At 45.3% G+C, this 71,404-nt stretch overlaps 1 protein-coding gene across 1 annotated transcript; it reads left to right on the forward strand.

The window, feature by feature from the left end:
* Window positions 1–25,372: 25,372 nt before the first annotated feature.
* On the forward strand, window positions 25,373–52,032 carry LOC149970619 (uncharacterized). The gene is made up of 4 exons (XM_090226269.1): window positions 25,373–27,542; window positions 27,804–27,858; window positions 29,641–29,733; window positions 51,921–52,032. Exons 1-4 carry the CDS (start codon window positions 26,486–26,488, stop codon window positions 52,030–52,032), a joined length of 1,317 nt encoding a protein of 438 aa, XP_090082395.1. The 5' UTR covers window positions 25,373–26,485.
* The last annotated feature ends 19,372 nt before the right edge of the window (window positions 52,033–71,404 follow it).

Consider the following 71,404-nt stretch of genomic DNA (forward strand, 5'->3'; position numbering starts at 1 on the left):
TTCGGTTGCCAGATGAGCGACCCAGTTGTTCGTTCTATTCGGTTGCCAGAGAAGCGACCCAGTTGTTCAGTCTTTTTGACGCGTTGGTTCTATTCGGTTGCCAGAGAAGCGACCCAGTTGTTCAGTCTTTTTGACGCTTCCCAGTCGTTGGTTCTATTCGGTTGCCAGAGAAGCGACCCAGTTGTTCAGTCTTTTTGACGCGACCCAGTCGTTGGTTCTATTCGGTTGCCAGAGAAGCGACCCAGTCGTTGGTTCTATTCGGTTGCCAGAGAAGCGACCCAGTTGTTCAGTCTTTTTGACGAGACCCAGTCGTTGGTTCTATTCGGTTGCCAGAGAAGCGTCCCAGTTGTTCAGTCTTTTTGACGCGACCCAGTCGTTGGTTCTATTCGGTTGCCAGAGAAGCGACCCAGTTGTTCGTTCTATTTGGTTGCCAGAAAAGCGACCCAGTCGTTGGTTCTACTCGGTTCGCCAGAGAAGCGACCCAGTCGTTGGTTCTATTCGGTTGCCAGAGAAGCGACCCAGTCGTTGGTTCTATTCGGTTGCCAGAGAAGCGACCCAGTTGTTCAGTCTTTTTGACGAGACCAAGTCGTTGGTTCTATTCGGTTGCCAGAGAAGCGACCCAGTTGTTCAGTCTTTTTGACGAGACCCAGTCGTTGGTTCTATTCGGTTCCCAGAGAAGCGACCCAGTTGTTAAGTCTTTTTGACGCGACCCAGTCGTTGGTTCTATTCGGTTGCCAGAGAAGCGACCCAGTTGTTCAGTCTTTTTGACGCGATCCAGTCGTTGGTTCCATTCGGTTGCCAGAGAAGCGACCCAGTTGTTCGTTCTATTCGGTTGCCAGAGAAGCGACCCAGTTGTTCAGTCTTTTTGACGCGACCCAGTCGTTGGTTCAATTCGGTTGCCAGAGAAGCGACCCAGTCGTTGGTTCTATTCGGTTGCCAGAGAAGCGACCCAGTCGTTGGTTCTATTCGGTTGCCAGAGAAGCGACCCAGTCGTTGGTTCTATTCGGTTGCCAGAGAAGCGACCCAGTTGTTAAGTCTTTTTGACGCGACCCAGTCGTTGGTTCTATTCGGTTGCCAGAGAAGCGTTCCAGTTGTTCAGTCTTTTTGACGCGACCCAGTCGTTGGTTCTATTCGGTTGCCAGAGAAGCGACCCAGTTGTTTGTTCTATTTGGTTGCCAGAAAAGCGACCCAGTCGTTGGTTCTATTCGGTTGCCAGAGAAGCGACCAAGTCGTTGGTTCTATTCGGTTGCCAGAGAAGCGACCCAGTTGTTCGTTCTATTCGGTTGCCAGAGAAGCGACCCAGTTGTTCAGTCTTTTTGACGCGTTGGTTCTATTCGGTTGCCAGAGAAGCGACCCAGTTGTTCAGTCTTTTTGACGCTTCCCAGTCGTTGGTTCTATTCGGTTGCCAGAGAAGCGACCCAGTTGTTCAGTCTTTTTGACGCGACCCAGTCGTTGGTTCTATTCGGTTGCCAGAGAAGCGACCCAGTCGTTGGTTCTATTCGGTTGCCAGAGAAGCGACCCAGTTGTTCAGTCTATTTGACGAGACCAAGTCGTTGGTTCTATTCGGTTGCCAGAGAAGCGACCCAGTTGTTCAGTCTTTTTGACGCTTCCCAGTCGTTGGTTCTATTCGGTTGCCAGAGAAGCGACCCAGTTGTTCAGTCTTTTTGACGCGACCCAGTCGTTGGTTCTATTCGGTTGCCAGAGAAGCGACCCAGTCGTTGGTTCTATTCGGTTGCCAGAGAAGCGACCCAGTTGTTCAGTCTATTTGACGAGACCAAGTCGTTGGTTCTATTCGGTTGCCAGAGAAGCGACCCAGTTGTTAAGTCTTTTTGACGCGACCCAGTCGTTGGTTCTATTCGGTTGCCAGAGAAGCGACCCAGTTGTTCAGTCTTTTTGACGCGATCCAGTCGTTGGTTCCATTCGGTTGCCAGAGAAGCGACCCAGTTGTTCGTTCTATTCGGTTGCCAGAGAAGCGACCCAGTTGTTCAGTCTTTTTGACGCGACCCAGTCGTTGGTTCAATTCGGTTGCCAGAGAAGCGACCCAGTCGTTGGTTCTATTCGGTTGCCAGAGAAGCGACCCAGTCGTTGGTTCTATTCGGTTGCCAGAGAAGCGACCCAGTCGTTGGTTCTATTCGGTTGCCAGAGAAGCGTTCCAGTTGTTCAGTCTTTTTGACGCGACCCAGTCGTTGGTTCTATTTGGTTGCCAGAGAAGCGACCCAGTTGTTTGTTCTATTTGGTTGCCAGAAAAGCGACCCAGTCGTTGGTTCTATTCGGTTGCCAGAGAAGCGACCAAGTCGTTGGTTCTATTCGGTTGCCAGAGAAGCGACCCAGTCGTTGGTTCTATTCGGTTGCCAGAGAAGCGACCCAGTTGTTCAGTCTTTTTGACGAGACCAAGTCGTTGGTTCTATTCGGTTGCCAGAGAAGCGACCCAGTTGTTCAGTCTTTTTGACGAGACCCAGTCGTTGGTTCTATTCGGTTCCCAGAGAAGCGACCCAGTTGTTAAGTCTTTTTGACGCGACCCAGTCGTTGGTTCTATTCGGTTGCCAGAGAAGCGACCCAGTTGTTCAGTCTTTTTGACGCGATCCAGTCGTTGGTTCCATTCGGTTGCCAGAGAAGCGACCCAGTTGTTCGTTCTATTCGGTTGCCAGAGAAGCGACCCAGTTGTTCAGTCTTTTTGACGCGACCCAGTCGTTGGTTCAATTCGGTTGCCAGAGAAGCGACCCAGTCGTTGGTTCTATTCGGTTGCCAGAGAAGCGACCCAGTCGTTGGTTCTATTCGGTTGCCAGAGAAGCGACCCAGTCGTTGGTTCTATTCGGTTGCCAGAGAAGCGACCCAGTTGTTAAGTCTTTTTGACGCGACCCAGTCGTTGGTTCTATTCGGTTGCCAGAGAAGCGTTCCAGTTGTTCAGTCTTTTTGACGCGACCCAGTCGTTGGTTCTATTCGGTTGCCAGAGAAGCGACCCAGTTGTTTGTTCTATTTGGTTGCCAGAAAAGCGACCCAGTCGTTGGTTCTATTCGGTTGCCAGAGAAGCGACCAAGTCGTTGGTTCTATTCGGTTGCCAGAGAAGCGACCCAGTTGTTCGTTCTATTCGGTTGCCAGAGAAGCGACCCAGTTGTTCAGTCTTTTTGACGCGTTGGTTCTATTCGGTTGCCAGAGAAGCGACCCAGTTGTTCAGTCTTTTTGACGCTTCCCAGTCGTTGGTTCTATTCGGTTGCCAGAGAAGCGACCCAGTTGTTCAGTCTTTTTGACGCGACCCAGTCGTTGGTTCTATTCGGTTGCCAGAGAAGCGACCCAGTCGTTGGTTCTATTCGGTTGCCAGAGAAGCGACCCAGTTGTTCAGTCTATTTGACGAGACCAAGTCGTTGGTTCTATTCGGTTGCCAGAGAAGCGACCCAGTTGTTCAGTCTTTTTGACGCTTCCCAGTCGTTGGTTCTATTCGGTTGCCAGAGAAGCGACCCAGTTGTTCAGTCTTTTTGACGCGACCCAGTCGTTGGTTCTATTCGGTTGCCAGAGAAGCGACCCAGTCGTTGGTTCTATTCGGTTGCCAGAGAAGCGACCCAGTTGTTCAGTCTATTTGACGAGACCAAGTCGTTGGTTCTATTCGGTTGCCAGAGAAGCGACCCAGTTGTTAAGTCTTTTTGACGCGACCCAGTCGTTGGTTCTATTCGGTTGCCAGAGAAGCGACCCAGTTGTTCAGTCTTTTTGACGCGATCCAGTCGTTGGTTCCATTCGGTTGCCAGAGAAGCGACCCAGTTGTTCGTTCTATTCGGTTGCCAGAGAAGCGACCCAGTTGTTCAGTCTTTTTGACGCGACCCAGTCGTTGGTTCAATTCGGTTGCCAGAGAAGCGACCCAGTCGTTGGTTCTATTCGGTTGCCAGAGAAGCGACCCAGTCGTTGGTTCTATTCGGTTGCCAGAGAAGCGACCCAGTCGTTGGTTCTATTCGGTTGCCAGAGAAGCGTTCCAGTTGTTCAGTCTTTTTGACGCGACCCAGTCGTTGGTTCTATTTGGTTGCCAGAGAAGCGACCCAGTTGTTTGTTCTATTTGGTTGCCAGAAAAGCGACCCAGTCGTTGGTTCTATTCGGTTGCCAGAGAAGCGACCAAGTCGTTGGTTCTATTCGGTTGCCAGAGAAGCGACCCAGTTGTTCAGTCTTTTTGACGAGACCCAGTCGTTGGTTCTATTCGGTTCCCAGAGAAGCGACCCAGTTGTTAAGTCTTTTTGACGCGACCCAGTCGTTGGTTCTATTCGGTTGCCAGAGAAGCGACCCAGTTGTTCAGTCTTTTTGACGCGATCCAGTCGTTGGTTCCATTCGGTTGCCAGAGAAGCGACCCAGTTGTTCGTTCTATTCGGTTGCCAGAGAAGCGACCCAGTTGTTCAGTCTTTTTGACGCGACCCAGTCGTTGGTTCAATTCGGTTGCCAGAGAAGCGACCCAGTCGTTGGTTCTATTCGGTTGCCAGAGAAGCGACCCAGTCGTTGGTTCTATTCGGTTGCCAGAGAAGCGACCCAGTCGTTGGTTCTATTCGGTTGCCAGAGAAGCGACCCAGTTGTTAAGTCTTTTTGACGCGACCCAGTCGTTGGTTCTATTCGGTTGCCAGAGAAGCGTTCCAGTTGTTCAGTCTTTTTGACGCGACCCAGTCGTTGGTTCTATTCGGTTGCCAGAGAAGCGACCCAGTTGTTTGTTCTATTTGGTTGCCAGAAAAGCGACCCAGTCGTTGGTTCTATTCGGTTGCCAGAGAAGCGACCAAGTCGTTGGTTCTATTCGGTTGCCAGAGAAGCGACCCAGTTGTTCGTTCTATTCGGTTGCCAGAGAAGCGACCCAGTTGTTCAGTCTTTTTGACGCGTTGGTTCTATTCGGTTGCCAGAGAAGCGACCCAGTTGTTCAGTCTTTTTGACGCTTCCCAGTCGTTGGTTCTATTCGGTTGCCAGAGAAGCGACCCAGTTGTTCAGTCTTTTTGACGCGACCCAGTCGTTGGTTCTATTCGGTTGCCAGAGAAGCGACCCAGTCGTTGGTTCTATTCGGTTGCCAGAGAAGCGACCCAGTTGTTCAGTCTATTTGACGAGACCAAGTCGTTGGTTCTATTCGGTTGCCAGAGAAGCGACCCAGTTGTTCAGTCTTTTTGACGCTTCCCAGTCGTTGGTTCTATTCGGTTGCCAGAGAAGCGACCCAGTTGTTCAGTCTTTTTGACGCGACCCAGTCGTTGGTTCTATTCGGTTGCCAGAGAAGCGACCCAGTCGTTGGTTCTATTCGGTTGCCAGAGAAGCGACCCAGTTGTTCAGTCTATTTGACGAGACCAAGTCGTTGGTTCTATTCGGTTGCCAGAGAAGCGACCCAGTTGTTAAGTCTTTTTGACGCGACCCAGTCGTTGGTTCTATTCGGTTGCCAGAGAAGCGACCCAGTTGTTCAGTCTTTTTGACGCGATCCAGTCGTTGGTTCCATTCGGTTGCCAGAGAAGCGACCCAGTTGTTCGTTCTATTCGGTTGCCAGAGAAGCGACCCAGTTGTTCAGTCTTTTTGACGCGACCCAGTCGTTGGTTCAATTCGGTTGCCAGAGAAGCGACCCAGTCGTTGGTTCTATTCGGTTGCCAGAGAAGCGACCCAGTCGTTGGTTCTATTCGGTTGCCAGAGAAGCGACCCAGTCGTTGGTTCTATTCGGTTGCCAGAGAAGCGTTCCAGTTGTTCAGTCTTTTTGACGCGACCCAGTCGTTGGTTCTATTTGGTTGCCAGAGAAGCGACCCAGTTGTTTGTTCTATTTGGTTGCCAGAAAAGCGACCCAGTCGTTGGTTCTATTCGGTTGCCAGAGAAGCGACCAAGTCGTTGGTTCTATTCGGTTGCCAGAGAAGCGACCCAGTTGTTCGTTCTATTCGGTTGCCAGAGAAGCGACCCAGTTGTTCGTTCTATTTGGTTGCCAGAAAAGCGACCCAGTCGTTGGTTCTACTCGGTTGCCAGAGAAGCGACCCAGTCGTTGGTTCTATTCGGTTGCCAGATGAGCGACCCAGTTGTTCGTTCTATTCGGTTGCCAGAGAAGCGACCCAGTTGTTCAGTCTTTTTGACGCGTTGGTTCTATTCGGTTGCCAGAGAAGCGACCCAGTTGTTCAGTCTTTTTGACGCTTCCCAGTCGTTGGTTCTATTCGGTTGCCAGAGAAGCGACCCAGTTGTTCAGTCTTTTTGACGCGACCCAGTCGTTGGTTCTATTCGGTTGCCCGAGAAGCGACCCAGTCGTTGGTTCTATTCGGTTGCCAGAGAAGCGACCCAGTTGTTCAGTCTTTTTGACGAGACCAAGTCGTTGGTTCTATTCGGTTGCCAGAGAAGCGACCCAGTTGTTCAGTCTTTTTGACGAGACCCAGTCGTTGGTTCTATTCGGTTCCCAGAGAAGCGACCCAGTTGTTAAGTCTTTTTGACGCGACCCAGTCGTTGGTTCTATTCGGTTGCCAGAGAAGCGACCCAGTTGTTCAGTCTTTTTGACGCGATCCAGTCGTTGGTTCCATTCGGTTGCCAGAGAAGCGACCCAGTTGTTCGTTCTATTCGGTTGCCAGAGAAGCGACCCAGTTGTTCAGTCTTTTTGACGCGACCCAGTCGTTGGTTCAATTCGGTTGCCAGAGAAGCGACCCAGTCGTTGGTTCTATTCGGTTGCCAGAGAAGCGACCCAGTCGTTGGTTCTATTCGGTTGCCAGAGAAGCGACCCAGTCGTTGGTTCTATTCGGTTGCCAGAGAAGCGACCCAGTTGTTAAGTCTTTTTGACGCGACCCAGTCGTTGGTTCTATTCGGTTGCCAGAGAAGCGTTCCAGTTGTTCAGTCTTTTTGACGCGACCCAGTCGTTGGTTCTATTCGGTTGCCAGAGAAGCGACCGAGTTGTTTGTTCTATTTGGTTGCCAGAAAAGCGACCCAGTCGTTGGTTCTATTCGGTTGCCAGAGAAGCGACCAAGTCGTTGGTTCTATTCGGTTGCCAGAGAAGCGACCCAGTTGTTCGTTCTATTCGGTTGCCAGAGAAGCGACCCAGTTGTTCAGTCTTTTTGACGCGACCCAGTCGTTGGTTCTATTCGGTTGCCAGAGAAGCGACCCAGTTGTTCGTTCTATTTGGTTGCCAGAAAAGCGACCCAGTCGTTGGTTCTACTCGGTTGCCAGAGAAGCGACCCAGTCGTTGGTTCTATTCGGTTGCCAGATGAGCGACCCAGTTGTTCGTTCTATTCGGTTGCCAGAGAAGCGACCCAGTTGTTCGTTCTATTCGGTTGCCAGAGAAGCGACCCAGTTGTTCAGTCTTTTTGACGCGTTGGTTCTATTCGGTTGCCAGAGAAGCGACCCAGTTGTTTAGTCTTTTTGACGCTTCCCAGTCGTTGGTTCTATTCGGTTGCCAGAGAAGCAACCCAGTTGTTCAGTCTTTTTGACGCGACCCAGTCGTTGGTTCTATTCGGTTGCCAGAGAAGCGACCCAGTCGTTGGTTCTATTCGGTTGCCAGAGAAGCGACCCAGTTGTTCAGTCTTTTTGACGAGACCAAGTCGTTGGTTCTATTCGGTTGCCAGAGAAGCGACCCAGTTGTTCAGTCTTTTTGACGAGACCCAGTCGTTGGTTCTATTCGGTTCCCAGAGAAGCGACCCAGTTGTTAAGTCTTTTTGACGCGACCCAGTCGTTGGTTCTATTCGGTTGCCAGAGAAGCGACCCAGTTGTTCAGTCTTTTTGACGCGATCCAGTCGTTGGTTCCATTCGGTTGCCAGAGAAGCGACCCAGTTGTTCGTTCTATTCGGTTGCCAGAGAAGCGACCCAGTTGTTCAGTCTTTTTGACGCGATCCAGTCGTTGGTTCCATTCGGTTGCCAGAGAAGCGACCCAGTTGTTCGTTCTATTCGGTTGCCAGAGAAGCGACCCAGTTGTTCAGTCTTTTTGACGCAACCCAGTCGTTGGTTCAATTCGGTTGCCAGAGAAGCGACCCAGTTGTTGGTTCTATTCGGTTGCCAGAGAAGCGACCCAGTCGTTGGTTCTATTCGGTTGCCAGAGAAGCGACCCAGTCGTTGGTTCTATTCGGCTGCCAGAGAAGCGACCCAGTCGTTGGTTCTATTCGGTTGCCAGAGAAGCGACCCAGTTGTTAAGTCTTTTTGACGCGACCCAGTCGTTGGTTCTATTCGGTTGCCAGAGAAGCGTTCCAGTTGTTCAGTCTTTTTGACGCGACCCAGTCGTTGGTTCTATTCGGTTGCCAGAGAAGCGACCCAGTTGTTTGTTCTATTTGGTTGCCAGAAAAGCGACCCAGTCGTTGGTTCTATTCGGTTGCCAGAGAAGCGACCAAGTCGTTGGTTCTATTCGGTTGCCAGAGAAGCGACCCAGTTGTTCGTTCTATTCGGTTGCCAGAGAAGCGACCCAGTTGTTCAGTCTTTTTGACGCGACCCAGTCGTTGGTTCTATTCGGTTGCCAGAGAAGCGACCCAGTCGTTGGTTCTATTCGGTTGCCAGAGAAGCGACCCAGTTGTTCAGTCTTTTTGACGAGACCAAGTCGTTGGTTCTATTCGGTTGCCAGAGAAGCGACCCAGTCGTTGGTACTATTCGGTTGCCAGAGAAGCGACCCAGTCGTTGGTTCTATTCGGTTGCCAGAGAAGCGACCCAGTCGTTGGTTCTATTCGGTTGCCAGAGAAGCGACCCAGTCGTTGGTTCTATTCGGTTGCCAGAGAAGCGACCCAGTTGTTCGTTCTATTCGGTTGCCAGAGAAGCGACCCAGTTGTTCAGTCTTTTTGACGCGTTGGTTCTATTCGGTTGCCAGAGAGGCGACCCAGTTGTTAAGTCGTTTTGACGCGACCCAGTCGTTGGTTCTATTCGGTTGCCAGAGAAGCGTCCCAGTTGTTCAGTCTTTTTGACGCGACCCAGTCGTTGGTTCTACTCGGTTGCCAGAGAAGCGACCCAGTCGTTGGTTCTATTCGGTTGCCAGATGAGCGACCCAGTTGTTCGTTCTATTCGGTTGCCAGAGAAGCGACCCAGTTGTTCAGTCTTTTTGACGCGTTGGTTCTATTCGGTTGCCAGAGAAGCGACCCAGTTGTTCAGTCTTTTTGACGCTTCCCAGTCGTTGGTTCTATTCGGTTGCCAGAGAAGCGACCCAGTTGTTCAGTCTTTTTGACGCGACCCAGTCGTTGGTTCTATTCGGTTGCCAGAGAAGCGACCCAGTCGTTGGTTCTATTCGGTTGCCAGAGAAGCGACCCAGTTGTTCAGTCTTTTTGACGAGACCAAGTCGTTGGTTCTATTCGGTTGCCAGAGAAGCGACCCAGTTGTTCAGTCTTTTTGACGAGACCCAGTCGTTGGTTCTATTCGGTTCCCAGAGAAGCGACCCAGTTGTTAAGTCTTTTTGACGCGACCCAGTCGTTGGTTCTATTCGGTTGCCAGAGAAGCGACCCAGTTGTTCAGTCTTTTTGACGCGATCCAGTCGTTGGTTCCATTCGGTTGCCAGAGAAGCGACCCAGTTGTTCGTTCTATTCGGTTGCCAGAGAAGCGACCCAGTTGTTCAGTCTTTTTGACGCGACCCAGTCGTTGGTTCAATTCGGTTGCCAGAGAAGCGACCCAGTCGTTGGTTCTATTCGGTTGCCAGAGAAGCGACCCAGTCGTTGGTTCTATTCGGTTGCCAGAGAAGCGACCCAGTCGTTGGTTCTATTCGGTTGCCAGAGAAGCGACCCAGTTGTTAAGTCTTTTTGACGCGACCCAGTCGTTGGTTCTATTCGGTTGCCAGAGAAGCGTTCCAGTTGTTCAGTCTTTTTGACGCGACCCAGTCGTTGGTTCTATTCGGTTGCCAGAGAAGCGACCCAGTTGTTTGTTCTATTTGGTTGCCAGAAAAGCGACCCAGTCGTTGGTTCTATTCGGTTGCCAGAGAAGCGACCAAGTCGTTGGTTCTATTCGGTTGCCAGAGAAGCGACCCAGTTGTTCGTTCTATTTGGTTGCCAGAAAAGCGACCCAGTCGTTGGTTCTACTCGGTTGCCAGAGAAGCGACCCAGTCGTTGGTTCTATTCGGTTGCCAGATGAGCGACCCAGTTGTTCGTTCTATTCAGTTGCCAGAGAAGCGACCCAGTTGTTCGTTCTATTCGGTTGCCAGAGAAGCGACCCAGTTGTTCAGTCTTTTTGACGCGTTGGTTCTATTCGGTTGCCAGAGAAGCGACCCAGTTGTTTAGTCTTTTTGACGCTTCCCAGTCGTTGGTTCTATTCGGTTGCCAGAGAAGCAACCCAGTTGTTCAGTCTTTTTGACGCGACCCAGTCGTTGGTTCTATTCGGTTGCCAGAGAAGCGACCCAGTCGTTGGTTCTATTCGGTTGCCAGAGAAGCGACCCAGTTGTTCAGTCTTTTTGACGAGACCAAGTCGTTGGTTCTATTCGGTTGCCAGAGAAGCGACCCAGTTGTTCAGTCTTTTTGACGAGACCCAGTCGTTGGTTCTATTCGGTTCCCAGAGAAGCGACCCAGTTGTTAAGTCTTTTTGACGCGACCCAGTCGTTGGTTCTATTCGGTTGCCAGAGAAGCGTTCCAGTTGTTCAGTCTTTTTGACGCGACCCAGTCGTTGGTTCTATTCGGTTGCCAGAGAAGCGACCCAGTTGTTTGTTCTATTTGGTTGCCAGAAAAGCGACCCAGTCGTTGGTTCTATTCGGTTGCCAGAGAAGCGACCAAGTCGTTGGTTCTATTCGGTTGCCAGAGAAGCGACCCAGTTGTTCGTTCTATTCGGTTGCCAGAGAAGCGACCCAGTTGTTCAGTCTTTTTGACGCGACCCAGTCGTTGGTTCTATTCGGTTGCCAGAGAAGCGACCCAGTTGTTCGTTCTATTTGGTTGCCAGAAAAGCGACCCAGTCGTTGGTTCTACTCGGTTGCCAGAGAAGCGACCCAGTCGTTGGTTCTATTCGGTTGCCAGATGAGCGACCCAGTTGTTCGTTCTATTCGGTTGCCAGAGAAGCGACCCAGTTGTTCGTTCTATTCGGTTGCCAGAGAAGCGACCCAGTTGTTCAGTCTTTTTGACGCGTTGGTTCTATTCGGTTGCCAGAGAAGCGACCCAGTTGTTTAGTCTTTTTGACGCTTCCCAGTCGTTGGTTCTATTCGGTTGCCAGAGAAGCAACCCAGTTGTTCAGTCTTTTTGACGCGACCCAGTCGTTGGTTCTATTCGGTTGCCAGAGAAGCGACCCAGTCGTTGGTTCTATTCGGTTGCCAGAGAAGCGACCCAGTTGTTCAGTCTTTTTGACGAGACCAAGTCGTTGGTTCTATTCGGTTGCCAGAGAAGCGACCCAGTTGTTCAGTCTTTTTGACGAGACCCAGTCGTTGGTTCTATTCGGTTCCCAGAGAAGCGACCCAGTTGTTAAGTCTTTTTGACGCGACCCAGTCGTTGGTTCTATTCGGTTGCCAGAGAAGCGACCCAGTTGTTCAGTCTTTTTGACGCGATCCAGTCGTTGGTTCCATTCGGTTGCCAGAGAAGCGACCCAGTTGTTCGTTCTATTCGGTTGCCAGAGAAGCGACCCAGTTGTTCAGTCTTTTTGACGCGACCCAGTCGTTGGTTCTATTCGGTTGCCAGAGAAGCGACCCAGTTGTTCAGTCTTTTTGACGCAACCCAGTCGTTGGTTCAATTCGGTTGCCAGAGAAGCGACCCAGTTGTTGGTTCTATTCGGTTGCCAGAGAAGCGACCCAGTCGTTGGTTCTATTCGGTTGCCAGAGAAGCGACCCAGTCGTTGGTTCTATTCGGCTGCCAGAGAAGCGACCCAGTCGTTGGTTCTATTCGGTTGCCAGAGAAGCGACCCAGTTGTTAAGTCTTTTTGACGCGACCCAGTCGTTGGTTCTATTCGGTTGCCAGAGAAGCGTTCCAGTTGTTCAGTCTTTTTGACGCGACCCAGTCGTTGGTTCTATTCGGTTGCCAGAGAAGCGACCCAGTTGTTTGTTCTATTTGGTTGCCAGAAAAGCGACCCAGTCGTTGGTTCTATTCGGTTGCCAGAGAAGCGACCAAGTCGTTGGTTCTATTCGGTTGCCAGAGAAGCGACCCAGTTGTTCGTTCTATTCGGTTGCCAGAGAAGCGACCCAGTTGTTCAGTCTTTTTGACGCGACCCAGTCGTTGGTTCTATTCGGTTGCCAGAGAAGCGACCCAGTCGTTGGTTCTATTCGGTTGCCAGAGAAGCGACCCAGTTGTTCAGTCTTTTTGACGAGACCAAGTCGTTGGTTCTATTCGGTTGCCAGAGAAGCGACCCAGTCGTTGGTTCTATTCGGTTGCCAGAGAAGCGACCCAGTCGTTGGTTCTATTCGGTTGCCAGAGAAGCGACCCAGTCGTTGGTTCTATTCGGTTGCCAGAGAAGCGACCCAGTCGTTGGTTCTATTCGGTTGCCAGAGAAGCGACCCAGTTGTTCGTTCTATTCGGTTGCCAGAGAAGCGACCCAGTTGTTCAGTCTTTTTGACGCGTTGGTTCTATTCGGTTGCCAGAGAGGCGACCCAGTTGTTAAGTCGTTTTGACGCGACCCAGTCGTTGGTTCTATTCGGTTGCCAGAGAAGCGTCCCAGTTGTTCAGTCTTTTTGACGCGACCCAGTCGTTGGTTCTATTCGGTTGCCAGAGAAGCGACCCAGTTGTTCAGTCTTTTTGACGAGACCCAGTCGTTGGTTCTATTCGGTTCCCAGAGAAGCGACCCAGTTGTTAAGTCTTTTTGACGCGACCCAGTCGTTGGTTCTATTCGGTTGCCAGAGAAGCGACCCAGTTGTTCAGTCTTTTTGACGCGATCCAGTCGTTGGTTCCATTCGGTTGCCAGAGAAGCGACCCAGTTGTTCGTTCTATTCGGTTGCCAGAGAAGCGACCCAGTTGTTCAGTCTTTTTGACGCGACCCAGTCGTTGGTTCTATTCGGTTGCCAGAGAAGCGACCCAGTTGTTCAGTCTTTTTGACGCAACCCAGTCGTTGGTTCAATTCGGTTGCCAGAGAAGCGACCCAGTTGTTGGTTCTATTCGGTTGCCAGAGAAGCGACCCAGTCGTTGGTTCTATTCGGTTGCCAGAGAAGCGACCCAGTCGTTGGTTCTATTCGGCTGCCAGAGAAGCGACCCAGTCGTTGGTTCTATTCGGTTGCCAGAGAAGCGACCCAGTTGTTAAGTCTTTTTGACGCGACCCAGTCGTTGGTTCTATTCGGTTGCCAGAGAAGCGTTCCAGTTGTTCAGTCTTTTTGACGCGACCCAGTCGTTGGTTCTATTCGGTTGCCAGAGAAGCGACCCAGTTGTTTGTTCTATTTGGTTGCCAGAAAAGCGACCCAGTCGTTGGTTCTATTCGGTTGCCAGAGAAGCGACCAAGTCGTTGGTTCTATTCGGTTGCCAGAGAAGCGACCCAGTTGTTCGTTCTATTCGGTTGCCAGAGAAGCGACCCAGTTGTTCAGTCTTTTTGACGCGACCCAGTCGTTGGTTCTATTCGGTTGCCAGAGAAGCGACCCAGTCGTTGGTTCTATTCGGTTGCCAGAGAAGCGACCCAGTTGTTCAGTCTTTTTGACGAGACCAAGTCGTTGGTTCTATTCGGTTGCCAGAGAAGCGACCCAGTCGTTGGTTCTATTCGGTTGCCAGAGAAGCGACCCAGTCGTTGGTTCTATTCGGTTGCCAGAGAAGCGACCCAGTCGTTGGTTCTATTCGGTTGCCAGAGAAGCGACCCAGTCGTTGGTTCTATTCGGTTGCCAGAGAAGCGACCCAGTTGTTCGTTCTATTCGGTTGCCAGAGAAGCGACCCAGTTGTTCAGTCTTTTTGACGCGTTGGTTCTATTCGGTTGCCAGAGAGGCGACCCAGTTGTTAAGTCGTTTTGACGCGACCCAGTCGTTGGTTCTATTCGGTTGCCAGAGAAGCGTCCCAGTTGTTCAGTCTTTTTGACGCGACCCAGTCGTTGGTTCTATTCGGTTGCCAGAGAAGCGACCCAGTTGTTCGTTCTATTTGGTTGCCAGAAAAGCGACCCAGTCGTTGGTTCTACTCGGTTCGCCAGAGAAGCGACCCAGTCGTTGGTTCTATTCGGTTGCCAGAGAAGCGACCCAGTCGTTGGTTCTATTCGGTTGCCAGAGAAGCGACCCAGTTGTTCAGTCTTTTTGACGAGACCAAGTCGTTGGTTCTATTCGGTTGCCAGAGAAGCGACCCAGTTGTTCAGTCTTTTTGACGAGACCCAGTCGTTGGTTCTATTCGGTTCCCAGAGAAGCGACCCAGTTGTTAAGTCTTTTTGACGCGACCCAGTCGTTGGTTCTATTCGGTTGCCAGAGAAGCGACCCAGTTGTTCAGTCTTTTTGACGCGATCCAGTCGTTGGTTCCATTCGGTTGCCAGAGAAGCGACCCAGTTGTTCGTTCTATTCGGTTGCCAGAGAAGCGACCCAGTTGTTCAGTCTTTTTGACGCGACCCAGTCGTTGGTTCAATTCGGTTGCCAGAGAAGCGACCCAGTCGTTGGTTCTATTCGGTTGCCAGAGAAGCGACCCAGTCGTTGGTTCTATTCGGTTGCCAGAGAAGCGACCCAGTCGTTGGTTCTATTCGGTTGCCAGAGAAGCGACCCAGTTGTTAAGTCTTTTTGACGCGACCCAGTCGTTGGTTCTATTCGGTTGCCAGAGAAGCGTTCCAGTTGTTCAGTCTTTTTGACGCGACCCAGTCGTTGGTTCTATTCGGTTGCCAGAGAAGCGACCCAGTTGTTTGTTCTATTTGGTTGCCAGAAAAGCGACCCAGTCGTTGGTTCTATTCGGTTGCCAGAGAAGCGACCAAGTCGTTGGTTCTATTCGGTTGCCAGAGAAGCGACCCAGTTGTTCGTTCTATTCGGTTGCCAGAGAAGCGACCCAGTTGTTCAGTCTTTTTGACGCGACCCAGTCGTTGGTTCTATTCGGTTGCCAGAGAAGCGACCCAGTTGTTCGTTCTATTTGGTTGCCAGAAAAGCGACCCAGTCGTTGGTTCTACTCGGTTGCCAGAGAAGCGACCCAGTCGTTGGTTCTATTCGGTTGCCAGATGAGCGACCCAGTTGTTCGTTCTATTCGGTTGCCAGAGAAGCGACCCAGTTGTTCAGTCTTTTTGACGCGTTGGTTCTATTCGGTTGCCAGAGAAGCGACCCAGTTGTTCAGTCTTTTTGACGCTTCCCAGTCGTTGGTTCTATTCGGTTGCCAGAGAAGCGACCCAGTTGTTCAGTCTTTTTGACGCGACCCAGTCGTTGGTTCTATTCGGTTGCCAGAGAAGCGACCCAGTCGTTGGTTCTATTCGGTTGCCAGAGAAGCGACCCAGTTGTTCAGTCTTTTTGACGAGACCAAGTCGTTGGTTCTATTCGGTTGCCAGAGAAGCGACCCAGTTGTTCAGTCTTTTTGACGAGACCCAGTCGTTGGTTCTATTCGGTTCCCAGAGAAGCGACCCAGTTGTTAAGTCTTTTTGACGCGACCCAGTCGTTGGTTCTATTCGGTTGCCAGAGAAGCGACCCAGTTGTTCGTTCTATTCGGTTGCCAGAGAAGCGACCCAGTTGTTCAGTCTTTTTGACGCAACCCAGTCGTTGGTTCAATTCGGTTGCCAGAGAAGCGACCCAGTCGTTGGTTCTATTCGGTTGCCAGAGAAGCGACCCAGTCGTTGGTTCTATTCGGTTGCCAGAGAAGCGACCCAGTTGTTAAGTCTTTTTGACGCGACCCAGTCGTTGGTTCTATTCGGTTGCCAGAGAAGCGTTCCAGTTGTTCAGTCTTTTTGACGCGACCCAGTCGTTGGTTCTATTCGGTTGCCAGAGAAGCGACCCAGTTGTTTGTTCTATTTGGTTGCCAGAAAAGCGACCCAGTCGTTGGTTCTATTCGGTTGCCAGAGAAGCGACCAAGTCGTTGGTTCTATTCGGTTGCCAGAGAAGCGACCCAGTTGTTCGTTCTATTCGGTTGCCAGAGAAGCGACCCAGTTGTTCAGTCTTTTTGACGCGACCCAGTCGTTGGTTCTATTCGGTTGCCAGAGAAGCGACCCAGTCGTTGGTTCTATTCGGTTGCCAGAGAAGCGACCCAGTTGTTCAGTCTTTTTGACGAGACCAAGTCGTTGGTTCTATTCGGTTGCCAGAGAAGCGACCCAGTCGTTGGTTCTATTCGGTTGCCAGAGAAGCGACCCAGTCGTTGGTTCTATTCGGTTGCCAGAGAAGCGACCCAGTCGTTGGTTCTATTCGGTTGCCAGAGAAGCGACCCAGTCGTTGGTTCTATTCGGTTGCCAGAGAAGCGACCCAGTTGTTCGTTCTATTCGGTTGCCAGAGAAGCGACCCAGTTGTTCAGTCTTTTTGACGCGTTGGTTCTATTCGGTTGCCAGAGAGGCGACCCAGTTGTTAAGTCGTTTTGACGCGACCCAGTCGTTGGTTCTATTCGGTTGCCAGAGAAGCGTCCCAGTTGTTCAGTCTTTTTGACGCGACCCAGTCGTTGGTTCTATTCGGTTGCCAGAGAAGCGACCCAGTTGTTCGTTCTATTTGGTTGCCAGAAAAGCGACCCAGTCGTTGGTTCTACTCGGTTGCCAGAGAAGCGACCCAGTCGTTGGTTCTATTCGGTTGCCAGAGAAGCGACCCAGTTGTTCGTTCTATTCGGTTGCCAGAGAAGCGACCCAGTTGTTCAGTCTTTTTGACGCGTTGGTTCTATTCGGTTGCCAGACAAGCGACCCAGTTGTTCAGTCTTTTTGACGCTTCCCAGTCGTTGGTTCTATTCGGTTCCCAGAGAAGCGACCCAGTTGTTAAGTCTTTTTGACGCGACCCAGTCGTTGGTTCTATTCGGTTGCCAGAGAAGCGACCCAGTTGTTCAGTCTTTTTGACGCGATCCAGTCGTTGGTTCCATTCGGTTGCCAGAGAAGCGACCCAGTTGTTCGTTCTATTCGGTTGCCAGAGAAGCGACCCAGTTGTTCAGTCTTTTTGACGCGACCCAGTCGTTGGTTCAATTCGGTTGCCAGAGAAGCGACCCAGTCGTTGGTTCTATTCGGTTGCCAGAGAAGCGACCCAGTCGTTGGTTCTATTCGGTTGCCAGAGAAGCGACCCAGTCGTTGGTTCTATTCGGTTGCCAGAGAAGCGACCCAGTTGTTAAGTCTTTTTGACGCGACCCAGTCGTTGGTTCTATTCGGTTGCCAGAGAAGCGTTCCAGTTGTTCAGTCTTTTTGACGCGACCCAGTCGTTGGTTCTATTCGGTTGCCAGAGAAGCGACCCAGTTGTTTGTTCTATTTGGTTGTCAGAAAAGCGACCCAGTCGTTGGTTCTATTCGGTTGCCAGAGAAGCGACCAAGTCGTTGGTTCTATTCGGTTGCCAGAGAAGCGACCCAGTTGTTCGTTCTATTCGGTTGCCAGAGAAGCGACCCAGTTGTTCGTTCTATTTGGTTGCCAGAAAAGCGACCCAGTCGTTGGTTCTACTCGGTTGCCAGAGAAGCGACCCAGTCGTTGGTTCTATTCGGTTGCCAGATGAGCGACCCAGTTGTTCGTTCTATTCGGTTGCCAGAGAAGCGACCCAGTTGTTCAGTCTTTTTGACGCGTTGGTTCTATTCGGTTGCCAGAGAAGCGACCCAGTTGTTCAGTCTTTTTGACGCTTCCCAGTCGTTGGTTCTATTCGGTTGCCAGAGAAGCGACCCAGTTGTTCAGTCTTTTTGACGCGACCCAGTCGTTGGTTCTATTCGGTTGCCAGAGAAGCGACCCAGTCGTTGGTTCTATTCGGTTGCCAGAGAAGCGACCCAGTTGTTCAGTCTTTTTGACGAGACCAAGTCGTTGGTTCTATTCGGTTGCCAGAGAAGCGACCCAGTTGTTCAGTCTTTTTGACGAGACCCAGTCGTTGGTTCTATTCGGTTCCCAGAGAAGCGACCCAGTTGTTAAGTCTTTTTGACGCGACCCAGTCGTTGGTTCTATTCGGTTGCCAGAGAAGCGACCCAGTTGTTCGTTCTATTCGGTTGCCAGAGAAGCGACCCAGTTGTTCAGTCTTTTTGACGCGACCCAGTCGTTGGTTCAATTCGGTTGCCAGAAAAGCGACCCAGTCGTTGGTTCTATTCGGTTGCCAGAGAAGCGACCCAGTCGTTGGTTCTATTCGGTTGCCAGAGAAGCGACCCAGTCGTTGGTTCTATTCGGCTGCCAGAGAAGCGACCCAGTCGTTGGTTCTATTCGGTTGCCAGAGAAGCGACCCAGTTGTTAAGTCTTTTTGACGCGACCCAGTCGTTGGTTCTATTCGGTTGCCAGAGAAGCGTTCCAGTTGTTCAGTCTTTTTGACGCGACCCAGTCGTTGGTTCTATTCGGTTGCCAGAGAAGCGACCCAGTTGTTTGTTCTATTTGGTTGCCAGAAAAGCGACCCAGTCGTTGGTTCTATTCGGTTGCCAGAGAAGCGACCAAGTCGTTGGTTCTATTCGGTTGCCAGAGAAGCGACCCAGTTGTTCGTTCTATTCGGTTGCCAGAGAAGCGACCCAGTTGTTCAGTCTTTTTGACGCGACCCAGTCGTTGGTTCTATTCGGTTGCCAGAGAAGCGACCCAGTCGTTGGTTCTATTCGGTTGCCAGAGAAGCGACCCAGTTGTTCAGTCTTTTTGACGAGACCAAGTCGTTGGTTCTATTCGGTTGCCGGAGAAGCGACCCAGTCGTTGGTTCTATTCGGTTGCCAGAGAAGCGACCCAGTCGTTGGTTCTATTCGGTTGCCAGAAAAGCGACCCAGTCGTTGGTTCTACTCGGTTGCCAGAGAAGCGACCCAGTCGTTGGTTCTATTCGGTTGCCAGATGAGCGACCCAGTTGTTCGTTCTATTCGGTTGCCAGAGAAGCGACCCAGTTGTTCGTTCTATTCGGTTGCCAGAGAAGCGACCCAGTTGTTCAGTCTTTTTGACGCGTTGGTTCTATTCGGTTGCCAGAGAAGCGACCCAGTTGTTTAGTCTTTTTGACGCTTCCCAGTCGTTGGTTCTATTCGGTTGCCAGAGAAGCGACCCAGTTGTTCAGTCTTTTTGACGCGACCCAGTCGTTGGTTCTATTCGGTTGCCAGAGAAGCGACCCAGTCGTTGGTTCTATTCGGTTGCCAGAGAAGCGACCCAGTTGTTCAGTCTTTTTGACGAGACCAAGTCGTTGGTTCTATTCGGTTGCCAGAGAAGCGACCCAGTTGTTCAGTCTTTTTGACGAGACCCAGTCGTTGGTTCTATTCGGTTCCCAGAGAAGCGACCCAGTTGTTAAGTCTTTTTGACGCGACCCAGTCGTTGGTTCTATTCGGTTGCCAGAGAAGCGACCCAGTTGTTCAGTCTTTTTGACGCGATCCAGTCGTTGGTTCCATTCGGTTGCCAGAGAAGCGACCCAGTTGTTCGTTCTATTCGGTTGCCAGAGAAGCGACCCAGTTGTTCAGTCTTTTTGACGCGACCCAGTCGTTGGTTCTATTCGGTTGCCAGAGAAGCGACCCAGTTGTTCAGTCTTTTTGACGCAACCCAGTCGTTGGTTCAATTCGGTTGCCAGAGAAGCGACCCAGTTGTTGGTTCTATTCGGTTGCCAGAGAAGCGACCCAGTCGTTGGTTCTATTCGGTTGCCAGAGAAGCGACCCAGTCGTTGGTTCTATTCGGCTGCCAGAGAAGCGACCCAGTCGTTGGTTCTATTCGGTTGCCAGAGAAGCGACCCAGTTGTTAAGTCTTTTTGACGCGACCCAGTCGTTGGTTCTATTCGGTTGCCAGAGAAGCGTTCCAGTTGTTCAGTCTTTTTGACGCGACCCAGTCGTTGGTTCTATTCGGTTGCCAGAGAAGCGACCCAGTTGTTTGTTCTATTTGGTTGCCAGAAAAGCGACCCAGTCGTTGGTTCTATTCGGTTGCCAGAGAAGCGACCAAGTCGTTGGTTCTATTCGGTTGCCAGAGAAGCGACCCAGTTGTTCGTTCTATTCGGTTGCCAGAGAAGCGACCCAGTTGTTCAGTCTTTTTGACGCGACCCAGTCGTTGGTTCTATTCGGTTGCCAGAGAAGCGACCCAGTCGTTGGTTCTATTCGGTTGCCAGAGAAGCGACCCAGTTGTTCAGTCTTTTTGACGAGACCAAGTCGTTGGTTCTATTCGGTTGCCAGAGAAGCGACCCAGTCGTTGGTTCTATTCGGTTGCCAGAGAAGCGACCCAGTCGTTGGTTCTATTCGGTTGCCAGAGAAGCGACCCAGTCGTTGGTTCTATTCGGTTGCCAGAGAAGCGACCCAGTTGTTCGTTCTATTCGGTTGCCAGAGAAGCGACCCAGTTGTTCAGTCTTTTTGACGCGTTGGTTCTATTCGGTTGCCAGAGAGGCGACCCAGTTGTTAAGTCGTTTTGACGCGACCCAGTCGTTGGTTCTATTCGGTTGCCAGAGAAGCGTCCCAGTTGTTCAGTCTTTTTGACGCGACCCAGTCGTTGGTTCTATTCGGTTGCCAGAGAAGCGACCCAGTTGTTCAGTCTTTTTGACGAGACCCAGTCGTTGGTTCTATTCGGTTCCCAGAGAAGCGACCCAGTTGTTAAGTCTTTTTGACGCGACCCAGTCGTTGGTTCTATTCGGTTGCCAGAGAAGCGACCCAGTTGTTCAGTCTTTTTGACGCGATCCAGTCGTTGGTTCCATTCGGTTGCCAGAGAAGCGACCCAGTTGTTCGTTCTATTCGGTTGCCAGAGAAGCGACCCAGTTGTTCAGTCTTTTTGACGCGACCCAGTCGTTGGTTCTATTCGGTTGCCAGAGAAGCGACCCAGTTGTTCAGTCTTTTTGACGCAACCCAGTCGTTGGTTCAATTCGGTTGCCAGAGAAGCGACCCAGTTGTTGGTTCTATTCGGTTGCCAGAGAAGCGACCCAGTCGTTGGTTCTATTCGGTTGCCAGAGAAGCGACCCATTCGTTGGTTCTATTCGGCTGCCAGAGAAGCGACCCAGTCGTTGGTTCTATTCGGTTGCCAGAGAAGCGACCCAGTTGTTAAGTCTTTTTGACGCGACCCAGTCGTTGGTTCTATTCGGTTGCCAGAGAAGCGTTCCAGTTGTTCAGTCTTTTTGACGCGACCCAGTCGTTGGTTCTATTCGGTTGCCAGAGAAGCGACCCAGTTGTTTGTTCTATTTGGTTGCCAGAAAAGCGACCCAGTCGTTGGTTCTATTCGGTTGCCAGAGAAGCGACCAAGTCGTTGGTTCTATTCGGTTGCCAGAGAAGCGACCCAGTTGTTCGTTCTATTCGGTTGCCAGAGAAGCGACCCAGTTGTTCAGTCTTTTTGACGCGACCCAGTCGTTGGTTCTATTCGGTTGCCAGAGAAGCGACCCAGTCGTTGGTTCTATTCGGTTGCCAGAGAAGCGACCCAGTTGTTCAGTCTTTTTGACGCAACCCAGTCGTTGGTTCAATTCGGTTGCCAGAGAAGCGACCCAGTTGTTGGTTCTATTCGGTTGCCAGAGAAGCGACCCAGTCGTTGGTTCTATTCGGTTGCCAGAGAAGCGACCCATTCGTTGGTTCTATTCGGCTGCCAGAGAAGCGACCCAGTCGTTGGTTCTATTCGGTTGCCAGAGAAGCGACCCAGTTGTTAAGTCTTTTTGACGCGACCCAGTCGTTGGTTCTATTCGGTTGCCAGAGAAGCGACCCAGTCGTTGGTTCTATTCGGTTGCCAGATGAGCGACCCAGTTGTTCGTTCTATTCGGTTGCCAGAGAAGCGACCCAGTTGTTCAGTCTTTTTGACGCGTTGGTTCTATTCGGTTGCCAGAGAAGCGACCCAGTTGTTCAGTCTTTTTGACGCTTCCCAGTCGTTGGTTCTATTCGGTTGCCAGAGAAGCGACCCAGTTGTTCAGTCTTTTTGACGCGACCCAGTCGTTGGTTCTATTCGGTTGCCAGAGAAGCGACCCAGTCGTTGGTTCTATTCGGTTGCCAGAGAAGCGACCCAGTTGTTCAGTCTTTTTGACGAGACCAAGTCGTTGGTTCTATTCGGTTGCCAGAGAAGCGACCCAGTTGTTCAGTCTTTTTGACGAGACCCAGTCGTTGGTTCTATTCGGTTCCCAGAGAAGCGACCCAGTTGTTAAGTCTTTTTGACGCGACCCAGTCGTTGGTTCTATTCGGTTGCCAGAGAAGCGACCCAGTTGTTCGTTCTATTCGGTTGCCAGAGAAGCGACCCAGTTGTTCAGTCTTTTTGACGCAACCCAGTCGTTGGTTCAATTCGGTTGCCAGAGAAGCGACCCAGTCGTTGGTTCTATTCGGTTGCCAGAGAAGCGACCCAGTCGTTGGTTCTATTCGGTTGCCAGAGAAGCGACCCAGTTGTTCAGTCTTTTTGACGCGACCCAGTCGTTGGTTCTATTCGGTTGCCAGAGAAGCGACCCAGTTGTTTGTTCTATTTGGTTGCCAGAGAAGCGACCCAGTCGTTGGTTCTATTCGGTTGCCAGAGAAGCGACCAAGTCGTTGGTTCTATTCGGTTGCCAGAGAAGCGACCCAGTTGTTCGTTCTATTCGGTTGCCAGAGAAGCGACCCAGTTGTTCAGTCTTTTTGACGCGACCCAGTCGTTGGTTCTATTCGGTTGCCAGAGAAGCGACCCAGTCGTTGGTTCTATTCGGTTGCCAGAGAAGCGACCCAGTTGTTCAGTCTTTTTGACGAGACCAAGTCGTTGGTTCTATTCGGTTGCCAGAGAAGCGACCCAGTCGTTGGTTCTATTCGGTTGCCAGAGAAGCAACCCAGTCGTTGGTTCTATTCGGTTGCCAGAGAAGCGACCCAGTCGTTGGTTCTATTCGGTTGCCAGAGAAGCGACCCAGTCGTTGGTTCTATTCGGTTGCCAGAGAAGCGACCCAGTTGTTCGTTCTATTCGGTTGCCAGAGAAGCGACCCAGTTGTTCAGTCTTTTTGACGCGTTGGTTCTATTCGGTTGCCAGAGAGGCGACCCAGTTGTTAAGTCGTTTTGACGCGACCCAGTCGTTGGTTCTATTCGGTTGCCAGAGAAGCGTCCCAGTTGTTCAGTCTTTTTGACGCGACCCAGTCGTTGGTTCTATTCGGTTGCCAGAGAAGCGACCCAGTTGTTCATTCTATTTGGTTGCCAGAAAAGCGACCCAGTCGTTGGTTCTACTCGGTTGCCAGAGAAGCGACCCAGTCGTTGGTTCTATTCGGTTGCCAGAGAAGCGACCCAGTTGTTCGTTCTATTCGGTTGCCAGAGAAGCGACCCAGTTGTTCAGTCTTTTTGACGCGTTGGTTCTATTCGGTTGCCAGACAAGCGACCCAGTTGTTCAGTCTTTTTGACGCTTCCCAGTCGTTGGTTCTATTCGGTTCCCAGAGAAGCGACCCAGTTGTTAAGTCTTTTTGACGCGACCCAGTCGTTGGTTCTATTCGGTTGCCAGAGAAGCGACCCAGTTGTTCAGTCTTTTTGACGCGATCCAGTCGTTGGTTCCATTCGGTTGCCAGAGAAGCGACCCAGTTGTTCGTTCTATTCGGTTGCCAGAGAAGCGACCCAGTTGTTCAGTCTTTTTGACGCGACCCAGTCGTTGGTTCAATTCGGTTGCCAGAGAAGCGACCCAGTCGTTGGTTCTATTCGGTTGCCAGAGAAGCGACCCAGTCGTTGGTTCTATTCGGTTGCCAGAGAAGCGACCCAGTCGTTGGTTCTATTCGGTTGCCAGAGAAGCGACCCAGTTGTTAAGTCTTTTTGACGCGACCCAGTCGTTGGTTCTATTCGGTTGCCAGAGAAGCGTTCCAGTTGTTCAGTCTTTTTGACGCGACCCAGTCGTTGGTTCTATTCGGTTGCCAGAGAAGCGACCCAGTTGTTTGTTCTATTTGGTTGCCAGAAAAGCGACCCAGTCGTTGGTTCTATTCGGTTGCCAGAGAAGCGACCAAGTCGTTGGTTCTATTCGGTTGCCAGAGAAGCGACCCAGTTGTTCGTTCTATTCGGTTGCCAGAGAAGCGACCCAGATGTTCGTTCTATTTGGTTGCCAGAAAAGCGACCCAGTCGTTGGTTCTACTCGGTTGCCAGAGAAGCGACCCAGTCGTTGGTTCTATTCGGTTGCCAGATGAGCGACCCAGTTGTTCGTTCTATTCGGTTGCCAGAGAAGCGACCCAGTTGTTCAGTCTTTTTGACGCGTTGGTTCTATTCGGTTGCCAGAGAAGCGACCCAGTTGTTCAGTCTTTTTGACGCTTCCTAGTCGTTGGTTCTATTCGGTTGCCAGAGAAGCGACCCAGTTGTTCAGTCTTTTTGACGCGACCCAGTCGTTGGTTCTATTCGGTTGCCAGAGAAGCGACCCAGTCGTTGGTTCTATTCGGTTGCCAGAGAAGCGACCCAGTTGTTCAGTCTTTTTGACGAGACCAAGTCGTTGGTTCTATTCGGTTGCCAGAGAAGCGACCCAGTTGTTCAGTCTTTTTGACGAGACCCAGTCGTTGGTTCTATTCGGTTCCCAGAGAAGCGACCCAGTTGTTAAGTCTTTTTGACGCGACCCAGTCGTTGGTTCTATTCGGTTGCCAGAGAAGCGACCCAGTTGTTCAGTCTTTTTGACGCGACCCAGTCGTTGGTTCCATTCGGTTGCCAGAGAAGCGACCCAGTTGTTCGTTCTATTCGGTTGCCAGAGAAGCGACCCAGTTGTTCAGTCTTTTTGACGCGACCCAGTCGTTGGTTCTATTCGGTTGCCAGAGAAGCGACCCAGTCGTTGGTTCTATTCGGTTGCCAGAGAAGCGACCCAGTTGTTCAGTCTTTTTGATGAGACCCAGTCGTTGGTTCTATTCGGTTCCCAGAGAAGCGACCCAGTTGTTCAGTCTTTTTGACGCGACAAGGTCGTTGGTTCTATTCGGTTGCCAGAGAAGCGACCCAGTTTTTCGTTCTATTCGGTTGCCAGAGAAGCGACCCAGTCGTTGGTTCTATTCGGTTGCCAGAGAAGCGACCCAGTCGTTGGTTCTATTCGGTTGCCAGAGAAGCGACCCAGTCGTTGGTTCTATTCGGTTGCCAGAGAAGCGACCCAGTCGTTGGTTCTATTCGGTTGCCAGAGAGGCGACCCAGTCGTTGGTTCTATTCGGTTGCCAGAGAAGCGACCCAGTTGTTCAGTCTTTTTGACGAGACCCAGTCTTTGGTTCTATTCGGTTGCCGGAGAAGCGACCCAGTCGTTGGTTCTATTCGGTTGACAGAGAAGCGACCCAGTCATTGGTTCTATTCGGTTGCCAGAGAAGCGACCCAGTTGTTCAGTCTTTTTGACGCGACCCAGTCGTTGGTTCTATTCGGTTGCCAGAGAAGCGACCCAGTTGTTCAGTCTTTTTGACGCAACCCAGTCGTTGGTTCAATTCGGTTGCCAGAGAAGCGACCCAGTTGTTCGTTCTATTCGGTTGCCAGAGTAGCGACCCAGTCGTTGGTTCTATTCGGTTGCCAGAGAAGCGACCCAGTCGTTGGTTCTATTCGGTTGCCAGAGAAGCGACCCAGTCGTTGGTTCTATTCGTTTGCCAGAGAAGCGACCCAGTTGTTCAGTCTTTTTGATGAGACCCAGTCGTTGGTTCTATTCGGTTCCCAGAGAAGCGACCCAGTTGTTCAGTCTTTTTGACGCGACCCAGTCGTTGGTTCTATTCGGTTGCCAGAGAAGCGACCCAGTTGTTCGTTCTATTCGGTTGCCAGAGAAGCGACCCAGTCGTTGGTTCTATTCGGTTGCCAGAGAAGCGACCCAGTCGTTGGTGTTACGTTCCCCAGTTTGTGTTGTAGTTTGTGTATTTGCATGTGTTTTATTTCAGGAAATGGCTTCCTGAAATCCTCAAGCAGCTGATTGGTCGACTCCAGGGCTAATTGGGGAGCTGACCCCGCCCCCTCGTCAAGACACAGCTGTCTCCAATTATACATTCATTCTGAAGCTATATAAAAGCCAGTGTTCTGTTCAGGAGAGAGAGATTTTTGGAGGTAGGGATTACTGAGAGAGATTTTTGGAGGTAGGGATTACTGAGAGAGATTTTTGGAGGTAGGGATTGCTGAGAGAGATTTTGCTAGAGAGATTTTGGTGAGGTCATTGCTGAGCGATTGTTTGTGATAGAGAGTTTTTGCTAGATGTTGATTTTGCTGGGAGTTCATTGCTGAGAGTGGGTATGTTCTGAGTTTGTTGCTCAGGTAGAGCTTAGTTGATGTACTTTGTTTCTTAGTTTGTTTGTAAAATTGTGTAATATTCTGTTTCATTTGTTCCCAGGGGGGAAGGGGAAGGCACCTTGGGAGTGTTTAGGCAAGAGGCCCGCGGGCATACATATACCCGTAGTATATTCACTGTCTAGGCACACTAGGTAAGACCTGGGTGGACCACTCCCTGTATTTTGGTTAGGGCACCAGGTGGTGCTAAATTAGGTAAGTAGTGGGTAGGAAGGTAAGATCGGAGAGGGGGGGCTTTGAGATTTACTTTCTCTGCTTTGGTTCCGTCCAGCCCCATATTACCGTCTAAAGGAATAAAGTCCTTGTAAACGGTACCACATTCTGCCTGTTGTCATCCTTACTCGCACCTACAGTCCATACCTTTTTCACTTCACAGAGAGTTTAGTTGTAGAGGGTGTTGTGTTCCCTCTTAATAGAGGCGTGCGTAACATAATGGGGGCTCATCCGGGATCTTTCCATTAAACCCACCGGACCCTGCTGCTCTGAGCTCTCTGTGGTTAGTGATTGAGGTGTGATGGTAGGTTGTGAGTTTGGATGACTTGTTTAGTTAGTGTGTTCAGTAGACTGCATTGTATAAGATGGCTGCATCAGCCATCTCCAAGTTTTTTGAAACGCCCTCTATTGATTGTTTGGGTAGGTTTCGTAAAGTAGACCTTATAGCTGACCATTATGGATTTGTTGTCCCTGAGAAAGCCCTAAAGGCTGAGCTTTTGGTGCTAGTCAGGGAGGGTTTAGTGAGAGAACGGATTCTCTCATTGCAAGGAGAGGAGACGAGTAGACCTTCTGATGCCAAGTCGGAGGACAAGGCGGAGGAAGGGGTTCCTCGTACCCCTTTTACATTGCCCCGATTCGATCCTTTATCTTCTGCTTCGTGTCGTTCAGATGGAACTGCTAGGCTGAAGGTCAGGCTGGCTCGGTTAGAAATGGAGCAAAAAGATAAAGAGAGACAGATGAATTTTGAACTTGAAATTAGGAAAATAGAAGCTGACAAGGAGGTGAGGATCCGACAACTGGAGCTAGACACTCGCTCCAGTGCGACTCCACAAGCTGCTCATCATCCAACCCACTTCGATGTGAGTAAAAACATAGCTTTAGTCCCTCCATTCCGAGAGTCGGAAGTGGATTCTTATTTCTCTGCGTTTGAGCGTGTGGCCGCTGCGCTGCATTGGCCACTCGAGGTTTGGCCGCTCCTGTTACAATGTAAATTGTCTGGGAAAGCCCAGGAAGTAGTAGCTGCTCTCTCCCTGGAAGACAGTTTACACTACGATACAGTTAAAACTACCGTGTTGCGGGCTTATGAGTTGGTGCCGGAAGCTTATAGACAGCGCTTCAGGAACCACAAGAAACTCTCTCAACGTACATTTGTTGAATTTGCTAGGGACAAAGAGTCTCTGTTTAGTCGCTGGTGTTCAGCCAGCAAAGCTAACACCTTTGCTGATATTAAGGAGTTGATGCTGTTGGAGGACTTTAAAGGCAACCTCCCAGATAGAATTGTAGTTCATTTAAATGAACAGAAAGTGGTGACATTGGCCCAAGCAGCAGTGTTGGCAGATGAGTACGCTTTGACACACAAGACTGTCTTTGGTGCATCACGTTTTGAAGGCTGGACGATTACGTCATCAGTTCCTCGTTCAGGTCGCTTTTCCTCTGACAACCCCAAGCCTTTTCATGAAATCTGTGAATGTTTTTACTGTCACCAAAAGGGTCACGTGATTGCGGACTGCCCAGTTTTGAAAAACAAACCGAAACAGTCCCAGTCACCGTCCCCAAAAATAAAAAGTTTGGGTTTAGTCAAGTCTTTGGCTCGTCCATTGGATCGAGTTGTTGATTCAGCATTTGCGAAACCGGATCCTGTCTATGCTCCGTTTATCTCTGCCGGTTATGTTTCCTTAACAGGAGAACAAGCTGATCAAAAGCCTATCCAAATCCTACGAGACACTGGGGCGGCGCAGTCAGTAATCATTACTGATGCTTTACCCTGGTCTCCTGAAACGTATTGTGGCTCACATGTCATTTTACAGGGGATAGAGACAAAAACCGTACCTGTACCATTACACTGGGTCCACTTACTGTCAGACTTGGTATCAGGACGTTTCCGTGTTGGTGTAGTGTCTACACTGCCAGTAAAAGGAGTCACATTGCTACTGTGGAATGATATTGCTGGTGGTAATGTCACTCCTGTGTTAGAGGTAGTAGACAATCCAGAAATCAGAACTACAGATGAGAAATTGGTTCAAGCATTTCCACATGTTTTTCCTGCTTGTGTGTTAACGAGGGCACAATCTCGCAAGCTAGGAGATGTGGTGGATTTGGCTAGTTCCATTTTTGAGAATGTTGAGGTAGAAGATCATGCACCGAGTATGCCTTCTGCAATGCCGACAGTTTTTACACCCGTAAAAACTAAGGCAGGGGAAAACGAAATTGTGCCCCAATTACATGACATTCTTTTGTCTGTCACCCCTGAAAAGGTGATTGAATGTCTAAAAGAAGACACCAGTCTTCGCAAGTGTTTTGCTTCGGTAATTTCCATTGAGGAAGCTAAAACTAGAGAGACCGCCTACTTTATGGAAGCAGGAGTTTTGATGAGTAAATGGGCATCTCATGACACCATTAATGACTGGAGTGAAGTGTGTCAAGTGGTTGTTCCTACACCGTTCCGACAGCAGGTGCTGTCACTCGCCCATGACCAGGCGTGGTCTGGACACTTGGGGATCACAAAGACTTATAACCGGGTCCTTCGTCATTTCTTCTGGCCAGGTTTGAAGTCTGACGTGGTCCAATTTTGTAAAACATGTCACATATGTCAACTCACTGGGAAAGTGAATCAAACAGTTCCACGAGCGCCACTCTGCCCGATTCCTGTGGTGGGGGAACCGTTTGTAAGAGTGATAATTGATTGTGTAGGTCCATTGCCGAAAACAAGGTCAGGTAACCAGTTCCTACTAACAATAATGTGCAGTGCTACTTGATACCCAGAGGCTATTCCTCTCCGTACTATAACGGCTAAGACTGTGGTGAAGGCACTAGTGAAGTTCTTCTCTACGTTTGGACTCCCTAAAGTAATCCAAACTGATCAGGGATCCAACTTCATGTCTAAACTGTTTTCAAATGTGTTAAAGACATTGTGTATTTCCCATCAGGTCTCTAGTCCGTATCATCCAGAGAGTCAAGGGGCTCTAGAACGCTGGCATCAGACGCTGAAGACAATGCTACGCAAGTATTGTATGGATACCAGTACTGATTGGGCTGAGGGGGTGCCCTTTGTCCTATTTGCTATAAGGGAAATGATACAAGAGTCCTTAGGGTTCAGCCCTGCTGACCTTGTGTTTGGACACACCCCACGGGGTCCGCTTAAAGTTTTGAAGGAGCATATCTTATCTCCTACACCCAGTAGCGCCCCTAAAAATGTGTTGGAATATGTCAGTAAGATGCGGGACAGACTGCACGCCGCATGTGCGTTAGCCCAAAAGTCTCTCTCCTCGTCTCAAAAACGCATGAAGTTGCATTATGACAAAAAGGCTGTTGGCCGTTCATTTGCACCAGGGGATCAAGTTTTAGTTTTGTTGCCAATCCCTGGCTCATCTCTGTCAGCACGTTTTGCTGGACCATATCTGGTGGAAAAGAAAATCAATGACACCAATTATGTGATAAAGACACCAGATCGAAGGCGTTCTTCCCGTGTGTGTCATGTTAACATGCTGAAAACGTATTATGTGCGCGATTCTCCCGACAGCTCCTCAAGTAAGCCGGTCCAGCCCGCCGTCTCCAGTGTGGCTGCGGTGGTGCTGAAGCCTGGCTGGGACCTAGATGAGGATAAGGAGGACGGGTTGGAGTTACGCCATACGTTACAGCAAGGTGAACGCCTATGTAATTCAGAGATGCTGAAGAAGTTACCCTCTCAAATGGAACATTTGGATAATGATAGAACTAAGGATCTTATCCTATTGATAAACCGTTCTCTCAGTGTGTTTCAGGACATTCCAAGTGTGAAGGGCTCGGTGAATGTGGTTGCTGACGCTCTATCACGGGTTTACTAACTGGGGAAGCGATGGCTTTTGTTATTGCAAAACTAGGTTTGCAATTTTTGTGGTGGGCGTGTTACGTTCCCCAGTTTGTGTTGTAATTGAAATGGCTTCCTGAAATCCTCAAGCAGCTGATTGGTCGACTCCAGGGCTATCTATTCTATTCGGTTGCCAGAGAAGCGACCCAGTCGTTGGTTCTATTCGGTTGCCAGAGAAGCGACCCAGTTGTTCAGTCTTTTTGATGAGACCCAGTCGTTGGTTCTATTCGGTTGCCAGAGAAGCGACCCAGTCGTTGGTTCTATTCGGTTGCCAGAGAAGCGACCCAGTTGTTCAGTCTTTTTGACGCGACCCAGTCGTTGGTTCTATTCGGTTGCCAGAGAAGCGACCCAGTCGTTGGTTCTATTCGGTTGCCAGAGAAGCGACCCAGTCGTTGGTTCTATTCGGTTGCCAGAGAAGCGACCCAGTCGTTGGTTCTATTCGGTTGCCAGAGAAGCGACCCAGTCGTTGGTTCTATTCGGTTGCCAGAGAAGCGACCCAGTCGTTGGTTCTATTCGGTTGCCAGAGAAGCGACCCAGTTGTTCAGTCTTTTTGACGAGACCCAGTCGTTGGTTCTATTCGGTTGCCAGAGAAGCGACCCAGTTGTTCAGTCTTTTTGACGCGTTGGTTCTATTCGGTTGCCAGAGAAGCGACCCAGTTCAGTCTTTTTGACGCGACCCAGTCGTTGGTTCTATTCGGTTGCCAGAGAAGCGACCCAGTCGTTGGTTCTATTCGGTTGCCAGAGAAGCGACCCAGTCGTTGGTTCTATTCGGTTGCCAGAGAAGCGACCCAGTCGTTGGTTCTATTCGGTTGCCAGAGAAGCGACCCAGTCGTTGGTTCTATTCGGTTGCCAGAGAAGCGACCCAGTCGTTGGTTCTATTCGGTTGACAGAGAAGCGACCCAGTTGTTCAGTCTTTTTGATGCGACCCAGTCGTTGGTTCTATTCGGTTGCCAGAGAAGCGACCCAGTTGTTGTTTCTATTTGGTTGCCAGAAAAGCGACCCAGTCGTTGGTTCTATTCGGTTGCCAGAGAAGCGACCCAGTCGTTGGTTCTATTCGGTTGACAGAGAAGCGACCCAGTTGTTCAGTCTTTTTGACGCGACCCAGTCATTGGTTCTATTCGGTTGCCAGAGAAGCGACCCAGTTGTTCAGTCTTTTTGACGTGACCCAGTCGTTGGTTCTATTCGGTTGCCAGAGAAGCGACCCAGTTGTTGGTTCTATTCGGTTGCCAGAGAAGCGACCCAGTCGTTGGTTCTATTCGGTTGCCAGAGAAGCGACCCAGTCGTTGGTTCTATTCGGTTGCCACCAGAGAGCGACCCAGAGAAGCGACCCAGTTGTTCAGTCTTTTTGACGCGACCCAGTCGTTGGTTCTATTCGGTTGCCAGAGAAGCGACCCAGTCGTTGGTTCTATTCGGTTGCCAGAGAAGCGACCCAGTCGTTGGTTCTATTCGGTTGCCACCAGAGAGCGACCCAGAGAAGCGACCCAGTTGTTCAGTCTTTTTGACGCGACCCAGTCGTTCGTTCTATTCGGTTGCCAGAGAAGCGACCCAGTTGTTCAGTCTTTTTGACGCGACCCATTCGTTGGTTCTATTCGGTTGCCAGAGAAGCGACCCAGTCGTTGGTTCTATTCGGTTGCCAGAGAAGCGACCCAGTCGTTGGTTCTATTCGGTTGCCAGAGAAGCGACCCAGTTGTTCAGTCTTTTTGACGAGACCCAGTCGTTGGTTCTATTCGGTTGCCAGAGAAGCGACCCAGTCGTTGGTTCTATTCGGTTGACAGAGAAGCGACCCAGTTGTTCAGTCTTTTTGACGCGACCCAGTCGTTGGTTCAATTCGGTTGCCAGAGAAGCGACCCAGTCGTTGGTTCAATTCGGTTGCCAGAGAAGCGACCCAGTTGTTCTTTCTATTTGGTTGCCAGAAAAGTGACCCAGTCGTTGGTTCTATTCGGTTGCCAGAGAAGCGACCCAGTTGTTCAGTCTTTTTGACGTGAACCAGTCGTTGGTTCTATTCGGTTGCCAGAGAAGCGACCGAGTTGTTCAGTCTTTTTGACGCAACCCAGTCGTTGGTTCAATTCGGTTGCCAGAGAAGCGACCCAGTTGTTCGTTCTATTCGGTTGCCAGAGAAGCGACCCAGTCGTTGGTTCTATTCGGTTGCCAGAGAAGCGACCCAGTCGTTGGTTCTATTCGGTTGCCAGAGAAGCGACCCAGTTGTTCAGTCTTTTTGACGCGACCCAGTCATTGGTTCCATTCGGTTGCCAGAGAAGCGACCCAGTTGTTCGTTCTATTCGGTTGCCAGAGAAGCGACCCAGTCATTGGTTCTATTCGGTTGCCAGAGAAGCGACCCAGTTGTTCAGTCTTTTTGACGCGACCCAGTCGTTGGTTCTATTCGGTTGCCAGAGAAGCGACCCAGTTGTTCAGTCTTTTTGATGAGACCCAGTCGTTGGTTCTATTCGGTTCCCAGAGAAGCGACCCAGTTGTTCAGTCTTATTGACGCGACCCATTCGTTGGTTCTATTCGGTTGCCAGAGAAGCGACCCAGTTGTTCGTTCTATTCGGTTGCCTGAGAAGCGACCCAGTTGTTCGTTCTATTCGGTTGCCAGAAAAGCGACCCAGTCGTTGGTTCTATTCGGTTGCCAGAGAAGCGACCCAGTCGTTGGTTCTATTCGGGTACCAGAGAAGCGACCCAGTCGTTGGTTCTATTCGGTTGCCAGAGAAGCGACCCAGTTGTTCGTTCTATTCGGTTGCCAGAGAAGCGACCCAGTTGTTCGTTCTATTCGGTTGCCAGAGAAGCGACCCAGTTGTTCGTTCTATTCGGTTGCCAGAAAAGCGACCCAGTCGTTGGTTCTATTTGGTTGCCAGAGAAGCGACCCAGTTGTTCGTTCTATTCGGTTGCCAGAAAAGCGACCCAGTCGTTGGTTCTATTCGGTTGCCAGAGAAGCGACCCAGTTGTTCGTTCTATTCGGTTGCCAGAAAAGCGACCCAGTCGTTGGTTCTATTCGGTTGCCAGAGAAGCGACCCAGTCGTTGGTTCTATTCGGGTACCAGAGAAGCGACCCAGTCGTTGGTTCTATTCGGTTGCCAGAGAAGATACCCAGTTCAGTCTTTTTGACGCGACCCAGTCGTTGGTTCCATTCGGTTGCCAGAGAAGCGACCCAGTTGTTCGTTCTATTCGGTTGCCAGAGAAGCGACCCAGTTGTTCGTTCTATTCGGTTGCCAGAGAAGCGACCCAGTTGTTCAGTCTTTTTGACACGGGTTCTATACGGTTGCCAGAGAAGCGACCCAGTTCAGTCTTTTTGACGCGACCCAGTCGTTGGTTCTATTCGGTTGCCAGAGAAGCGACCCAGTTCAGTCTTTTTGACGCGACCCAGTCGTTGGTTCTATTTGGTTGCCAGAGAAGCGACCCAGTTGTTCGTTCTATTTGGTTGCCAGAGAAGCGACCCAGTCGTTGGTTCTATTCGGTTGCCAGAGAAGCGACCCAGTTGTTCGTTGTAAATGTTTTATTGCCATATTGGGTGGCAACATTCTTATCCCTTGCTTGGTAGCTAGCCAACTACGGCTTACAGTCACGTCAAACAGGGTTAGGGTTTCGCCGGGGTAGGCAAAAAATTGTAATTGTAAATAAGAATTTGTAAATAAGAATTTGTTCTTAACTGACTTGCCTAGTTAAATAAGGGTTAAATAAAATAACAAAAAGTAGCTTCATTTGCATTTGTTTAAGCTGTTTTTTAGTGACACTTATTTGGATATATCCATAACAATGAGCTAATGAGGTGCGATTTCACTTGGCATAGAAAATGTGATCTCGTCAGGACAAGAGATCTAGCCAACAACTTAGCTAACACACTCACTTCAAACTGAAGCTGGAAAGACTGCAAACTAGCTGCACTTACCTGTTTCCTATTGATATCTCTTTGTATATATCTATAACAATTATCCTGAATTATGATTTCGACAGGCTGAGAAAAGCTGCCTCCCGACACATCATTACAATGCAACAGCTGGAGATCAAATGTTTATATTGAAACAATGTTGCATATTTCAGTGAGACAGACAGCAAGATTGATATACATTTCAGCTGTTAAAAACTAAATGATAGTCTAAAAGAAATGTACATACTGTCTATGCTTTTTATAGTGGAGATAAAGTTTAGAAATTGCCTGGCTGGGTTGATGAGACAGTGGATTGCGCAGTCAGATGGAGCAGAGTAAATAGGCATTTTAACGTCATAGCTTACTTGTGGAATAGACACAGGCTGGAATGCGGTTTTAATCAATCAGCTTTAAGGATTAGACACACTTGTTTTATAACAACCATTCAAACTTTATCTTAGTGGGAGTGACCATAGAATTCTATAGGAGTGACCTTCCTGAGTAAAGTATTTGTCATCGTCACCTTTTGCCTACAATGTGAACATCCCTGCGGAAACTAACATAATCAAAAAATCCCCAGGAAAATCAGTCTGTTAAAACTAGAGATATCTATTTTTTGCATGGGCTGCGTCTCAATCACAACATCCGCCGATATCTCCCTTGGTGAAAGGTGGCAGAGCTAGGGCAGTGTTTGTCAGACCATGAGACATCTCAAAAATCGTCTGCAGAGTCTGAATGGTTTGGCCTACGAACTATTACCACTATATTGAAAGATGACTCTCAGAAACAATGGTGTTCTCTGTTTTGCTCTAGGGTGCTCACAAGTCTCGTCTGAAGGTCCCCGATACCAGTTACAAAAATGAATGGAAGTAGTTTAAATGGAGATAGTTAAAATAAGGCAATAAATACATGGAAAAAAGTGATAAATGTTTCCTGGTCATTCTTATAGCTCTCAGATATAGGACAGACACTTCAGAACAAACTTTCTTCAGATTTTCAAAGGGGGCCTATCTGTTGTTCAATATAGTGAATCTGTTATTCAATGCGTTTATATTGTCTAATAGCAGTAATGCCAAATTCAGCATTTCATCCAACATTTTTTGTATGTATTTTTTTGATACCTTAAAGGGGTCTTAAAATTCAAAATAAAATAGCTAAATAATAATCTTTGGTATGACCAACTTAAAACAATTCCATATGAGTATCATTTCCGGTCACAACTTGCAGACTTGTTTATGTGCTGCTGTGCGTTTTGATGCTAACCTTACTTTGCTACCTGACAATTGAACGGTTTTTTACTTTTTAATTACGTTTATATTTTTAGTTTTTCACTCCGGACGCTTTATCTGGACATGGTTCGTCAGGACCTCAGCCGAAGCAAAGTAGTAACATTAACATGATGCGTTCTAATTGCAGTCGCTGTACTCATAATATACAGGAGAACGATCGCCTTACGGTGAGGATAGCTGAGCTGCAAGCCCAGCTTCAGACGCAATCGTTAGGCAAGGGTAACTTAAATGTAGGAAAGGAAGAAACAGCGTCTGTGCCACCAGTAAGTACAGATAGTAATATAAATCCCCTCACACAGTCCCCGCAGCCAGACAACTTTCTCATGTCTTCTGGAGGGTAATGCTGTAGGAATGCTCAACCAGTGTCGCTCATTCAGCCGTCAAACTTTCTCCTGGTTCTTCCCATTTTAAGCACCGAGTCTACCAGTTCTCCCCATTAACTTTTTATGGCTGCAGGGGCAGTATTGAGTAGCTTGGATGAAAGGTGCCCATATCAAACGGCCTGCTCCCCAGTCATAGTTGCTAATATTTGCATATTATTATTAGTATTGGATAGAAAACACTCTGACGTTTCTAAAACTATTTGAATGATGTCTGTGAGTATAACAGAACTCATATTGGCAGGCAAAATCCTGAGTTGAAATCAAAACAGTCCCCAATGAAATCCCCTTGAGATACAGTGCCTTGCGAAAGTATTCGGCCCCCTTGAACTTTGCGACCTTTTGCCACATTTCAGGCTTCAAACATAAAGATATAAAACTGTATTTTTTTGTGAAGAATCAACAACAAGTGGGACACAATCATGAAGTGGGACGACATTTATTGGATATTTCAAACTTTTTTAACAAATCAAAAACTGAAAAATTGGGCGTGCAAAATTATTCAGCCCCTTTACTTTCAGTGCAGCAAACTCTCCAGAAGTTCAGTGAGGATCTCTGAATGATCCAATGTTGACCTAAATGACTAATGATGATAAATACAATCCACCTGTGTGTAATCAAGTCTCCGTATAAATGCACCTGCACTGTGATGGTCTCAGAGGTCCGTTAAAAGCGCAGAGAGCATCATGAAGAACAAGGAACACACCAGGCAGGTCCGAGATACTGTTGTGAAGAAGTTTAAAGCCGGATTTGGATACAAAAAGATTTCCCAAGCTTTAAACATCCCAAGGAGCACTGTGCAAGCGATAATATTGAAATGGAAGGAGTATCAGACCACTGCAAATCTACCAAGACCTGGCCGTCCCTCTAAACTTTCAGCTCATACAAGGAGAAGACTGATCAGAGATGCAGCCAAGAGGCCCATGATCACTCTGGATGAACTGCAGAGATCTACAGCTGAGGTGGGAGACTCTGTCCATAGGACAACAATCAGTCGTATATTGCACAAATCTGGCCTTTATGGAAGAGTGGCAAGAAGAAATCCATTTCTTAAAGATATCCATAAAAAGTGTTGTTTAAAGTTTGCCACAAGCCACCTGGGAGACACACCAAACATGTGGAAGAAGGTGCTCTGGTCAGATGAAACCAAAATTGAACTTTTTGGCAACAATGCAAAACGTTATGTTTGGCGTAAAAGCAACACAGCTGAACACACCATCCCCACTGTCAAACATGGTGGTGGCAGCATCATGGTTTGGGTCTGCTTTTCTTCAGCAGGGACAGGGAAGATGGTTAAAATTGATGGGAAGATGGATGGAGCCAAATACAGGACCATTCTGGAAGAAAACCTGATGGAGTCTGCAAAAGACCTGAGACTGGGACGGAGATTTGTCTTACAACAAGACAATGATCCAAAACATAAAGCAAACTCTACAATGGAATGGTTAAAAAATAAACATATCCAGGTGTTAGAATGGCCAAGTCAAAGTCCAGACCTGAATCCAATCGAGAATCTATGGAAAGAACTGAAAACTGCTGTTCACAAATGCTCTCCATCCAACCTCACTGAGCTCGAGCTGTTTTGCAAGGAGGAATGGGAAAAAATTTCAGTCTCTCGATGTGCAAAACTGATAGACATACCCCAAGCGACTTACAGCTGTAATCGCAGCAAAAGGTGGCGCTACAAAGTATTAACTTAAGGGGGCTGAATAATTTTGCACTCATAATTTTTCCGTTTTTGATTTGTTAAAGTTTGAAATATCCAATAAATGTCGTTCCACTTCATGATTGTGTCCCACTTGTTGTTGATTCTTCACAAAAAAATACAGTTTTATATCCTTATGTTTGAAGCCTGAAATGTGGCAAAAGGTCGCAAAGTTCAAGGGGGCCGAATACTTTCGCAAGGCACTGTATGAATGATGTTGCACTGCCTAGGGGTTCCAGTAGATGTCAACAATCAATAGCAATTCTAATTATACTTCTATGTTGTTGTGGGAGTGAATGAGAGCAGAATATATCAGATGTCCATCAAGCAGCCATTTTGTGATCGCGCTTTTTCCTCATGGTAGTCACTGGCGTTCCATTGCTCATGAAGACAAGAAGGAATACTCTGGTTGGAACTTTATTGAAGCTATATGTTAACATCCTAATGATTAATTCTGTCCTTAGTTTCAAATGTTTCCTCGACCAGTAATATCACTTTTTGAAGTTTATGTCCGATATAATGCTGACCAGAATTAGCATTTGGATATGTATACCAAACACGCTAACAAAAGAAGGTAATTGGACATAAATAAAGGACATTTTCGAACAAAACAAACATTTATTGTAGACCTGGGATACCTGGAGTGCTTTCTGATATAGATCATCAAAGGTAAGGGGATATTTATCATGTAATTTCTTGTTTATGTTGACGCCATCTTTGCCGCTGTAGTGTTTTTACTTTTGAGCGCCGTCTCAGATTATTGCATGCGTTTCTTTTTCCGTAAATTTTTTTTGAAATCTGACACAGCGGTTGCATTAAGGAGAGGTATATTTATAATTCCACGTGTATAACTTGTATTATCATCTACATTTATGATGAGTATTTCTTTTGAATGATGTGGCTATGCAAAATCACTTGATGTTTATGGAACTATTGAATCTAACGCGCCAATGTAAACTTTTTTTTATATAAATATGAACTTTATCAAACAAAACATGCATGTGTAACATGAAGTCCTATGAGTGTCATTTGATGAAGATAATTCAAGGTTACTGATTAAAACCTGTTAAGTCTACCCCCTCCTTTTTCAAAAATTTTGTTAAAAATCGCGCAACATTTCAGCGTCCTGCTACTCATGCCAGGAATATAGTATATGCATATGATTAGTATGTGTGGACAGAAAACACTCTGAAGTTTCTAAAACTGGTTAAATCACGGCTGTGACTATAACAGAGCGTGTGTTTCATCGAAAAGCGCAAGAAACTGGTCACTGAAAACTGAAAAAAATATCCATGCGCCACTTGCATGTATTGTTTAAGGGGCACCAAATTAAATAGGGCCGAGATTGCAATTCCTACAGCTTCCACACGATGTAGCCAAAAACGTCATTTCCATTGACAAATCCTTTGTGTCATGATAAATAGATCCTTCATTCCGTCCAGCATACAGCAATCGATTTTGGAAGAAAGAAAAAGGGACATTGTTTTCTTGAGTAGCTGCTATTGAATACAGATCGCCCAGTGATCAATTTGATCGCTTATTAACGTTTACAAATACCTAAAGTTGGGTTACAAAAGTAGGTTGAAGTGTTTTGTCAAAGAATATAGGCAACTTATATAATTTTTAAAAATGACGTTGCGTGTTGGAAGAGAGCTTTTTTCCTGAACCAGACAGGCTATACAAATGGATATTTTGGGCATACATGGATGGATTTAATCGGGAAAAAGACCCAATTGTGATGTTTATGGAACATATAGGAGTGCCAACAAAGAATATCATCAAAGGTAATGAATGTTTTATATTTTATGTCTGCGTTTTGTGTAGTGCCGGCTACGCTAATTATTTTGTTTACGTCCCCTTCAGGTATATTGGGGTGTTGCATGCTTTCAGATAATAGCTTCTCATGCTTTCGCCGAAAAGCATTTTAAAAATCTGACTTGTTGGCTAGATTCACAACGAGTGTAGCTTTAATTCAATACCCTGCATGTGTGTTTTAATGAACGTTTGAGTTTTAACGAGTACATTTAGCATTTAGCGTAGCGCATTTGCATTTCCAGGTGCCTAGTTGAGACATCTGCGTCTCAAGTAGGATCAACAGGTTAATTCTCTCTTAATTTTTGGTTTTTGTGAATGCTATATTTCGCTGGAAAATGGCTGTGCTTATTGTGGTTTGGTGGAGACCTAACATAATCATTTGTAGTGTTTTCGCTGAAAAGCCTATTTGAAATCGGACACTTTGGTGGGATTAACAACGAGAATAGCTTTAAATGATAAGACACATGTATGTTTTAGGAATTGTAATTATGAGATTTGTGGTTTGAATTTGGCGCCCTCTATTTTCACTGGTATTTGTCATATCGATCCCGGTACCGGGATTGCAGCCATAACAGGTTTTAAGCAGCGAGTCGGATTCAGAGGCCGAGCCTTCTCTGGTCTCTACTCCTCCCGTTACGGGGTCTGAGACACCGAAGCAGTATTAGACTTAAAACGAATCATCCAGCGATCATACACTGTTTACCAGGGGGCAGGGCTTCTGACGTTAAGGCTAACCTGAAGATGCTGCTGGCTAAAGCTAAAACTGGCGAGTGTAGAGAGTATAGGGATATTAATGTCCACGTCGGCACCAACGATGTTAGGATGAAACAGTCAGAGGTCACCAAGCGCAACATAGCTTCAGCGTGTAAATCCGCTAGAAAGATGTGTCGGCATCGAGTAATTGTCTCTGGCCCCCTCACAGTTAGGGGGAGTGATGAGCTCTACAGCAAAGTCTCAGCAAAACTTAATCGCTGGTTGAAAACTTTTCTGCCCCTCCCAAAAGATTTTGTAGATAATTGACCCTCTTTCTGGGACGCACCCACAAACAGGACCAAGCCTGGCTTGTTGAGGAGTGACGGACTCCATCCTAGCTGGAGGGGTGCTCTCATCTTATCTACGAACATAGACAGGGCTCTAACTCTCCTAGCTCCACAATGAAATAGGGTGCAGGCCAGGCAGCAGGCTGTTAACCAGCCTGCCAGCTTAGTGGAGTTTGCCACTAGCACAGTCAGTGTAGTCAGCTCAGCTATTCCCATTGAGACCGTGTCTGTGCCTCGACCTAGGTTGGGCAAAACTCAACATGGCGGTATTCGCCTTAGCAATCTTACTAGAATAAAGACCTCCTCCATTCCTGCCATTATTGAAAGAGATCGTGATACCTCACATCTCAAAATAGGGCTACTTAATGTTAGATCCCTCACTTCCAAGGCAGTTATAGTCAATAAACTGATCATAATCTTGATGTGATTGGCCTGACTGAAACATACTGTGTTAAATGAGGCCTCACCTCCTGGTTACACTAGTGGCCATATCCCCCGCGCATCCCGCAAAGGCGGAGGTGTTGCTAACATTTAGAATAGCACATTTTAATTTACAAAAAAAAGCATCTAGTCATGAGATCTATGCAGCCTACTCAATCACTTTTTATAGCTACTGTTTACAGGCCTCCTGGGCCATATACAGCGTTCCTCACTGAGTTCCCTGAATTCCTATCGGACCTTGTAGTCATAGCAGATAATATTCTAATCTTTGGTGACTTTAATATTCACATGGAAAAGTCCACAGACCCACTCGAAAAGGCTTCCGGAGCCATCATTGACTCAGTGGGTTTTGTCCAACATGTCTCCGGACCTACTCACTGCCACAGTCATATTCTGGACCTAGTTTTGTCCCATGGAATAAATGTTGTGGATCTTAATGTTATCCATCATAATCCTGGACTATCGGACCACCATTTTATTACGTTTGCAATCGCAACAAATAATCTGCTCAGACCCCTATAAATTCTCAGACAACCCGAAGATTCCTTGATGCCCTTCCAGAATCCCTCTGCCTACCCAAGGACGTCAGAGGACAAAAATCAATTAACCACCTAACTGAGGTACTCAATTAAACCTTGCGCAATACCCTAGACGCAGTTGCACACAAAAACAAAAAAACATTTGTCAGAAGAAACTAGCTCCCTGGTATACAGAAAATACCCGAGCTCTGAAGCAAGCTTCCAGAAAATGTAAACGGAAACTGGAAGTCTTCCGACTAGCTTGAAAACACAGTACAGTGCAGTATCGAAGAGCCCTGACTGCTGCTCGATCATCCTATTTTTCCAACTTAATTGAGGAAATTAAGAACAATCCGAAATTGCTTTTTGATACTGTCACAAAGCTAACTAAAAAGCAGCATTCCCCAGGAGAGGATGGCTTTCACTTCAGCAGTAATAAATTCATGAACTTCTTTGAGGAAAATATCATGATCATTAGAAAGCAAATTACAGCTTTCTCCAAAGCTCAGTTGTCCTGATTCTGCACAACTCTGCCAGGACCTAGGATCAAGGGAGACACTCAAGTGTTTAAGTGCTATATCTTGTGACACAATGATGAAAATATTCATGGCCTCTAAACCTTCAAGCTGCATACTGGACCCTATTCCAACTAAACTACTGAAAGAGCTGCTTCCTGTGCTTGGCCCTCCTATGTTGAACATAATAAACAACTCTCTATCCACCGGATGTGTACCAAACTCACTAAAAGTGGCAGTAATAAAGCCTCTCTTGAAAAAGTCAAAACTTGCCCCATAAAAAAAATAAAAATATTGGCCTATATCGAATCTCCCATTCCTCTCAATTTAAAAAAAAAAGCTGTTGCGTAACAACTCACTGCCTTCCTGAAGATAAACAATGTATACAAATTGCTTCAGTCTGGTTTTAGTCATAGTACTGAGACTGCACTTGTGAAAGTGGTAAATGACCCTTTAATGGCATCAGACTGAGGCTCTGCACCTGTCCTCGTGCTCCTAGACCTTAGTGCTGCTTTTGATACCATCAATCACCACATTCATTTAGAGATTGGAAACCCAAATTGGTCTACACGGACATGTTCTGGCCTGGTTTAGATCTTATCTGTCGGAAAGATATCAGTGTGTCTCTGTGAATGGTTTGTCCTCTGACAAATCAACTGTAAAGTTCGGTGTTCCTCAAGGTTCCGTTTTAGGACCACTATTGTTTTCACTATATATTTTACCTTTTGGAGATGTCATTCGAAAACATAATGTTAACTTTCAATGCTATGCGGATGACACACAGCTGTACATTTCAATGAAACATGGTGAAGCCCCAAAACTGCCCTCGCTGGAAGCCTGTGTTTCAGACATAAGGAAGTGGATGGTGGCAAATGTTCTACTTTTAAACTCAGACAAAACAGAGTTGCTAGATCTAGGTCCCAAGAAACAGAGATCTTCAGTTGAATCTGACAGTTAATCTTAATGGTTGTACAGTCGTCTCAAAAAAAACTGAAAGACCTCAGCGTTACTCTGGACCCTGATCTCTCTTTTGACAAACATATCAAGACTGTTTCAAGGACAGCTTTTTTTCCATTTACGTAACATTGCAAAAACCCGAAATGTTCTGTCCAAAAATGATGCAGAAAAATGAATCAATGCTTTTGTTACTTCTAGGTTAGACTACTGCAATGTTCTACTTTCTGGCTACCCGGATAAAGCACTAAAACTTCAGTTAGTGCTAAATACGGCTGCTAGAATCCTGACTAGAACCCAAAAATTTGATCATATTACTCCAGTGCTAGCCTCCCTACACTGGCTTCCTGTTAAGGCAAGGGCTGATTTCAAGGTTTTACTGCTAACCTACAAAGCATTACATGGGCTTGCTCCTAACTATCTTTCGCGACGCTACGGTCACAAGATGCAGGCCCCTGAATTGTCCATAGAATTTCTAAGCAAACAGCTGGAGGAAGGGCTTTCTCCTGTAGAGCTCCATTTTTATGGAATGATCTGCCTACCCATGTGAGAGACGCAGACTCGGTCTCAACCTTTAAGTCTTTATTGAAGACTAATCTCTTCAATAGGTCCTATGATTGAGTGTAGTCTGGCCCAGGAATCTGAAAGTGAACAGAAAGGCACTGGAGCAACGAACCGCCCTTGCTGTCTCTGCCTGGCCGGTTCCCCTCTCTCCACTGTGATTCTCTGCCTCTAACCCTATTACAGTGGCTGAGTCACTGGCTTACTGGTGCTCTTCCATGCTGTCCCTAGGAGGGGTGCGACACTTAAGTTGGTTGTCTTCCTGTCTGGGTTGGCACTCCCCTTTGGGTTGTGTCGTGGCGGAGATCTTTGTGGGCTATACTCGGCCTTGTCTCAGGATCGTAAGTTGGTGGTTGAATATATCCCTCTAGTGTTGTGGTGGCTGTGCTTTGGCATTTGGGTGGAGTTATATCCTGCCTGTTTGGCCCTGTCCGGGGGTATCATCGGATGGGGCCACAGTGTCTCCTGACCCCTCCTGTCTCAGCCTCCAATATTTATGCTGCAGTAGTTTATGCTTTGGGGGCTAGGGTCAGTTTATCTGGAGTATTTATCCTGTGTCTCTCTAATTCTCTTTCTTTCTTTCTTTCTTTCTTTCTTTCTAACTTTTTTTTTTCTTTCTTTCTTTCTATCTTTCTCTCTCTCTCGGAGGAGGACCTGAGCCCTAGGACCATGCCTCAGGACTACCTGGCATGATGACTCCTTGTCCCCAGTCCACCTGGCTGTGCTGCTGCTCCAGTTTCAACTGTTCTGCCTGTGGATATGGAACCCTGACCTGTTCACTGTGATTACTATTATTTGACCATGCTGGTCATTTATGAACATTTGAACATCTTGGCCATGTTCTGTTATAATCTCCACCCGGCACAGCCAGAAGAGGACTGGCCACCCCTCATAGCCTGGTTCCTCTCTAGGTTTCTTCCTAGGTTTTGGCCTTTATAGGGAGCTTTTCCTAGCCACCGTGCTTCTACACCTGCATTGCTTGCTGTTTGGGGTTTTAGGCTGGGTTTCTGTACATCACTTTGATATATCAGCTGATATAAATTAATTTGATTTGTTAGCTTAAACCCCATTTGGGCGGAAGTGTCTCGGAAAGAGATGAAGTTGTAATGTGACTAACATGACTTCACTTTAGAGTGTATTCCAATCCTTCGACCCAACATGTCACCGTTTATAAAGCACGTGTTTATATCGTATTCGACACATTTGAAATTGGTGATTATGTTACACAGTTATGCCACATTTAACACTTTATAAAGCATGACATACGGCTACAGATACTTTGTAACGCATTTGTGTAGTCTTGTGAAGCCATTCTGAAGGCTTTATGAAGTCTTTATAAGCTGAACCTAATTTAAAGTGGGCCCAAAAACTGTCATGCTTCATAACAGGCCTATGGTTACCATGGACTTATCCATAATGACAGGTAGTATATCGCACTTATGTCATCATCTAAGGCTATATTGTATATCGGTGATGTAATTTTAATGTATATTGATATACATTATAAACAGTCACCTGTGGCATTATTATATAACCTTTATAATAATGCCATAATAACATAAAATATAGACTTTATATTCTACGTGGTTGTCATTTAAATGTGAGTGTACTGTATGAAGACAGAGATACCGTTCCCATTCAGTCTGAGGTCTGGCAATGTCCCCCTCTTCCGACACTGAATTCCTCTCCCGCCCTTTTCCTCTAAATTGCCAAATTAAAGTATGTCTAATGGGCTCAACTTAATCTGTGGCCGTGGTAGCGCCAGCTCTGGGCCAAGCTTGCTCAGTTAAATAATTAGGATGGTGCTTTGCATTTACACAACACACTTCAATTGGTTTCATTTCGTTCAACGTTATCTGTTTTTCCGCCACTGGTTCAAATGTGTTGCTTTTCTGTTGGCTCAACCTACTGCACCTGCCACAGTTTTTCTTTCTCTGACAAAGTTTGGGCTTAATTCCATTTGAGGTTTTAGGCATGCCCCGAGACATACAACCATCTATGGTCTGTTCTCAGGACAGGCCAAGTTCTCATCACTCACTTTCAGAGGCTGCCCCTCTAGTAGGCTTGCGTGTATAGTAGGCACGCCTTCACATACATACATCTGCATGTACACACACACACACACACACACACACACACACACACACACCACAGCCGAAGGGGCTTCAGTTTCATGTATGTGTGTTTGTGGGTGGTTGTGTTTGTGAGTTGGTGGGTGTGTCTGTGTGAGTGCATTCCTGTGTGTGTACTTGTGCGTGCATGCATATGTGTGTGTGCGTGTTGGTATGTCTGTGGTATTGTTTGTGTGTTCATGTTTGTTTGTGCTATTTTGTGATAGTATTATACAGTATATGCCTGTTTTTTGTACTCCTACATTCTGAGACAGATTACTTGGGTCTCCATATCGTCTTCTGTCTGTATTTATGTATACTGTATACGGTCTCTGTATGTCTGTGTGTGCATGTTTGTTCATTTGTCTCTCTCTCTCTCTCTGTGTCTATGCATCTGTCTCTGTGTGTCTGTGTGTGATGTAGTCACTCAGTCTCTTGCACTGGCTGTGTCTCTATTTGTACAGTGTTTACAATCTTAGTCATTGCATATTTACATCAGGACTTCATTCCTGCTGACTGAGAATATACAAAAATTATAAATGCTTCACATTTTTTGGGGTCCTATTGTGTAATGTACACACACACACACACACTGCGTTACGCTTTCTTCCCTCGTCCCCTGTAAATCTTGCTCTTTCTCCTTCTCTCGCCTCACACTTTTCTGTCTCTCACACACTCCTCCCCTCCATCTCTTTTTCCCCTCCCTCTCCCTCTCTCCATGCCTTTCTGAGGTTAGACAGGAATGTGTGCAATGCGCGAGCAGGGCAGTTAGAGGTAGTGGCAGCAGTTGCAGAGTGGCTTGATCCTGACAGAGTGGAGCTGGGCCTCTCTTATTACAATCAAAACCTCCTTTCCTCTGCATTCACTTAATTTCCTCTCTCTCCTCTCATTTTTTCACTCTCGGTCTCTTATCTCATGCACACAGCAGTCAAGATCATTTTGTTGTGTCTATGTCTGCCTCTTCTTTATTTACATTATCTAGAGTTGATTTTCATCTTTTAAAATAAATACTGTTTCTTCTCTCCTACGGTTTTATCATCTTCTTTGTCAACTCTCCACACCTCAGTGTTGAATTCGGTGTTTCTATAGTTTAGTACTGACTGTCCACTGGGTAAGTCAAGCAAACTGTACCTCATTATAAGGTTATCCAACTCTGGTCCTGAATAGAAACTGGGAGTGCAAGCTTTTGTTCCAGCCCAACACCAGCATACCTTCAATTTATCATGGTCATCAGTCTTGACCACCATTAGTTGAATCGGCACAACCACAAGCTCCCCAGGACTGGAGTTGGAGATGATGTCAGGTTTAATATATGACACTGGTGCAAGGACTACTGTCACTGCTGGCGTCTAGAGTCAGCAGAGGTTTTCTTTGAGTTCAGAAGAGGCCTCGGTTACAGGAAGTTGAAATCCCCATTGAGCCAAGGGATGGGCAACATTGCTTTGGTTCAAAGTTGACCTCATTATACTAATTGTGATTTAAATTGAAAACCATAACAAAGTGATTAGTTATCGGGTGAGCTACTGCTGGGCTGTAGACAAAAGCCTGACAACATTGCCGTTCTCCAGGACAGGAGTTGTAAATACCTGACCATTTGGGTATTCAAAGACTATTAGGTTTTTGACCATTGGAGACTGGCTTTGCAAAAGAGTACTGCTTGTAGCCTATCCCTTGAGGGGACTGACTGTTTTACAATAGCTATACAGAGGTGTTCGTCAGTGCACCGAAATGGGTGTGTCTCTCATCAGCTTCCTGTTTCCCACTGGTGCCCATGCACGGTTGTGCATCTCCCTAAAAATATGCAAATCTATGCTCGAGCAAAGGCGGCCCTGTATTTTTTGAGTTCTATGAGAATCTCACTCATATACGCTCGTTTTACTCTCTGTTGCTCTCTCTCTCTTCCCCATTCTCTCTTTCTCCCTCCCTGCCGCTCTCTCTCGCATTTTTTTTTTTAATAACGGGCCTCACTTTAATATGTATGCAAATTCACCATCTTCCATTGCCTTAATTGGATGGCTTCCAGCAGCCCAGCCTGTGTGAAGGGTGTTTGTGTTTGTGTGGAGCTCTGGCTCCCACTGGCTAATCGCCACAACCCCCCAGAGAACCTCCCCACGCTACCTTGCCAGAGGCACTGGGGACAAGCGACCCAGCAGATCGAGGGGGCCACAATTCAGCGGGCCACGATAGCCACAGCTGACTGGAGCCGAAAATCAATTGTGTGCTGATGCTATGTATCTTTCGGTAGACCTTTCCCATTCCGCTCTTCCGAATATGGCTAGTGGGCTACACACATGCACACTCTCCGTCACTCTCCCCCTGCTGTGTGACCGCTATGCACTCCATAAAACGACTTTTGATAAAATAAAGTGATCGCTGTGCACTCCATAAAACGACCTCCGATAAAATAAAGTGTTCGCTATGCACTCCATAAAACGACTTCTCATAAAATAAAGTGATCGCTTAGACCTCCGTAAAGCCTACCTCCGATAAAATAAAGTGATCGCTATGACCTTCGTAAGGCATAATAGAGGCGAAATGACAGTGCAGGGACAAAGTGGAGTCGCAATTCAACGGCTCAGACACAAGACGTATGTGGCAGAGACTCCAGACAATCACAGATTATAAAGGGAAAGCCAGCCATGTTGTGGGCACTCCCGGATAAGCTAAACACCTTCTTCACCCGCTTCAAGGAAAACAACATTGAGCTGAGAGCAGGAGGATTGTGTGCTCTCATACTCCGTGGCCGATTAAGTAATTTAAGTGTGTTAACCCTCTCAAGGCTGCCGGCCCAGATGGCATCCCAAGCCACGTCCTTAGAGCATGTGTAGACAGACCAGCTGGCTGGAGTGTTTACGGACATATTCTATCTCTCGATATCCCAATCTGATGTCGCCACTTGCTTCAAGATGTCCACCGTTGTTCCTGTACCTAAGAAAGCGAAGATAACGGAACTAAATGACAATAGCCCCATAGCACTCACGTCTATCATCATGAAGCGCGTTGACAGGCTAGGGGCACAATGCCTCTCCCCTATTTGAACTAGATAGTTTGCGTGTATGTATTGATATATGGGCTACGTGTGCCTTTTTTTTATTGATGAATTTCTGTCCTTGAGCTGTTCTTCCCTATTACCGTTCTGTATTATGTCATGTTTTAAGTGGACTCTAGGAAGAGTAGCTGCTGCTTTTGCAACAGCTAATGGGGATCCTAATAAAATACCAAAAATATACCCCCCAAAAAGTACCATATCACCTCAATCTTAACCGACAATCTAGACCCACTACAATTCACGTGCCGCCCTAACAGATCCAGGGACAACGCAATCGCTATTGCACTACCCACTGCCCTATTCCACCTGGACAAGAGACATACCTACAGTGCCTTCAGAATGTATTCACACCCCTTGACATTTTACAGCCTGATATTAAAATGGATGAACTTAATATTTTGTGTCACTGATCTACACATGATGTCAAAGTGGAATTTTATTTTTGGAATATTTTACAAATGAATAAAAATGAAAAGCTGAAATGTCTTGAGTCAATAAGTTGTCAACCCCTTTGTTATGGCAAGCCCAAATAAGTACAGGAGTAAAACTTTGCTTAACAAGTCACATAATAAGTTGCATGAATTCACTGAATTCACTGTGTACAATAATAGAGGTGAACATGATTTTTGAATGACTGCCCTATCTCTAATGCCTCGGAAAGTAGGGCGCGGCGCCTATTGGGAAAAAAAACAGACACTGAATATCCCTTTGAGCATGGGGAAGTTATCAATTACGCTTTGGACGGTGTATCAATTTACCCAGCTACTACAAAGATACAGACGTCCTCCCTAACTCAGTTGCTGGAGAGGAAGGATACCACTTAAGGATTTCACTACGAGAATTATGGAGCGATGACAGTGCCAACAGAAATTGTATTTGAATTCTGTAATTTAGCATTTTTGTATTAGGATATTGAATTTGAATGTAATATTTTTTCATTTATAATGCGCAAATTGAATCATTGAATTCACAAAATGTAACCTGTATTACATGATTTGATACTGAATTGAATGAATATTTCAATCAGTAAAACAATTCAATTGAATATTTAAATTCTATGTTTATATATTCAGCTTCATTATGGTAGACCTTGCATTCATTGTCTGTGTTTCAAGTTTACAAACTTTAAATTAAGTGTGTACAAACACTAAAAACACCTTCCAAATATTGAGTTTCACCCCCCAGAACAGCCTCAATTCGTTGGGGAATGGACTCTACAAGGTGTCGAAAATGTGCTACAGGGATGGTGGTCCGTGTTGACTCCAATACTTCCCACAGTTGTGTCAAGTTGGCTGGATGTCCTGTGGGTGGTGGAACATTCTTGATACACAAGGGAAACTGTTGAGCTTGAAAAACCCAGCAGCATTGCAGTTCTTAACACAAACTGGTGGAAAAACAATTACTTTTTTGTCCTGAATACAAAGTGTAATGTTTGGGGCAAATCAAATACAACATATTACTGAGTACGACTCTCTATATTTTCAAGCATAGTGGTGGTTCCATCAGGTTATGGTTATCCTTGTTATCATTAAGGACTGGGGAGTTTTCAGGATAAAAAAAGAAACGGAATGGACATAATAACAGCAAAAGTTGTCTTTCCACCAGACACTGGGAGATTAATTCACCTTTCAGCAGGACAATAACCTAAAACACAATGTCAAATATACACTGTAGTTGCTTAACAAGAAGACAGTGCATTTTTCTGAGTTGCAGAGTTACAGTTTTGACTTCTTTTTGAAAATCTATGGCAAGACTTGAAAATGGTTGCCTAGCAATAATCAACAACCAATTTGAAGGTGCTTGAAGAATTTAGAAAATAATAACGTGAAAATTTTGTACAGTCCAGCTGTGTAACACTCTTAAAGAATCACAGTTATAGTCGCTGCCCAACGTGATTCTAATATGCATTGACTCCGAGGTTAGAATACCTATGCATATTAGATATTTCTGTATTTTATTATGACAAAAATGTTACTTTGTCATTATGTGGTAAAGTGTGTAGATGGGTGAGAGAAAAATTACATTTAATCCCTTTTGAATTCACACTGTTCCACAACAACATGTGTGAATACTTTCTGAAGGCACTGTGTATGTAAGGGATAAAAGCCAAAGTATTGTACATTACCTTGGAACTAGCGGACGACGCAGCGGGACGAGGCGGAGATATTTGTACGTCTATATCGTTCTCACTCATCATTATTCACGATTCATTCAGGATTATCCGTCATCATGATGGCATCCACATTCATGTAGAAGTGTTTAGAAACATATTCTATTCTTATTTACAATAAAAGTGACCCCAAAATGACACAATACATTACTTACCATTAATTTCTATTGGGCACTAAGTAATCTTAAACACAACCAAAACAAACAGCGAATGCATTAATCAAATGAGTTACAAGCTTGATGTAGTCATTTCATGCTACGAATATGGGACCAAATACCTTACTTTTTATTACTTTTATACACATATAAATGAATATGTCCCAATACCTTCGCTCCTCTAAAAATGGGGGACTATGCACAAAGAGTGGTTCATCAGATATGGATGAACATACGCTTCTTCTCAAGGGTCAATTGAAAAAGGATGGAGAGAAAGAGAGAGAGAGAGAGATTATCTGAGTATGATGGGTTTAAGGATGGAGGTGTGGACAGAGAAAAAGAGGTTTGAGGGGGAAATTCCTGCACTGTTGTAGTTTGAAATCTGCTTTCCTCACTATCAGAGTGGGGTAGTTCTGTTAGACCCGCCCCCCATCCACCCTCGGAAATAAGTGTCAACACATTCTCCAATTTCTTCTTTTTGGTCCTGTCCTGTAAAGGTTTTCCTCTGGTGATTATGGGGATTCCCCACACACCCAATACACACACTTGGTGCATGCACACACATACTTAGAAGTGATCAATTTGAAAATAAAAAAGTCTTAGGTATTGTAATCAAAAGGGGACTTTTATTTTGACATGCACTGTCAGAAGCGACATTAACGTTGAATCAAAGGTTGATACTTCAGCACTCTTAAATGTGTCATGAACCATTCACATCGGGTGTTTTGAATACCCTTTCAAATAAAGTGCTACCACATTTTGACAGGTTTACGAGGACTTTTCAGAAACTGCGAAAAAAAAAGTAAAGGTGGGCTTACTGAATAGATCCAGACATCCTTGAGTTTGTCCAGCTCCCCAGATGAGCGCTTTCCGACTTGTTTGGGAGGATAATTATTCAACCGTATAAAACTTGTATTGAACCATTGGCCACCGCAGCGATGATTTGCAGCTCTTGATTTTAATGCGAAGAGCCTGCACTTTTTTTGTGAACGTTTGAATCAAAATCCACTTGAAACTTCCTTAGACCCAAAGTTAACAGTGATGCACAACATTACCAGATAGATTGTGAATCTCCCAAAGCAACACAACCTTACCTATAAATGTATAGGAATCAATAACAACTAAATTGCTGGAATACAAAGTAAATAAAAATGCTATATACAGTGCCTTGCGAAAGTATTCGGCCCCCTTGAACTTTGCGACCTTTTGCCACATTTCAGGCTTCAAACATCAAGATATAAAACTGTATTTTTTTGTGAAGAATCAACAACAAGTGGGACACAATCATGAAGTGGAACGACATTTATTGGATAGCCTTTGCATGGACTAAAGTGCAAAAATATTTGAAATACTTGAACCAATTTTGATTGTCATTGTGCCACACTCATAGGTTCCTCTTGAACTGCACTAACCTGACCACCCTCTACATGATCTCCTACCACATAGAAGGGAAGAAAGTACTTGCAGAATTCTCCGAAATCGGAGCCAACTGTTCAGCATAAACGCAGGAACAGATTGAAACATTCGACCATTGCTACTGCCATCAGACTTTTTAATAGCCAAATGTGACTTTTTAAACTGTAACTTCTCGTAAGATATGATATTTTTAACTGAATGTAATATCTTGTGGGTTTTTAAGTATTGTCTAAATGTAAAATTCAGTCCTGTCAACTGTGAGCATGAATGAAATACATCAAATCAAACTACAACATAAAAGACTACAGCCTAGTTTGTTTATGACACACTGGCCACATCTAGTTGTTACCTTCATAGCCATCGGAGATATAGCCTAGCAATGGTCGCTAGTTAGCCTACAATGTAGGCTACTGTATAGCTACTATATATGCAAAAAAAAACACTGAACATCCAAATTCACAACAGAACGTACATCATAGAAATTAATGATGTATCCGGCTCTTCCTCAAACTGGTTTGTGTTTCTCGAGTTCTAATGTTTCTCACTCTGCACTTCTTCTCCTCGGCTATGCGCTCTCTCCCTCTGTCAGACGACTGCCAAATGATTCCGGGAACGAAGGGAACATCAACCAAAAAGGAAAATCCATGAAAAAACCTCTCTAGGGTTGAGGTTGTTTCCTTGGCAACACGTTGATGATTGGCTGCGGTGGGAAAGGGGCTTTCATTTCTGTGTATGTACGTGGTGATTAATGAACCATTGATGTTGGTGGAGCACTGTGCTGTGCCGAAAAAGCACTGACAGAGAGTCAGCAGGTATCCTGTCCTGAAATGCTCTTGCTTTGCATCCTTTCAGATTAAACTATTCCCCTATTAGAAATTTAGCCATGAAACTGATGTATAATTCATTTCTCTTTCAATCCAGACACACAGTGTACGCTCATGTGCTATAATGTCTGTGGAGAATGCAATATCTTAAAAGTGATTATTTATATGTAACCTCAGTTTGTTTTAGAACTGTCAGTGAGTGTTTAAGCAATAAGGCATGAGAACCTAGGAATGATCTTGTGAATAACTTTCGACTAAGGGCTGTTCTTAGGCCTGAGGCAAAGCGAAATGACGGAGAAACAGCCTTCAGGAGGATGTTATTCACAATAATTCCTGGGTTCGGGGACCAAATTGTTTTTATAAAACGGTTGCCAACACATGAATAAAAGCTTAACGACATGTTTTCGTTGTAAATTCCTTTTATTTCATCTTTCCACCATACAAAATATTCTGGGCAAAAGCCAGTCGTTAGTTCTGAGATTCTGAAGTTGCAAACCAAATTGACTGGTCATTCTTCCTATCCATTCTATTTACAATGGCATGTAGCTATGCAGGCTAGCTACTTCTCTTTTGCTAGCTAGCCAACTAAAGCTAACACAATCACATCAAGCAGCTGAAATGACATAAAACTATGTGCAATTTCATTTGTTTTACACTCGTTTCTATTGCAATTGCTTTTGATATATCCATTATAATTATCCTGATGAATGAATTAATTATGAATTTTCCTGTCTCGGAGAAGCTGTCAGTCTTGCCTTGTTCAAATCCATGGCAGCACGGTGGAGATTGCAAAATAAAACTACATAATTGGACTCTGGGACTAAACACCTTCCTCTCTAACTGGATTCTGGACTTCCTGATGGGTAACAACACATCTGCCACGCTGATCCTCAACGCAGGGGCCCCCCAGGGGTGCGTGTTCAGTCCCCTCCTGTACTCCCTGTTCACCCATGACTCTACGGCCAGGCACTACTCCAACACCATCATTAAGTTTGCCGATGACACAACATTGGTAGGCCTGATCACAGACAACGACGAGACAGCCTATAGGGAGAAGGTCAGAGACCTGGCTGCTTGGTGCAAGGACAACAACCAAATTCTAATCAACGGGGCGGTAGTGGAGCAGGTTGAGAGCTTCCATTCACGTTCCTTGGTGTCCACATCACCAAAAAACTGACATGGTCCAAGCACACCAAGACAGTTGTGAAGAGGTCACAACAAAACCTATTCCACCTCAGGAGACTGAAAAGATTTGGGTCCTCAGAGAAAAGATTTGGGTCCTCAGATCCTCAAAAGTTTTTACAGCTGTACCATCGAGAGCATCATGACTGATTGCATCACTGCTTGGGATGGCAACTGCTCAGCCTCCGACCGAAGGCACTACAGAGGGTAGTGCGTACTGCCCAGTACATCACTGGGGCCAAGCTTCCTGCCATCCAGGGCCTCTATACCAGGCAGTGTCAGAGGAAGGCCCTAAAAATTGTCAAAGACTCCAGCCACCCTAGTCATAGACTGTTCTCTCAGCTACGGCACGGCAAGTGGTACCAGAGTGTGGTACAACCCCCTCTTTTATGCTGCTGTTACTCTCTGTTAATTATCTATGCATAGTCACTTTAATAACTCTACCTACGTGTAAATATTACCTCAATTACTTTGACCAACTGCGCATTGACTCTGTAACGGTACCCCCCTGTATATAATCTCGCTATTGTTTTCTTACTGCTGCTCTTTAATTACTAATTCCTTTTATTTCTTATTCTTATTTGTATTTTTTAAACTTCTTTGTTGGTTAAAGGCTTGTAAGTAATCACTTCACTGTGAGGTCTATTTTATTTGGTGCATGTGACTAATAAAATTTGATATGATTTTGACATTGTTCCAGAGGTCGAAGAGGCAGACAGCAAGGTTTTTACAAAACCCCAACTGTTGCAAACCAAATGCTAGGATAGTAGCATATGGGAAATATTATTTATACATCTGTCTGGGCTCTGGGACAGTGGATGTGCATTGACAATTGAAATGGAACTGTTAATTGGCATTATCATGGGATTGTGGTGAAGAACTCAGCAACAAGTCAGCATCCAGGATCTAAACAACCCATTTTACATTTGAGCGTATGTTGCTTCAACAAAGGTTGGTTCTTCATGGAGAAATCATCATGATCTTGATTGCACTGTTGAAGCGTTACTTCATTTAGTCTGATTGTACTATAAACGGACTAAATAAAATCTGTGATAGGACATTAAAAAGGTAATATCTGATGTTTCACCGAGTCGTGGTTGAACAACGACATGGATAACATACAGCTGGCTGGGTTTTCAGTCCATCAGCAAGATAGAACAGCTGCCTCCGGTAAGTGCGGTCTGTGTCTATTTGTAAACAACAACTGGTACATGAAATCTAATATTAAGGAAGTCTCGAGGTTTTGTTTGCCTGAGGTAGAGTATCTCATGATAAGCTTTAGACCACACTATTAACCAAGAGAGATTTCATCTATATTTTTTATAGCCGTCTATTTACCACCACAAACTGATGCTGTCACTAAGCTGTATAAGGCCATAAGCAAACACGAAAATGCTCATTGAGGCAGTGCTCCTTGTGGCTGCGGACTTTAATGCAGGGAAAGCTAAATCCATTTGACCTAATTTCTATCAGCATGTTAATTAGCAACCAGAGGGAAAAAACTCTAGACCAGTGACTCACTCAGTAAGGAGTTGGTCAGATAACGCCGATGCTAAGATTCAGGACTGTTTTGTAGCACAGACTGGAATATGTTCTGGGATTCTTCCGATGGAATCGAGCAGTACACAACATCAGTCACTGGCTTCATCAATAAGTGCATCGATGATGTCATCCCCACAGTGACCGGACGTACATACCAAAACCAGAAGCCATGGATTACAGGAAATATCCGCACTGAGCTAAAGGGTAGAGCTGCTGCTTTGAAGGAGTAGGACTCTAACCTGGACACTCTAAGAAATCCCGCTATGCCCTGTTACGAACCATCAAACAGGCAAAGCGTCAATACAGGACTAAGATTGAGTCGTACTACACCGGCTCCGACACTCGCCGGATATGGCATTGCTTACAAACTATTACAGAATGCAAAGGGAAGCGCAGCCGCGAGCTGCCCAGTGACACAAGCCAACCAGACAAGTTAAATAACTTCTATGCTCTCTTTGAGGCAATCAACACTGATGCATGAATGAGACCTTGAGCTGCTCTGGACGACTGTGTGATCACTCTCTCCGCAGCCGATGTGAGTAAGACTTTTAAACAGGTCAACATTCACAAGGCAACAGGACAAGACGGATTACCAGGACGTGTACTACGAGCATGCGTTGACCAACTGGCAAGTGTCTTCTTCACTGACATTTTCAACCAATTACAGACTGAGTCTGTAATACCAACATGTTGAAAGCAGACCACCATAGTCCCTGTACCCAAGAATGCCAAGGTAACCTTCCTAAATGACTTCTGACCTGTAGCACTCATGTCTGTATCCAGTAAGTCCTTGAATGGCTGGTCATGGCTCACATCAGCACCGTTATCCCAGAAACCCTAGACCCACTCCAATTTGCATACCTCCCAAATAGATCCACAATCTCTATTGCACCACACATTGCCCTTTCCCACTTGGACAAAAGGACTACCTATGTGAGAATGCTATTAATTGACTACAGCTCACCGTTCAACACCATAGTGCACTCCAAGCTCATCCCTACGCTAAGGACCCTGGGAATAAACACCTCCCTCTGCAACTGGATCCTGGACTTCCTGACGGGCCGCCCCCAGGTGGTAAGGGTAGGTAACAACACATCTGCCACGCTGATCCTCAACACAGGGGGCACCTCTGGGGTGCGTGCTCAGTCACCTCCTGTATTCCCTGTTCACCCATGACTGCATGGCCAAGCACGACTCCAACACCATCATTAACTTTGCCGATGACACAACATTGGTAGGCCTGATCACAGACAACAATTAGACAGCCTATAGGGAGGAGGTCAGAGACCTGGCCGTGTCGTGCCAGGACAACAACCTCTCCCTCAACTTGATCACGACAAAGGAGATGATTATGAACTACAGGAAAAGGAGGACCGAGCACACCCCCATTCTCATCGACAGGGCTGTAGTGGAGCAGGTCACCAACAAACTATCATGGTCCAATCACACAAAGACAGTGGTGAAGAGTGCACAACAAACCCTATTACCCCTCAGGAGACTGAAAAGATTTGGCATTGGTCCTCAGATCCGTAAAAAGTTATCCAGCTGCACCATCGAGATTATCCTGACTGGTTGCGTCAATGCTTGGTATGGCTTAGTATGGCAACTGCTGACCACAAGGCACTACAGAGGGTAGTGCGTACGGACGGCCCTGTACATCACTGGGGCTAAGCTTCCTGTCATCCAGGACCTCTATAACAGGCGGTGTCATAGGAAGGCCCACAAATTTGCCAAAGTCTCCAGCCACCCTGGTCATAGACACACGGCAAGTGGTACCAGAGTGCCAATTCTAGGTCCAAAAGGCTTCTTCACAGCTGCTACCCCAAAGCCATAAGACTGATGAACAGTTAATCAAATTGCTACCTGGACTATTTGCATTTCCCCCCTCCCCCCACCCCCATTTTACACTGCTGCTACTTTCTGTTTATTATCCATGCATGGTCACTTTACCTCTACCTACATGTACATATTACCTCAATTGCCTCGACTGGCCTGTGCCCCCGAACATTGTCTCTGTGCTGGTACCCGCTGTATATAGCCTTGCCACTGTTATTATATTGTTACTCCTTAATTATTTGTCATTTTTCTATTTACTTTAACTTTTTTTCTTCTTAAAACTGCACTGTTGGTTAAGGGCTTGTAAGTAAGCATTTCACTGTTGTAGTCGGCTAATGTGACAAATCAAATTTTATTTGATTAATTCAATACATTTCAGATTAGTTTTTTTCTCAATTGTGCAATTAGAAGTGTGTTTGATTTGCACAGCCAGGTAAGCCTTCAGAACAGAATTGGCCACGCCAGACAAGAAGAAGCGAAACGAGAGGGTTGACTTCATCCAAAATATGTCAGCGCAAAAATAAGCATTAAGCAGACCAAGGGAAGAGGTTTTGTATGGAGGGCAATGAGAGAGTGTCGTATTTGGTCAGTATTAAAGTGAATTTCTCTTTGGATATGTGAGGCTTATTTGATTAAATAGAAGTTTCATAATTCTTAGGTTGTAACGAGTGTAGTGATATACAGTGCCTTCAGAATGTATTCATACCTCTTCACTTTTTCCAAATTGCTGTGTTACAAGGAGAGATTAAAATGGATTTATCATATTTTTTTGTCAACAATCTACACAAAATACTCTGCAATGAAGAAAAGTTCCAACATTTGTAAAAACATATATATAAAAAATAATTGATTACATAACTATTCAACCCTCTGAGATAGCGATTACAGCTGTGAGTCATTCTAGGTATGTCTCTAAGAGCTTTGCACACCTCAATTGTATAATAGTTGCAAATTGTTATTTAAAAAATTCTGCAAGCACTGTTGAGTTGGTTATTGACCATTGCTAGATTGCCATTTTTCAAGTCTTGCCATAGGCTTTCAAGATGATTTAAGTCAAAACTGTAACTAGATCACTCATGAACATTTCACTGTCGTATTGGTAAACAACTGCAGTGTAGATTTAGCATTGCGTTTTAGGTTGTTGTTCTGCTGAAAGGCGAATTTGTCTCACAGTGTCTGTTGGAAAGCAGACTGAACCAGGTTTTCTTGTCTGTGATTAGCCCTATTCCGTTTCCTTTTATATAAAAAAAAACTCCCTAGCCCTTGCCGATGACAAGCATACCCATAACATGATGCAGCCACCACCGTGCTTGAAAATATATAGAGTGGTATTCTGTGATGTGTTCCGTTGGTTTTGGCCCAAACATAACGTATTGCATTCAGGAAATAAAGTTACTTTTTTTTGCCACATTTTTTGCAGTTTTACTTTAGTGCCTTATAGCAAACCATTTTGCTGAATATTTTTCTTCTGTATTATTCTTCCTTCTGTCCACTCTGTCATTTAGGTTAGTATTGTGATGTAACTACAATGTTGTTGATCCATCTTCAGTTTTCTTCTTTCACAATAGGTTATTGTGTGTAGGCCTGTGGAACAACACGCGCTTAACATTTAGGCTGTAGCAACAACATTTTGAAAAAGTCAAGGGGTAGTAATACTTTCTGAAGACACTAAGTGTCAAGTCTCTGTTCATACACATATCTGCTCTCATTGGTAGAATGTTCCCATCTGATCTCGCTTCCTCTCGCCTGCCTTTCGCCTTTGCAGATATGTATTTTCATTGTTAGAGTGGTCAGTTGATAATCTTGTCAGTATAATAGATGGTCTTTGTTTTGTGTATGTGAAGGTATATGTATTGTACATGTGTGTGTGGGGAGACTGTTTGAAAGTGTGTGTATTTTGTATGTATGCATTATATATGTGTGAATGGGCTTTCAGAATAATATTTACATGTTAGCAGCATGCTTACAGCTCCCACTGTTATGACTCTATCTGCAATTCCTTGAATACTGGCAATATTGTTAATGACAATAGGGTCCATGTACTTCAACACTTTCCTAGTGACCATCTGTTTAAAGGTCAAGCCACTTTAACCTTGGACCTTGAAATCACTGAGCTAGAGTATGTCTAAGAGTCATCACAGTGGGAGCTGTAAGCATGCTGCTACCATGTAAAGAACATTCTGAAAGCCCCATTCACATATACAGTATATAATGCACACATACTATGTACACACACTTTCAAACAGTCTCCCCAAACACACACGTGTATAATACATATACTTTCACATACAGTACACTACACATGCACACACATGCACAAACACACACCAGAGTCTGAAATATGCAAGGCCCGACAATACCAGCAGGCTACTAGGCCCCCCCTTTGCACACTCAGTCACCACTTTAATTATGACTAATTCAACTCATCGCCCGCTCAGAGAGAGAGCAAGTGAGAGAGAGAGAGCAAGAGAGAGACTTTAGTGGGTGCCCCTGCAATCATAGGGACGAGGGAGATAGCACGTTTCCCATCGCTTTGTGAATGACGAGCTTGTTTGTGGCTGAGGGTAGAGACATGTAACCCAACATTCCTATGAATTAAAGGAGGAAGGAATGAATCTGAGAAAGAGAAAAACAGAATGACATAGGAGGAGGACATGATGAAACCACCTAAGACACTCTCTTTTTTTAATTAGGACCAAGTCAGTGATTATTTTTGTAAATTATTTGAGAGTTTTTGTCCATGCATGAAGAACACTGAGGAATGAGTGTAATCAAAATGACAATTACACTCATTTACAGTTTTGAAAAGATGCTGCGGGACAGGGTAACTTAAGCCATCTACACATTTCTGTAGTGAATTAAATATTACCTCTACCTTTTTAAAACAATGTCTATCTTTTTTTCCCCAAAACAATTCAACACAATCACAATTACTTTGTCTTTTTATCATTTTAAGCATCTTTTAAAAGTAACAACAAAGAAAGTTAGCAGTTCTGTTAGGAAAGGCCTTTGTCACACCATATGCTGTGCTATCTAAGTGGATTTTGTTTTATTTCAGCTAGCTACCAATTGCTGTGAAGTCCAAATGATTTGTAATAACAACTGAGGTAGCTACAGTATGTAATCTAAGTCAACACTTAACTACTACAAACTCATTTAATTGACAATAAGTAAAGGTTAACTTGCATGTTCTTTGCTGTACTGTGGCACAATAATTGGGCATTTGATTTGCGAACTCATTCCATGATCAGCAACACTAACAAAGTACTACCGGGTCACGGAATTTCTGTTTTTTTCCAAATAAAAGTCCCCACGTAACAGCATGAAAGTGTCAATAACCTGTATTTATTAATGATATATGAAAAATTGTCTAAACTTGATCAATTATTCATATTTGTTTATATTTAAGTGACATTTGTATTAATGTGGGTTTTAAAACATATTTTCAAAGTCATATGCCCCCAATGCGAATCACTGTACATGAAATACATATGGGCTTATAGAGCAAAAACTATTGTAGGGAGTACTCAGTAGAGTCTGTAGAATGTATATATGGTGTCATTTCATGGGGCTCTGAATAATAGTGCTGCTGGTCTTTTACTCCATCCATTCCATTGGCAGCCACAGAAAACCCTCTAACCAAACAACAGCGTGGGCAGTGCACTGAATTAAAGGACAACTACACTCAAAAATCTAAGTTTCTTAGATTTTTCACAGTCATCCAACATGTGGCATTGTTGTGAAAACAGAAAATCTAACGTTGTTTCACCCCCCCAAAAAAAACTGAGAATATTGAATAAAAATAAATAATTTAAAAAAAAATGATTTAAAAGGCCCTATTAAAGTTGTTTTGCTGTGCATGACCATACTTTAGAGTGTGTTATCCTAAAGAACAACATTTTGGGGAACGTTGAGGTCAGGTCCAATATTGACTATGTCACCCAAGAGGTAAAGAAGCCGGGCCATCCTAGAAATGTTTTGGAGTAATATAATATGTTTTGCAAATCCATTATAAACTGCACATAATTTAAAGCAGGGCCGAGTTGGTCACTGTTTCACAGTTCATTAACACTTAATATGAGAGATGAGAGGTTGATTGTGCTAAATAGTAAGATAAAACCAGAAATGGTTACAGAGCATTATGGGTACTGTAGTAGTAGTAGTAGTACTGTAGTAGTACTGTAGGTATATCATGCTTCAGTCATGACCTATAATGTGAGGTGCCATGTTATGCTATTCTTTTCATTGCTATGTTAGCTGTTGTTGTACAAAGTTGTTTCCAATTCCTCTATTCCACCTAGAAATCCTGAAAGCAAATGTGCTCCCCAACCACGACAACTAGCAAGGATTTTTATTCTAAAGTCTAACGAGATTTCTATCTACCCCCAAAACAAATAATATTGTGCACATAGCATATTAGTTTTATTGACACTGCCAATAAAGAAAACCTCACAATTGCAAATAACAAGATAAAATTCAGAAAACAAAAAGACAACACAACTGAAGAATTGACCCTGCATCCTCCCTATCAGCCGTCCATATGTGTAACCATTGGCTAACCCTGGTTTTGTTTTATTCTAGCTTAAGAAGGAGACAGGGTGTAAAGCAGGGCGGGTGTCGGTGGTTAGGTTGCCGAGGAGTCAGGAAAACATTGAGCTTCATGAGCAGGGGATTGTGGGGTGGCTGGAGAAAGGAGGAGAGAAGGGAGAGGAGGGAAACAGAGAGGCCATTGATCCAGCCAGGCTCCTCTTGTAGCCACATGTCTGGAGACACTTTAGGCCCCAGACTCACCTTCCTCACTGAAACCAATTCCTTTGCAGACAAAGACACAGACACACTCTCTGAAACACACAATGAAACACACACACACACTCACACACAGACAAGACACTTTTACCCAACAACCTGGACAAAGTCAGTTGATGAAGCTTTCTCAACCATGCACAGAAAGCCCAGTTCTATTGCCAGCTCCCCCCCGAACACATGTAGTTGATTATCAAGGCACGCAATGACATGCACACATGTGCAGTATGCATACAAAAACCCTCTTACTGACTACAAGTAGCACCCTACTTCGGTCATTCATTCAACCATTCCAACATGTTAGCATATCGTTAACTACAATGTAATTCGATTACAATAGTTTATACAACATAATAAAATCTTGCCTCATTTTCTAACTCTCACTCAGGGATACTGAATGTGACGTTCTTAAAGGGGCCTTGCTACATTACAGACATATTTGGAGAATTACAGTATGTGTGTCCTACCCTAGTCAACTCCAGATAATAAATCATGGAGAAATATCATTGTGCATATTTTGAAGGATGCCCTATAATTCTATCAGGTCTTCCCATTTGTACTGCAAATGGCAAAATTGGGGGATTCACCATATCTAAATAGATCGTTATCAGCAGTGGTCTATGGCAAAGTCATAAGTCAGCTCTATCTGTCAACGTTACAGTGATGCTATCTATCTCGTTCCGGTCTAAGTTAGCTGTAATTACAGTAGAACCCACTTCATATTAGTCACACTGCTGATATATCACTATCTATAACTTGTAGGAATAAGTTAAAGGCAATCTTGAGGGCATGATGTTCACAGTGACCTACTCTTTGCACTGTTCTGCAGTGGGAATTTGAATTAGCCAACCTCAATACTTATGACCAGAGCCATATACATGTGGGATTTACTTCATCATGATGTCTCCAGACCTAAGCCATATGACTTAGTAGTCATACTGTACCATGCCCTTGTCCATCTGTTCATCCATCAACAGCTACTAGTATTCGCTACAGTGACTCAGAGTTAGCTTGTGTGTTAAGGCTAACTTATACCCAATACAAATGCAGTAACACCGCCACAGTAACACCGCCACTTTGTAGCATTTTCAAAATAGGGCCCCCTGATGTGATCATTAATATTCAGGTATACAGTTGTTAGATATTGCACATACAGTATCAACAAAGCTAGCTTCACTTCATGGCCTGTGGCAGAAATAAGGTAAAATAAGAACCCTTCAGACAAAACATGTTTGTGTGGAGTGGTTATACGACGCACAATCATGGGAGTCATGTGTGGCCCTACTCTAGCTAATCTACTGTGTAACTCAACTAGGCCAATGACATGCCCCATGACTGTCATGGTCACAGCCGCATGGGTCATAGAAGTTCCAATGGCACCGCAGCATGTCTCCATGCACAGACAGAACACAGGAGTGCATTATGGGTGAGTTGGAGGGAAGTCTGGGATGGTCTGGGATGTCTGGGATGGTGGTGAGCTTTACACCACTCCAGCAAACTCTTGGCATTGCGCATGGTGTTCTTAGGCTTGTTTGCGGCTGCTCAGTCATGGAAACCCATTTCATAAAGCTCCCGAAGAACAGTTATTGTGCTGACGTTGCTTCCAGAGGCAGTTTTTCACTTGGTAGTAGTGAGTGTTGCAACCGAGGACCGACAATGTTTACACACTATGCGCTTCAGCACTCTGCGGTCCCGTTCTGTGAGCTTGAGTGGCCTACACTTCATGGCTGAGCCGTTGTGGCTTCTAGACGTTCCCACTTAAAAAAAACATTGCTTACTGTTGACCTGGGCAGCTCTAGCTGGGCAAAAATTTGATGAGTTGTTGAAAAGGTGGCATCCTATGACGGAGCCACGTTGAAAGTCACTGAGCTCTTCAGTAAGGCCATTCTACTGCCAATGTTTGTCTATGGAGATTGCATGGCAGTGTGCTCAATTTTATACACCTGTCAGCAACTGGTGTGGCTGAAATAACCAAATCCACTCATTTTTCAGGGGCGTCCACATACTTTTGTATATATAATGTACATTGAAAGCAGGTGTTGCCACACAGGTGTGATTCCTGAATGAATTAATCAGTTAATATCCCATCATGCCTAAAATATCATTTATAAAAATCCTCAGTTGCCCATTATGTTGGCTGACATAACTAGAGGAGATCTGTGATTTTAAAAGAGGGGTCTCAAAGGAGCATAGGGGGTTTAAAGGCCCAGTGCAGTCAAAAACGTGATATCCTGTGTTTTATACAGTGCCTTCGTAAAGTATTCAGACCCCTTGACTTTTTCCATATTGTGTTGTGTTACAGACGGAATTTTAAACGGATGAATTTTTTGTCACTGGCCTATATATTGTCAAAGTGAATTATGGTTTTAGAAATGTTTAGAAATGAATTAAAAATTTAAAGATTAAAGGTCTTGAGTCAATAAGTATTCAAGCGCTTTATATCAAGCCCAAAAAAGATGAGGTGTAAAAATATGCTTGAATAACTACCTCGTCCCTGTGCCCAAGAAATACAAATATCTGTCAAATTGATTTCAAACACAGGTTCAACCACCAGGGAGGTTTTCCAATGCCTTGCAAAGAAGGGCAATTATTGGTAGATGGATAACAATAAAAAAGTAGACATTGAACATTCCTTTGAGCATGGTAAATGTATTAATTACAATTTGGAAAATGTAGCAATACTACACACAGTCACTACAAAGATACAGGCATTTGTAGCGCCCGAACTGTTTGGGCTACAAACTAATGTGACCCCGTTGTGGAAAAGTGAGATTCTCACAAACACGATTGTGTTCTCCATTTTGCTCTAAGACCCCCAAAATGCCATAGGACTCATCTGAAAGTAACTGGTACCGTTTCTTTGTATATGATGGAAGTATGAAGGTAGTTTTGTGCCTACCCATAAAAGGGGTTAACTTTTTATGGATGTAGGGGCAGTATTGAGTAGCTTGGATGAAAAGGTGCCCAGAGTAAACGGCCTGCTCTTCAGTCATAGTTGCTAATATATGCATATTATTATTAGTATTGGATAGAAAACACTCTGATGTTTCTAAAACTGTTTGAATTATGTCAATGTGAGTATTATTATGTGAGTATAACAGAACTCATGTGGCAGGCAAAAACCTGAGAAGTTCCACTTCCTGTTTGGATTTTTCTGAAACTGGTAGATTTTCAAACAAGCACCCATTGAAATTACAGCGAGATATGGATGAGTTTTCACTTCCACAGTCAATATAACTTCGTCTGATGACTCTAATGTGAAGGGGGGCCGAAAGAGACAGGAATGAGTAACCACTCTCATGAGGTGACCATGAGGTGACCACACGCGTTCACGTGAGAGGCAGCTCCGTTCCATCGCTCATTTGAAGTCAATGTAATTCTCCGGTTGGAACGTTATTCAAGATGTATGTTAACAACATTCTTAAGATCGATTCAATACATCGTTTGACATGTTTCTACTGACTGTTATGGAACTTTTGGACATTTCGTCATGTTATAGTGAACGCGCTTTGTGACTTTGGAATTGCTTACCAAACGCGCTAACCAAAGTACCTAATTGGACATAAATAACGGACATTATTGAACAAATCAAGCATTTATTGGGGACCTGGGATTCCTAGGACTGCATTCTGATGAAGTTCATCAAAGGTAAGGAAACATTTATCATGTATTTTCTGGTTTCTGTTGACTCCAACATGGCGGCTAATTTCACTTTTGCTCTGAGCGCCGTCTCAGATTATTGCATGGGTTTCTTTTTCCATAAAGTTTCAAAAAAATCTGACACAGCAGTTGCATTAAGGAGATGTAGATCTATAATTCCATGTGTATAACTTGTATTATCTACATTTATCTACATTTATGATGAGTATTTCTGTTGAATGATGTGGCTATGCAAAATCACTGGATGTTTTTGGAACTAGTGAATGTAATGCTCCAATGTAAACTCAGATTTTCTGATATAAATATGAACTTTATCACACAAAACATGCATGTATTGTGTAACATGAAGTCCTATGAGTGTCATCTGATGAAGATCATGAAAGGTTAGTGATTCATTAGATCTCTTTATGTGCTTTTCCTCTCTCTCTCTTTGGCTGGTAAAATTGGCTGTGTATTTTAGTGAGTTGTTGGTGAGCTAACAATCGTTTGTGGTGCTTTCCCCGTAAATCCTATTTGAAATCAGACACTGTGGTGAGATTAACAACAAGACTACCTTGAAAACAATATAAAATACATGTATGTTTGAGAAATTTTCATTATGAGATTTCTGTTCTTTTGAATATGGCGCCCTGTACTATCACTGGTTGTTGTTATATCGCTCCTGGTAACGGGATCTCAGCCATAACAAGTTAATGTAGTGCCTACGGAAAGTATTGATTCCATTTACTTTTTACATTACAGTGTTATTATTAAATAGATTTTTTTCCCTCATCAATCCACACACACTATCACAAAATGACGAAGCAAAAACAGATTGAGAAGTATTTGCTAATTTATTAAAAACTTAAATATCACATTTACATTAGTATTCAGACACTTTACTCATCTCCAGAGATGTTAGATCGGGTTAAAGACCTGGCTCTTTGTACTTTGCTTGTTCATCTTTCCCTTGAGCCTGACTAGTTTTTCAGTCTCTGCCACTGAAAAACATCCACACAGCATAATGCTGCCACAACCATGCTTCACAGTAGGGATGGCTCCAGGTTTCCTCCAGACGTGACACTTGGCATTCAGGCTAAAAAGTTCAATCTTGGTTTCATCAGACCAGAGAATCTTGTTTCTCATGGTCAGAGCCTTTTGGCAAACTCCAAGCGGGCTGTCATGTGCCTTTTACTGAAGAGTGGCTTCCGTCTGGCCACTCTACCATAAAGGCCTGATTGGTGGAGTGCTGCAGAGATTATCTTTCTGGAAGGTTCTCCAATTTCCGCAGCCAGCTCTAGGAAGAGTCTCTGTGGTTCCGAACTTCTTCCACTTAAGAAATGATGGAGGCCACTTTGTTCTTGGTGACCTTCAATGCAGCAGACATTTTGTGTACCCTTCCCCAGATCTGTGCCTCAACACAATGTTGTCTCTGAGCTCTACGGATAATTCCTTCGACTTCATGGCTTGGTACTCTGACATGCAATGTCAACTGTTGGACCTTATATAGGCAGGTGTGTGCCTTTCAAAATCATGTCCAATCAATTGACTTTACAACAGGTGGACTCCAATCAAGTTGTAGAAACATCTCAAGGATGATCCATGGAAACAAACTGCACCTGAGCTCAATTTCGAGTCTTATAGCAAATGTTCTAAATACTTATGTAAATAAGGTACTTATTATTCTTTATTTTTTTGGGTGAATAAAGTTTTTTAAATATTTTTTTTATCAACGTTACATAACACTAACAACAAAACAGCAAACAAGACAGCAACTTTCAACCATATGACAGTGGTTGGAATATTAAACAGCAAATAAAAAGAAATAACAATAATATATCAAATTTAAAAAAAATACCCATTACATGGCTATTTGTTCTAACTTATGCCCTATCTTCTCACCCGCACATCCAATCCCTTGTATAATTCAAAAAGTGTTCCCATATCTTTCCCTATCCTCTCCTGTAATTTTGCCATCAATGATTCATAAGATACAGTCTCCACCATGAGTTTGATTTTGGACGATCTGCTCTCTTCCAGTTATGTAGTATGAGTCTAGCCGCAGTAAGAAAACCCACAGACCAAACTCTTCCTTGCTAATACCTGGTGATAAAATAGATATATCCCCTAATAATCACAGCTATGGGGACTCTGGGATAGGCTGTCTCACCCATTATTCAAGCGTTTTAAGAACCTCCTTCCAAAAAGGGAGCACCATGGGACATTCCCATATATCACGCAGAAAGGTACCTACTTCACCCTTGCATTTCCAGCATAAATTATTTTGCAATAATCCCATTTTATGTAATCTAACTGGGGACCAGTAGTATCTATGAACAATCTTATAATGTGTAAATTTACCCCTTAAATCCCTGGTACACCACCCTACATTGGAAACATACATCCTAATCAATGTCGCAATTAAGATCCCTCTGCCAAATCAAACCTTAAATTCTCAGTTTCCATATTGTGTGTACGAGATATTTCAGTTTTTTTTATCAAATTAAAAAAACTGATTTCACATTGTCATTATGGGATATTGTGTGTAGATTGATAAGGAAAACAAATTAATTACCTCTATGGGATCAGTGTCCCTAAACCAGGACAGTTGTTGCTCAATATGCGATAATGTGCCAAGAATGACGTTGTAAACACAGCCAATTCCAGGACAGAGACATGTCTTATATGGGCAAAAAGCTTAAATTCTTGTTAACCTAACTGCATTGTCCAATTTACAGTAGCTATTAGAGCAAAAAAAGACCCTGCTATTGTTTGAGGATAGTACACAACATCAAAACACTTTTTTCACGGCAACTGGTTTGAGACATTCACCTCTGAAGGTAAATAATGTAGTTACATTCAGTAATCTTGCTCTGATTTGTCATCCTGAGGGTCCCAGAGATAAAATGTAGCATAGTTTTAATCCCACTGCTGTCTTTGGGTCAACCCCCCCCCCCACCGCCAAGGGGTCTGAATACTTTAAGAATGCCCTCTAGGCCGATTGTTTTTGTAATCCAGTTCAAGGTAAGGCTTTTTCAGGAGAGACTGTATAACTACTGCCACTTTTGAGTTTGGTACACAACCAGAGGACAGGGAGATGTTTATTATGTTCAACATAGGAGGGCCAAGCACAGGACGTAGCTCATTCAGTAATTTAGTTGGAATAGTGTCCAGTAGGCAGCTGGAAGGTTTAGAGGCCATTACTATTTTTGTGAATTTTTCGTGAGATACAGGATTAAAAATATGTTTCCATTGATATGAGGTCCTGGCTGACAATGGAGTTTGAGAAACAGCCATATTCAAGGAGTCTGTCATTTGTTTTCTAATGATCATGATCTTTTCGTCAAAGAAGTTCATGAATTCAGCGCTACTGAAGTGAAGGCCTGTTACGTTCATTGACGGAATTAGACCAAGGTGCAGCGTTGTAGGCGTACATTTTACTTTATTTAAAATTAACAACAAAATACAAAATGAACTGAAAGTTCTGCTACACAGCACCTAAAGAAAATCAAGATCCCACAAACTAAGGTGGAAACAGCCTGCCTAAGTATGATCCCCAATCAGAGATAACGATAGACAGCTGCTTCTGATTGGAAATCACACCCGGCCAACAAAGAAATAGAACACATAGATTTTCCCACCCTGACATAACCAAAGATAATAAAAAAGGCTCTCTAAGGTCAGGGCGTGACAAGGCCAACCTCACTTTTGGAATGGTGCATTTTAGTTAGCTTTGCGACAGTATCAAAAATACATTTTGGATTGTTTTTATTCTCCTCAATCAGGTTGGAAAATAGGCTGATCAGGCAACAGAAAATACTTTTCAGTATTGCAAGGTTTCCGTTCCAATTTAATGGATGCTTGCTTCAGGGCTCAGTCATTTTCTGTATACCATGGAGCTAGTTTCTTGTGAATTGGGTTTTCTATTTTTAGAGGTGTGACTGCATATAGGGTATCATGCAAGGTTAAGTTTGTTTTTTTGCCTTGTTCGTAACTTCATTTTTACATAATTGCTGTTGCTGCTACCATCTCTTCTGACCGAAAATAGCTTCTGGACATTAGAACTGTGATTGCTCACCTCAAACTTAATGAAGAGTTATTTTTCAATGAGTCAAACGGGAGGTGATATAATACAGACACCCGATCATTCCCAGATCCCCGTTATTCGCTGGAGAAGGAAACAGAGGTTTCACGGAGAGAGATCAGGGTGCCTTGTAAGGATCAGGCGACGAGTGGCTAATCTGCCCTTGCCTTCCGTCCTGCTAGCTAACGTTCAAACGCTGGAAAATAAATGAGACGAACTGAAAGCACGTTTATCCTACCAACGGGACATTAAAAACTGTAAAATCTTATGTTTCACCGAGTCGTGGCTGAACGACGACATTAAGAACATACAGCTGGTGGGTTATACACTCAATCGGCAGGACAGAACAGCAGCCTCTGGTAAGACACGGGGCGGGGGACTATGCATCTATGCAAACAACAGCTGGTGCACAATATCTAAGGGAGTCTAGAGGTTTTTCTCACCTGAGGTAGAGTATCTCATGATAAACTGGAGACCACACTCTCCTTCTAGAGAGTTTTCATCTGTATTTTTCGTAGCTGTCTAAATGCCACCACAGACTAATGCTGGTTTTTAAAAACACACTCATGAGATGTATACCGCCAAAAGCAAACAGGAAAACGCTCATCCAGAGGCGGCGCTCCTAGTGGCGGGGACTTTAATGCAGGGAAACTTAACAGTTTTACCAAATTTCTATCAGCATGTTAATTGTGCAACAAGAGGGAAAAAAATTCTAGACCACCTTTACTACACACACAGAGATATGTACAAAGCTCTCTCTTGCCCTCCTTCAGGCAAATCTGACCATAATTCTATCCTCCTGATTCCTGCTTACAAGAAAAAATCAAAGCAGGAAGTACCAGTGACTCAGTCTAAAAAAAGGTAGTCAGGTGAAGCAGATGCTAAACTACAAGACTGTTTTGCTAGCACAGACTGGAATATGTTCTGGGATTCTTCCGATGGCATTGAGGAGTGCACCACATCAGTCATCAGCTTTATCAATAAGTGCATTGAGGAATTTGTCCCCACAGTGACTGTACGTACATACCCCAACAAGAAGCCATGGATTACAGGCAACATTCGCACTGAGCTAAAGGGTAGAGTTGCCGCTTTCAAGGAGCGGGACTCTATCCCGGAAGCTCATAAGTAATACTACAATGCCCTCTGATTAACCATCAAACAAGCAAAGGCTCCGACACTCGTCGGATGTGGCAGGGCTTGCAAACAATTACAGACTCCAAAGGGAAGCACACCCGCGAGCTGCCCAGTGACATGAGCCTACTACACAAGCTAAATAACTTCTATGCCCGCTTTGAGGCAAGTATCACTACAACATGCATGAGAGCATCAGCTGTTCAGGACGACTGTGTGATCACGCTCTCCACAGCCGATGTGAGTCAGAACTTTAAACAGGTCAACATTCACAAGGCTGCAGAGCCAGACAGATTACCAGGATGTGTACCCCGAGCATGCGCTGACCAAATGGCAAGTGTCTTCACTGACATTTTCAACCTCTCCTTGTCTGAGTCTGTAATACCAAAATGTTTCAAGCAGACCACCATAGTCCCT

The sequence above is a fragment of the Oncorhynchus mykiss genome, chromosome 29 (genome assembly GCF_057628025.1).
Source record: "Oncorhynchus mykiss isolate SJ-2025 chromosome 29, ASM5762802v1, whole genome shotgun sequence".
Taxonomy (NCBI): domain Eukaryota; kingdom Metazoa; phylum Chordata; class Actinopteri; order Salmoniformes; family Salmonidae; genus Oncorhynchus; species Oncorhynchus mykiss.

Bases quoted from the DNA above. Each gene is read 5' to 3' on its own strand.
- LOC149970619 (XM_090226269.1), top strand. From the start codon at position 26,486: ATGGCTGCATCAGCCATCTCCAAGTTTTTTGAAACGCCCTCTATTGAT. The intron at 27,543-27,803 runs GTCGCTTTTCCT...TTTCCTTAACAG, and splicing joins GTCATCAGTTCCTCGTTCAG to GAGAACAAGCTGATCAAAAG. The intron at 27,859-29,640 runs GTCAGTAATCAT...TTCTCCCGACAG, and splicing joins CGAGACACTGGGGCGGCGCA to CTCCTCAAGTAAGCCGGTCC.